Below are 60,948 nucleotides of genomic sequence, written 5' to 3'. Positions count from 1 at the left end.
GGATGTCTCAGAGTGCACCTTAGCATCAGGTGCCGCCAGACACGTGGAAACGTGCCGACAATTCGCGAGAACCTTCACAGCTGAAGACCAGTGGCGGCAAAAATCTCGCCACGACGACAGTGTAGCACCGACTTATTCGCCAGGGAAAATTGTTTGCTATGGATTCCTTCGACCCCCCGGGATTGTTTACGATGTTTCTCGCCAAGTATCATGGCCCCTACCTCGTCTTGGAGCGTACGTCACCAGTCAACTACATCTTTGAACCTTTGGCCCTCTCTACAGATCTTCGCCGCCGCGGGCGTGAGACTGTTCACGTGCAGCGCTCAAAACCCTATCTGGAGCCTCTAGTTTTGTCTGCTCCGTAATTCGCCAGCATGGCGTCTTCTTCAACGGTGGAAATTGTAGCCAAGACTATAGGACATTCCCTAACAACGCCATTGCCGTGCACCATCGCGGATAATCACTGCCATGCTTTTGGCACACCTCATCTATCACCATCAGAAGGAGCTTCTGAAGAAGAGGTTCAGCTAACTCGGCATCGTCGCCCCTTAGCTTTCTGACTGCTTCCTCGGTGTTCAGCTCTCCGGAGCACCAATAAACCCCGTTTTAATATATATATATATATATATATATATATATATATATATATATATATATATATAGGGTTTAGAAATGAGGGGCTCGTTAGGAAATACAGAAAGAAATGCCGGCAGTCTACAACGCCAAAGAAGACATAGGGGAATGGTTGGACTATTTGTTACCGTTAGTGACGTTACGTTATTATTATTTTTTTATTAATTACGTGATAAAGAAAGAAAGAAAAACACGCGCCCAGAGTGGGGACCGAACCCACGCCTTTCGATTAGATCTCGAAAGGCATTCGAGATCTAATCGAAAGGCGTGGGTTCGGTCCCCACTCTGGGCGCGTGTTTTTTCGATTAGATCTCGAAAGGCATTCGAGATCTAATCGAAAGGCGTGGGTTCGGTCCCCACTCTGGGCGCGTGTTTTTCTTTCTTTCTTTATCACGTAATTATTAAAAAAATAATAATAACGTAACGTCACTAACGGTAACAAATAGTCCAACCATTCCCCTATGTCTTCTTTGGCGTTGTAGACTGCCGGCATTTCTTTCTCTCTCTCTCTCTCTATATATATATATATATATATATATAATTGCAAGGATAAATGTTTCTTGGATACCGGCAAATATCAAGAAAAAGAAAGACACACGTCGAAAGAGGAATGGTATATATATATAAGACAGCAATACGGGTTGGCAGTCAAGAAAACCTCGGAAAACAAAGGGGAGGATATGGTAGGTCATTGAAACAGATAAAGAATTTGGAAAGAAAGTGAAGAAGTGGAGTGGAGTGGAGTGAAGTGGAGGTCGTGGGTTCGGATCCCACCTGGCGGGCATTTTTTCTTCACTTTCTGTCTTTCCAAATTCTTTATCTGTTTCAATGACCTACCATATCCTCCCCTTTGTTTTCCGAGGTTTTCTTGACTGCCAACCCTTATTTCTGTCTTATTTTCAACGAGCCCCTCATTTCCTATTCTGATTCGCTATATATATATATATATATATATATATATATATATATATATATATATATATATATATATATATATATATATATATATATATATATATATATATATATATATATATATATATATATATATATATGCAGCGAATCAGAATAGGAAATGAGGGGCTCGTTGAAAATAAGACAGAAATAAGAATTGGCAGTCAAGAAGACCTCGGAAAGCAAAGGCGAGGATGTAGTGGCTCAAGATAAAGAATTTGGAAAATAAGATAGTGGAGAAAAAATGCCCGCCAGGTGGGATCCGAACCCATGACCTCCAGAATACCGGGGGCGATAACCACTACGCTACCGGCGGGGCTACTTTAGCCTACACTTTCTGGGGTATTTATGTTCAGGTGTTTTTATTTCCTGCGCATGGGGGTGGTAGCCAGCGCCACTCGGACTACTCGGGGTGAAGGGGACCTTCTTTTTAACCCCCGGGCCGTGACTCGAGCGTCTACGACATGTCGAGAGTGGTCGACCAGCGTTGAATCCTCTTAAGCTCCCTATGGCACCAAGACTGCCAGAACAGAGGCCCTCGCTATGCATGTAGCGAATCAGAATAGGAAATGAGGGGCTGGTTGAAAATAAGACAGAAATAAGAATTGGCAGTCAAGAAGGCCTCGGAAAGCAAAGGGGAGGATGTAGTGGCTCAAGGTAAAGAATTTGGAAAATAAGAAAGTGGGACAAAAATGGGGGTGGTAGCCAGCGCCACTCGGACTCGGACTCCGAAAGTGGTCAAAAAAGAAGGTCCCCTTCACCCCGAGTAGTCCGAGTGGCGCTGGCTACCACCCCCATGCGCAGGAAATAAAACCACCTGAACATAAATACCCCAGAAAGTGTAAGCTAAAGTAGCCCCGCCCGTAGCGTAGTGGTTATCGCACCAGACCGGTATTCTGGAGGTCGTGGGTTCGGATCTCACCTGGCGGGCGTTTTTTCTCCACTTTCTTATGTTCCAAATTCTTTATCTTGAGCCACTACATCCTCCCCTTTGCTTTCCGAGGTCTTCTTGACTGCCAATTCTTATTTCTGTCTTATATATATATATATATATATATATATATATATATATATATATATATATATATTTATATATCAAGGTTGCAGTCGTCATTGCCAGTGCTATTCGGCTGTTTCCGAAATATTTAATAGTGCCGAATAACGTGTGTTTGTCATGTTTCTTTGATACAGTAATAAATAGGCGAAAATATAAGTCGAGAAATATATATATATATATATATATATATATATATATATATATATATATATATATATATATATATATATATATATATATATATATATATATATATATACAAGAGAAGAAAAACTTCGAACAAGGTAAAAGCACGATTGTGGACTACGTTTCAGCAAAGAGAACTTGCTTTCCTCGCTATATATATATATATATATATAGCGAATCAGAAAATGGGAAATGAGGGGCTCCGTGAAATAAGACAGAATATAAGGGTTGGCATTCAAGAAAACCTCGGAGAGCAAAGGGGAGGTTGTGGTGGGTCATAGAAAGACATAAAGAATTTTTTTAGTTGAAAAGAAAGTGGTCAAAAAATGCCCGCCGGGTGGGATCCGAACCCACGACCTCCAGAATACCAGAATATATATATATATATATATATATATATATATAATCAGAAAGGCAAATGAGGGGCAAGTTGAATGAAGACAGAAATAAGGGTACGTAGTCAGTCAAGAAGGCAAATGGGGGAATGTGGTAGGTCATTTTATTTTTCTTGAAACAGATATATTTTTCCAACGAAAGAAGGTGGAAAAAAAATGCCCGCCGGCTGGGATCTGAACCCACGACCTCCACAATAAGTACCCAAGAAAGTGGAGCGGAGAACAGTCCCGCCCGTGGCGTGGCGGTCATCGCACCAGACGCGTATTCTGGAGGTCGTGGGATGAGATCCCACCCGCGGGCATTTTTTCTCCACACTCTTTCTTTCAAAAAAACAAAAACAAAAAAAAGAATAAAATGTCCTACCATATTTTCACCTTTGCTTTCTTCGCCTTTCTTCACTGCCTGCACGTATTGTATTTATGTATAGAAGGCAAGGTTTGATCCAGTAGAAGATCTGCTACTTCGAACGTATGGCGTAAGAGGCAAATAGCGTCTCTCTGCATTCCGAAAGCGCTATAAAAATTTAAACATTGGCATTTCCCGCGCGAAGTCGTCGCGCAAACGAAGTCAATTGGATAAAACTGAATCATTCAATAGCGCCGTGCCCGTTTGGGAGCCCATTGGGAAGAGGAATTTGGGCAATAGGCGCACATTCCTGCCGAAAAATGCGGCATTTGCAAACGGAAATGGGTCGATCCCATTTTTTTTTCTCTCACACGGTATTTTATTCACACGAAACTGCTAGCGAACGAAGGAAAAAACCATTTGAAGCAGTATATCCTTTTTTTTGCTGCAAAATATGCCGGGAAGGTTTGATAACGTTACATGGATGATATAAATGCGAAATGCCTGCGAGACGCGTCTGCAAATGCTGGCTCCTGAATTGGAAGTTCCAGGAGATGAGTTGGTGATGTAGGACACTTCATGGAAATAAAACTGCTTTCGGAAACTCGGTTCCCACTTCAAACGGAACGAAGGGCTATGAAGAGGTAGTGTACATTGTTTAGACATTCTCGAGCCTGGAAACAGCATTTCGACCGCAGGCAAGGTGCCGTAACGCTTGGCATACAAACACCGTCAAAGTTCTCTGCGCCAAATTTCACGATATCGATAAAAAACCGGGACTGGGGCGATTTTAAATTTCGCGCTCAATGCAGACTTTCGGCGCATTCATAAACCGTAGCGTGAGATATGAATCAAGCTACGTAAATAAACAGCATTACAGGCTGTTCGTCTTCGGTAACGGGGATCAGCGAAAAACACCCCGGAGACACCTAAGCCGTCTTTATGACTTATGATTGCGAGGGCAATAACGTGAAACCTCAATATATTTCACACCATTACACACATTTTCCCAGAACCTCCCACATTGATGCACATCGTCTACATGTGCATCTAGGGATGGTCATCCCGCTACTCTTGCGGTGGTACGAGCTCACCTCCAACTAAAAGCAATAAAGGGAGTTGCGCTAAAAATGTAATACCCCTGTCACACGGCAGATCTAATGACATTTACAGCAAATGTCATTTGCTCTAAATGTCATTAATTCGGCGCTACACGAGAATACCGAATGACATTCAAGGCGAATGACATTTACCGGCTAACTGAGGTCCGGGACCTCAGTTACACCTCAGTTGGCGGCCGAATGAGTAGCCTCGACAGCAGTAGCGCGTCCCTAGACAGGAAAATTCAGTAACAAACTAAAGAATACTGTTTCTAAAAACTGTCAGTAAACTTATATTTTCTTTTTCGTATTGTTGTTCCAATAAAAACAGACCAGCAAGTACTAACAAAAAAGAAAATCTCGTCCCCAGTGCGCGCGCTACCCTAATCCGGATTTTTTGCAGACTTGTCTCAGCTTGTGATGTCTACTGATGTCACTTAGATCGGTGGTTTTCTTGTTTTTATTTTAAAAAATATTCCTTTGTTACGTTTTTTTTCAAAAAAATGTTACGTCTGAAAACATTCTATATGCACTTGACATGTAATTTTGCGGTTTTGCGAGCTCGCTAATCGTCACTGCTATCACAATCAAATGACATTTGTTCCGCCGTGTAGACCCGCACGGCCGAGCCGAATGTCATTTACAGATAATGTCATTCAGTTTGAATGACATTAGATTTGCCGTGTGACAGGGGTATAATAAGGAGGGTCAACCACGGGGAGCTACCCAACCAACAGAATGATAAACACCAGTAAAAGGGGAAGACCGAAAAGCCCATTGACAGGAAAAGAGCGAAAAACAGAGAAAGAGAGAGAACGAGAGCGGGAGAAACTCCATTACAGGATTCATGTCCGAATAGCGGAAGTTTTGTCGTTGGAAGGTAACGATGAACTCAGGTCTAAGACTACAAGGGATGGTATTGGTAGGCGGCGGTGAAAGAGTCTCGGCCCTCACAATACAGAAATTATGTGCTGCACGAGTTCGATGCAGATATGAGATTGGACAGTTGACGGCACGGAATGAATTACGACTGCGCATAATATGAGGGCATCGAATGTCTACAGGAGAAGCTTACAGCCTGCAGTGACAATAAATGCAGTGATGGGATTATGATGATGATGATGATGATGATGATGACAGAATGTATTCCATCCTAGTTCCTTGACTAATTCACTTTTCTCCAAACTCACCCGTGAATAAAAAATATAAAACCTATATGCAACATTTGTCGTTGGTTATTGTTGTAAGCTTCCTTTAAAACATTTCTTCAGACTCCAAGTTCCGCCCTAGTATTTGAAGTAAGAATGCGTTCCGGCCGAAGCATACTCTTCATTATTCATCGGAACATGCATGCAGTACAGGCAGTGGAAACACTTCGCCTCCATGTTTCGTCCTTACTCTCTACGTTTCGCCAGTACCCGTCGTTCTTATGTCCTCTTTACTGGGGGAATGAATCGTCCTGGGGAAGCAATTTATTGCGGGGCGTGAAGCGTGCGACGAGTTGCCCCTGCACTAATTAAGTTTCTCTCCAAGGCAGAGACGCCACCGGAGCTACTCCACAGGCGAGCTCTGTTGCTCGAGGACTCTGGTGAGTAGTGCGTCGTGTTGTGCGGCGTGCACTCTGCCTGGCCTGTTACACATTCCTGACGTTGTAGAAAACTCATGAAACTACTGCTCTCCAGTGAAGTGTCTTGCTTAGTCTTAACGTTGTAGCGCAGCTGATGTCTGCGTTTTTTTAATTAGGAGGCAGTCCTAGGGCCACACTGGAAGATATTGTCGAACTCTTTGCGCAGGCGTATTTTATAGTAGGACGTAATGTTTTTTTTTTCGGAATTTAATTGAAATGTAAAGGGCTTAGTCCATTTCTCAGTGCTTTCGGAAAGATTAAACATTACGCCTTCTTTGCGGCCACCTCCGAAGCTATTGGAATGTGCACATCGCGTGAGTTAACAACCACCACTATTGCCATAACAATCATCGTCATAATCACAATAGCTGCCTGCATAATTATCATCAGCATCATCATATGCACGTCAGGGTACGCATACACGCGTTCCGCAGCCACATGAAAAATCGCAGTGGATAGGGAACTTTTCTGAGAGGTTCCCGGCTTCAGTTGAAGAAATACCATGTAATAGAACTTTCAAACAATAAAGACCACACTGAACAGCTTATAAAAGAGTTTAAATCCGAGAAACTAATAAAAGAAAAATTTGCTTTAAATATTGTTACAATGACTTTCCATTAATATGGATTTACCACACAGCATAACTGTCGTAAAAAGGAGGGTTCCGTTTGCTTTATTTACTCTGAATATGTTTGTTTTTATGTTGTTAAAGTAGATTCATTTGTTACATTAAGCATGTTTTCTGTGTATTATTTCCATTTTCAATGAATTGTTTGGCTCTACATCGCATGTTCATTTTAGACATTTTCTTACTAGTGACAAATTGTTAATTCGGCAAGATATAAGTGAACAGTACCTGTAGGTAGAGTTTTATGTATTTATTTTTACGGTCCTCTTGTTTGGCGTTGTAAGTAATGCATGTGATGTTGTTTCTTTTCAGCGTTGGTTAAGCGAATATTTGTAGCTAAGATTTTTTAGTTTTTTCACCTGATTCTGAGCGGTGTGCTGCTATGGGCTCATGGGCAAGTCAGTTTGGGAGGAACGGCCTCGTAAGGCTGAAGCCTTTTGCCCTCTTCCTCAGGTGTGAATGTATTCTCAGCGATCGAAGAAAAAAATAAATTCGCGGTTACGCAGATCAGGGGCTGCGGTTTTCTTTTTTTTTTTTGCCAACAAATTCAAATAACGCGTAAGTGATGCCTATACGATTATAAAATTTGCTAAATTTGGTTTCAATACATGTTGTTACATCTGTAACAACATACAGTTCTCAATCGCGTATTTTGTGCCGGGTAAAACCCGATAAAATATTTAATGCTACACATAAATATATTATAACTTCTAAAAAAGCTTCATGACAGCAGATTTTAGGTTTAGGCTGGATTAAATAATTCACAAGTTGACCATCGGCGCCCTTTATTCTCGGTGCACCGTATTTCCTCTTCACCGCATGACTTGCTGGCTTTAACGCCAAGGTATCATACAACCTTTAATTTACGTCTCATGGATGTAGCCCCGCAGGGCGTTGAGAAAAATGGTGTCAGAATTTTTTTTTCGAAATCCGAAAGTGCATTGGTGTTATAAAGCTACTTTGAAATTCTTAACTTGTATAACAACTCTATCTTCGTTCCTGCCCCAACCGACATTTTTGTTACCCGAAAAAAACTCGTCAGTCTTTCAAATTTCGCGGTATGCCTGATGTAAGCAATGACGCGATAGGAGGATAAGTGAATTTTGTTATCACAGCGTTAGCTATGAAATGGTGCGATAAAAATGAACTCGAAATACCGGTACAACAGCCCACTAATGTATTTTTGGGATGGCTTTGGCTGGCGGCCTCCAATACCAAAAAACAAGTTTCCTTGACGTCACAACTATACCCGGCGGGAAAATGGCTTTTCAGTCGTCACTGGTTCATACGCCTTCTTTGATTTCTGCAATATTCGTTCGAAGTTTGTGTTAAAATTAGTATTGTTTTTGGACCAAGCATGCTTTCTAACTAGCCTACTCTCATTTGTCTTTATGGCGCCTTGAAACAGTTCACGAGGCCACAATAGCCAATTAAAATTAGCAATAGTTTAAAGTGGCGTTTGAAACCTCGTGCCGTTTCAAACCTTCCCAATCGGCTTAACATCATATTTTGGCAGCGGTTGGCAACCGTGTCCTAATAGTTCTTCTAACGCCATTGACGTTCAGAAAAACAGATGATGGAGAGTCAGTAACCGATCTTAGTAAGGCCTGCGGAGGACTGTCCTCTCAGTTCCCAAACATTTCATGCTTCGTTTCGTGGCTGATTTTTTAAATATTTCTCTGTGTCCTTCCTGCAAAAGAATAACCAAACTAAAAAATGGGAAGGCGAGAAGGAGGGAGAAACCTTCGCGAAAAAAGAACAAAAAAATACCCACGCATTGTACCAGTACAACGGAAATTGATGCCCCGTAAAGCGCCATTCCGGGCAGATGTTAGAAAGCTTTCTCGGAGCAGTCTCTGAAAGCTTTCGAGCAATCGGCCCCATTGGCTCTGCTGCTCCTGGCGCTGTTCCGCCGCGTTCTGATCTGCTCCGTCGCCTTTCATTCCATTCGCTTCTCAACGACCCGTACTGTACTCGCACCTTCTCTTTCAGATGCAGCACTCCATGTACGTCGATGTGCGTTCAACCATAGCAAGCGCTGCATGCAGAACCTACGGGAAGCGGAAGGACCTTGGGCGGAAGCCAACTGAACAAGATTCCGGACGACCTCAGCGAAGGCTTGGTTCGAAAAAGAAAAGTTTGCTTCCTCCCTGGGTACGTCTTTCTCTCCAACCCGACTCTTTGCATTTCCTCAAAGACTCTTTCTAGTTGTCGTGCTTGTCCGGTCTTACCGGACACAGACTCTTCGAGGCTTGCCTTTCTTTTTTTTGTGCCTGTCTGCATGGTGGGTTAGTTCGTTGCATGTGGGAATACGTTACCACCATGCAGACATCGAGATGTTCGCATTGCGAACTTTTCTGAGTTCCGCATACACGGGGAGATAACCATTTCCGTGGGGAACTGCATAAAAAAGAAAAGAAGCATCCTGGGCTGGCCAGAAGAGGAAGCTCACGCTGTTTGCTTTTGTGGCAGTTTCCGGCACTTGTAATACTTTTTGACCACGACTGAAGGTTAAAAGATACCCTAACTTGGTGCGTTCAGAATAGTAAGTGGTGACCCGTAAAAACGAAGCACGCTCCAGCCACGACCCGTCCCAAAGGAGTCGTTCAACCTTTGTGGGCTACCCGCGTAAAATCACCACTCTTCCACGACGACAGCTTGTGCCAGCCGGGCAGCTAACTTGGAATTTCACGCGTGCATGCTTGCGTGAATGAGTGAGTGAGTTAGCTCTACTGTTCATACAATACATACTGCTATCAGACCGCCCACTGAACATTGGTCCCCAGAGAATACCCAAGTGTCTAGTCGTGCTGCTCCTAGCCCACGACGACAGCGTGTCCTGTCCGGGTGTCTCACGTGGAAATTGATACATGCTGGCTTAAGTGAGTGCGTGAGTTAGTTCTACTGTTCATGGGATACACGCTATTATCAGACTGCCCACGGAACACGGCTCCCCAGGGAAGGCCCAAGCCTCCAGGCACACCACGACAAGGTCGGAAGGGAGAACTTTCACCGTACCCTAGACATACAAAAGGCCTGTGACCTTCATGCGACTAAGTTTCCCTGTCAGGTGATTGGCAATCTCGTTCATTTTGCCTTATTAAACTTTTCCGTCGTTAACTCATGGTGGCAGAATTAATGACCGAAGGCGGGTTACCGGTCTTACCAGGATGACACAATGCGGGTGCCTCGTTGCTACGTGGTCCTCGTCTGCCACGCAAGAGGGCCCCGGCAAACATTACGCGACGTCAGAAACATGCCGCGCACTTTCTTTTGCGCCTCGAAGCGCAAACTCCGCTTAACTCCAACGACTAAGGTAAGATAAAAAGCGTCTCCATCACGTCTATGTCAAGAGTTGTTTTCTCTCTGCGGTATGTAAAAAGCCCGGAATTTGCTGACATTATTGCTTGGTTCTGTCGTATACGACTACCAAAATTTGGATCTCTGCCGTCGAACCAATCGTAGTGACATCTTCCGGAGGCTTTCTACTCACCTAGGTGGTGTTGCACACCCACTTTCCATTGCGTTTGCCCCGTCCCACGCCAGCCTGGCAGACCGAGGCTAATTACCTAATTAATTCGCGCGCCGCGGGTGCGTGCGATGATGGTGGTGAGGGAATAATGCGAACACTTGGATATATATTTTCTTTTGAGCACATCTTTTTTGACGTTGCCTAGCTAATATTCAGGCGCGACAAGACGGGTCTCGGGTTACTGGTGCAACCATAAATCTGACACTGTAGTCGCGTCCGTCGCCTGGAAATGCGAGAATGCAGTGCCGACAGTTGCTGTGCACGGATTCCACGGGGAACGAACGAGCCACTAAATTTGCAAACAAGAAAAATAACGGCTTTTCTTCTCGGCAAGTGAGAAACACAGAAGCTGAAGAAGAGGGGTTTCATGCTGGGCGTTTTAAGGCAGCTTCGCTTACCTACTTACTCGTATTACGAGTAATAGATGTGCCTAGCCAATTTTCGATTTGGTCAATCTTTTGGTGATTCAATCAATCAATCAATCAATCAATCAATCAATCAATCAATCAATCAATCAATCAATCAATCAATCAATCGACAGTTGCTAGGCAGCGTCCGTCTTGTGAATTTCTTCTGTGTCCCTCGTCGTTTTTTTTTCGCGCTGTTACATTTCAAAATGTTCATTGTGAGTCGTGATCCTGTCTTGAACGTTCTTACGCAACTTATCGTTTCTTAAAATTTACATATTTTCCCAATCCGCCTGGTAGGCATGGGAGAACTTTTGCTTGCGAGGAACTGGTTGGTCGTTTGGTGAGTTCTAATTTTTGGCGACTTCCAATCTGGCGAGTTGTAATATTTTTATGTTGCGTCCCATGCAACTTCCTCTTTATTGAGAGACAGCCCGGAAATGAGCCGCTTTAAATAAAGTTTGATCTCTCTCTCTCTTTCTCTCTCTTTCTCTTTCTCGATAGAGAGAGAGGGAGAGAGAAAGAGGGAGAGAGCGAGAGAGAGACATCCACCCTCAAAAGAGGGCATACCCGTGCCGTGTATACCCTCCTTTCGGAAATTCCTCGTAATATACTCCGGCCTCACAGTGTTGCGGATGGTGCTTGTCTCCCCAGAATATTTCCATTGCCGCGGTCGTTGCTTACAAGAGCATCGAATAAACAACTTTTCCAGGAAAAGGAAGATCTTCGCCACCCCACTCGTGCTCTCATTCCAGTTTTGTGTAGTAGCCCTGCCCAGTAGATGCACTCGCTGGGAAGAAGCATTGGGGCGGAGACAGCGTTGGAGTGGCCCTTTGTCCGCGGCAACTCAGGCGTGGCTACAACGCTACCATGGCCTGTTCATCGACAGCTTCCCCTTTTGTGCAGTCTCTGGCCGGAGAAGCTAATACAATTACATCTCCTTCTGTGAACGTGTCAATCACTAGGAGCGGCGATTAATTAGGCCGGTCCCTTGAGGCACCGCCCCTGTGATGTCGGGGGTCTCCCAGAATATAATCACATCAATCAATCAATCAATCAATCAATCAATCAATCAATCAATCAATCAATCAATCAATCAATCAATTAATCAATCAATCAATCAATCAATCAATCAATCAATCGATCAATCAGTCAATCAATCAATTCCTAAATCAATCGATTAATCAATCAAATGATTAATAGATTAACAAAAAGTTCCGCACATAAATAATGCTTCTGAATATTGAAATAGTGATGGTAAATAATGAGGAAGTGTTAGAGTGAATATATAGCATTGTTTATTTATTTATCAATTGAATCATTCACTGGTTGATTCATTTATTTATTCATTGATCCATCGATTGTAGGACTGTTTTATTGATTTATTGATTGGTGGATTGTTCGATAGACAGATAGGATGCCTGCTTGCTTGATTAATTTGCTGATCGATTTATTGATTGCTTGGTAATTATCCCTGTATCCCTGGAGACCCCCTGAATTCCAACGTTGGCTCTGGAGCTCGACATCCTCCCTCCTTCCTTGATATTCTTTCGTAGAGACGGGAGCAAACTGGCACTTCTACAAATGCCTTCATTTATGCCATAGGCAATTTTGCCCCATCAAAAAGCCAACGTCAAATTCAAGTTCGACAAACTTTCTCCGTTCCTGTTTAAACAACCCTTCTATGGAGTTAGTGTCGCAACACGACGTGGGCTTGCCTAACGGAAGGTGTGCTCGGGTGATTATGCGGGAAGAGGAACAAAAATGCCCTGGGAACGCGTATTGCGTGTGCGCGACGTCCTTGGACGACGAAACTGCGGCGCACGGTGAAGCGGGCCCCAGGCTCAGGGAGTGACGGGTGTCGGAACAACTCGCGATGGATGATATCCTTATATGATGCATTTATTTTTTTTAACAGCAAAGCTGTTTAGCAACTCGTACGTTTTCCTGTCCGCAGTTAAAAATACGACGAAAAGGCTGAGCACGCGCACGTGAGGGCGTGCCTCTCAGCGACCACCCGGCAGTTAAAAAAAAGCAAGGAAACACTTAGCGCTCGTGTGTGCGTGCCTCGCGGCGACCGCCAATCATCCCCGGCGCGCGTTTGTAAAGCCAAGCATACCCACTTAGGGAGATTGACCATGATGGGCAAAAAAAAAAGAAACTCCAGCGTTCGCTGTAACCGTGGGAACACTTCCTTGGAACGAGGATACCCGTCATAGGGTACGCCCCTCGAAGGTGATGTGCAATGATTATCACTTCCAAAGATATAATGGAAGCTAACACTTATAGCAACAACGAAGGAGTAAAGGTCGTTGCGGCCGCGAAGAAGAAGCAAATCGGCTGCAATTGTGGCCGTAAACCGTCGTGATGGTAGTGCAGGTTGCGTTCAGCTTCGCTACCTTCATGTCTACACGTTAGTGTGAGCTACCTTCTTTTATTGCAATTTTAGCAGATCAGCTTCAACAGTTACTGGTGTTCCATCTAACTGTTTTCTTAAATGTCAGTTTATCTGTGTGCCGTGGGTGGCGCAAGGCGCGCTGTGTACCCGTTGGGTCGTCGTATTGAAAAGGGCTCATATGCCGGCTTATCCTGATTATCACGGAGTAAGGTAACGTAGTGGGATTCGTATGGAATATGTCACCATTACGCCTCCTGGGGAAGGTTTCGCTAATAAAAAAAACTGGCATCGTATGAGATTGCTTCACTGCAAACAGCCTCTCCTATAACATCCTTTGTTTTCCTCACGCCCTTCCCCGTACCACCCGCCTCTTCCATAAAGGATAAAATGGAGGTTTGCTCAATTCAATTAAATTTTCCCGCGTTCGTAATGGTGGCACGCAATTTGTTGGAATTTTTTCTTTCCTTAAAGGGGCCATGAAGACAAAATACAAGTTTGTTTTATTCGAAAGATTGCGTGTTCTATAGGGCCCCCAGCGCTTGTAGGGAAGCAAACAATGATTTATTCACTGCGAAATTGATCAATTTAGGCTAAAATTTGGATTCTCGCGCAAATACGTGTTTGAGCGATGTTTGCAATGACATCATAAGAACAGGTATTTGAGCTAAACTTGGTGTGGAGCGGAGACTTGTTTACTGTTAGTCAACCCAGATGGCGCCACAACACCGAGGCAAGCCATTTTCTGACTTTGGTTCGTTTATGACCGTATTTAAACCCGGCGTGCTGTACTGCTCGCACGACCAATACGATCACGTAAGACACCGTCACTTGCGTCAATCGGCCAGTGTCGTCTGAGCCAACCCCAAAGGCCCGCCGTGCTGTGGATCTAAACGAAGCATAGTGCGCGCAGTACCAACAGCCAACAGCAGTACGCATCGGTACTTCTATGTTTACGTTTGCTTTCATAACTTCCAGTGTTTGTCCCAACATTCTTACTGATATAGAAAGAATGTGCCTTAAATTTAAGCGCAAATAGCTTGTGCGGTTAGCTTATAAGCTCTGCCTAACTTGCGTTTCCTTTTGCCGACCTCCGCCAATCGCAGAGCTGGGTGGTATGACATCGTAGAGACTGTTGTGGGAAAGGAGCTAGTGGGTCTGCATGGCCATTCCCTTTTTTTCCCAATTATATAGCTTATTTGAGTGAAGTTTGTGTTAAAAGTGGCAATCTTTTGAATGAACCAAACTTGCATTTTGTCTTCATGGCCCCTTTAAGGCTTGGCGGAACTCGAGCTCGAGCTCTTTGCTTTCATCTCCCCTCTTCCGAAAACCGTCTTTAACGCCTTTTTTGTTCATGTGCTAGCTTAAAGGTGTTGTGCCACCAAATTTTAAGTCTGTAAAAAGCCTGCTGTAGGCTTCCTCTGCATGCAACGACCCTCAACACGAAGTGCTGGGTACAGCAAGCGCTTAATATATATTTTAATTCGCTTCTAAAAATTACCTAAATGCTCTTCTGGAAATCGGGACCCATCGCTAGCGCCACTAACCATGACGTCAGTGAATTGCCAGCGCAGCAAAGTTTGTGACGTCATACAACGCTAGCGACTCGAGCGACGTGAACGTGAACTCCAGTTACCACAGTTTGTTTGGTCGCTTGGTCGTATCGACACACTATACCGATACGACGGCGACGACGACGCGACGCCGACGAGTCGTTAGAACATCGGCCAACTGCCGAATTGCCAGACCGCGTTGTCACACCACGCCGACGGCGACACAAACACGTCGGCCGATGGAAAGTCGCCATAGTGTGACGCCTGACTGGTCGCACGACGCGTCGTCAATCGACCGATAAGCGAGAACTGCGCCCCGACAACATTCGTGCCGCAATGAACGCGGCTCTATTTTGTTAGTTTCTGGAGGGTAATAAACTCAGTAAGTTCCATGAAGCCCATACAACTCAACACTAGCGCTAATGCGATCCGTATTTTGGCGTTCGACGCTTCGGCCGTGCTCTTCGGCGACGCCGCTACCCCGGAATGCGTGTGCGATTGGCTCGCCTGTAGAAAATATAAGGTCAGTTTCGTGCAGAAGAACAGTTACGTAGGGTAATTTGGGTAATAAGGGATCAGTATCGGCAAAGGTTTTTAACGTAAAACGTAAAACCAAAGTACGGCAAGCACTATCCCTTCAGTGCAAAATCGCAGTCGCAGCCGGGCACACTTATTTTTGCGAGCGCTTTCGCAGAAGAGCACAGTTGATGGCGATAAGCTGTCGCGGGGGCTTCGCGGAACCTTGCTGCGCAAGCGCTATTTAAAAAATGTGAGTTTACAAGCCAGGAATTCTGTAAACTAGCTAGTAAACACCGACGTACGACTCCAAGGATGGGCCTCCATCTAGTACACCGCGGCTATATCGCGAAGCGGAATCGTTTGTTCGCTGGCTCAGTGGTCTCGCGCGTTCCGCCCATCCGGTCAACTTTGCCGGTTCGATTCGCGGCGGGGGCAGCTTTTTTTTTTAGCGTTTTTTTTAGCATTTGTATGGTTTGCAAATCCATGGTTTTCATTTGTCTGCATCCGAGGATGCAGACAAAGAATCCAGGTCGGAGCTGTCGCGGCTTGACGTGACGAGTCGGCGTGTTTACTTCCGTGGTGAAGCACGTATGTGGAGGAGCAGACGCCACAGTAAAGTCGCAACGTACCGCAGCGCCGCATGGTAGACACGCGTGGCAGAGCGTCCGCGCAACCATAGCCTCCTATATAACCTACTAAAGGAGGCTATGGCGCAACACTGTGACGTCACTGCTTGAATCGGCGCCCAGAAACCGAAACCGAATCCTGTTCACATGAATCGTGCGATAATAAATTTTTCACTCAGAATATGTGCGTGTGAGAGCATGTATCATGCTTTCTAACGAATTATAAAACGTTTGCAACAAAGAATGCACAAGCAACAAATTTGGTGGCACAACACCTTTAAGGTGGCGGTCCCACACCCGCCATGTTGGAATTAGTTCAGAGTTTGCCACCAGACTACGCCACCCACCCGTGGCGGACGAAAATACCGGCACAGGCTTTCCGGGCGCGATGTTCCCCGTACCGGCGTCCCCTCCCCTCCGCCTGCGATTTGCGAGGGGAGACGCTCCTTTTGTCCGAACCTGAACCATGACCAACCGATTCTGTTCGCCGCTGTGCACGGTTGGTGGATTGGCCCTGCCTTCTTTCTCGCCGCGAGTTGCTCGGCGCTCGGCTTCCGAAATCGCGCTGAAGAGCTTTTGCTCTGTACACGCGCGTAGCACAAATAAAACAAAATAATCAACTAAACGTTTCACTGTTGTTGGGGTGAAACGTTGGACGAATGAGCAATACGTATGTCGCCAAGATTGCCAGCGCACATTACTAAAAGAGCAGAAAGAAAGCTCGGTGTAAAGGAATGAAGAAAGAGATACTGTGAAAATTATCGGCGTCTCTTGATATATTTCAGGTGGTTTTTCTCAATGAACCGCCGCTAAATCGTCGGCATGGGCCGTGCATATTTCCTTCTATCCTCGTCTTTCCCGCTGTGCAATAATGTCCTCTGTGTTGATGTCATGGCAACTTTAGCCGGAATCAGAACACCTTTGGACCCTAGTATGGGTTGCAAGCTAAGTCTGGCACAAAAGTTTTTTTTATCGTATACATACATAATACTGCAAATATAATAGACTGCGCCATATGCGCAAGTATCAGATGGCCTGTCTTCTATTCTTGCCTTCCGGCACCAAACGTAACTCATCATGCATGTTCAAGATAGAGGTCAAAAGATGCCGAAAGCATTTTGTCCGGTCAAAGGATGCGACAGGTGCGCTGTTGAATTTATCCTGGTGCTACTGTTGGAAATTTTTTTTCCGACATCACATGTCTTTGTGGCATCCCACGTGATCGCCTCGAAAATATAACCAACATCTCACTGCGGCAGTCAACATTTCGTAGAACCTTTCAGCCCACATGCTTTGCACTGCAATCACGGCTTTACACCGGATGAAACTGAGCATAGCACGCCGAGTCAGAGGAAATATTTATTTAGCTTCCAACATAAATATTGCAGCTGGTGGTATGAGAGGGGGAGGGGGGGGGGCGAAGTGCGAAGACCATATCAGCTTCAGCATATACGTCGCTCAGCGGCTTCAGCTCCCACAGGCAAGCGCAGGAGATCGCAGGAAATTGCTTTTCAACCCACCCTTGCTTCCCGGTGGGAGTTGGCCGTGGCCGAACTCCGCTGTAAAAAAGGAAAAAAAGAATGGGTGACATATGTGCACGCTATGAGCAAAAACAAATGATCTATAAGAAGAGCCAAGCTAACCTGCAATGGGGCAGTGATGCTAGTGCAATAGCAAAACGCGCGTTATAAAATATCACGGGAATGTTTCGTCAATACAATGGGGTGTTCTCGGGACTAATTTTGATTATTTATAACTACGCTTGAAATAATCATGCCGGATGCGGCCAGCAAAACGAAATGGTGAAATGGCGGTCAGGACACTTAGTTCAGCTATAAAAATATGTTTTCTACGTACTAAGGAAGTTTATGCATACCTGAAGGGGAAAAAGGATATAGAAGTGAAATTGAAAAAAAATCACTAGGTAAAGGATAAAATAAACAGACAAATTTCGAGTCTACGTGCTTTTGCAACGGAAATTGAGTCCTAAATGTATGGTCGGTGTGAAATTACGTATGAACAGATTGCGAAATAATCGAGTTCTTTTGAAAGCAGTGCAGCTGATACTTATCCGTTTTTCTTTTTTTTGCTGAGAAGAGGAGGAGGGTGTGTTCAGGCGCCGATCACGTCCCTCAGCACCATTGTCACACGACCCATCGCCTCTTCGTTCCAGTGCACCATGTCCAGCCGCCGGTCCGACCCCATCCGCCTGTAAATGTGTCAGTGTTGATTACACTACAACCAATGTAGCCGGGACAGCTTACCGCTCGTACAGGCAATAGCGGACACGACGTCTGCCCAGCACAAAGAGGCGATGGATTTCAACAGCAACAACTCCGTCTGCGTGAAAGTAGCGCAACGAACAGGTTATTCTCTGCCGCAAACTGTCGTAAAGAGAGACATAGTACCCATAGTCAGCCCGAGGATCCACGCGTTCACGGCATTCAGAATTCGCCAGTGGGAGCTGGACCGCGCAGCGCGGGCCACCGGCGGCAGCGTCATGACGACAACACCACATCCGCGTCCGAGTAACAGCGCCAATACGACCTCCAAATCCGCAATCAATTGGTACGCGTCGTCCATGGTTCTGGCCTGTGAAAAAAAGAATGAAAATGGCAGTGTTGATGCAGAAATTCTGAGCATACCCTTAGCTCAGAGGCAGAATTGCATCTGTTGTGCATACCAGGCGCAGGTCGTTGGTGCCGATCATCAGGACGACCCTGGGCTCCATGTGGCGGAGGTTTCTCAGGCAACTAATCAGCCTCCGCGCACGGCAACCCGGTACAAGCGTTGGGCTCTCTGGGTGCGAAAGAAAATTCAGGCGGTCAGCAACGCGCAAAGCTTACACACTTATTAGAGATTTTTAGCATAGCGGCTCCCGTACGCTACGCTAGGTTTAGCGGGTAGCGGGACCCTACTGCGCATGCGCGCGCGGAGAGGGCAAAGAGATCCCCCTTCACCCGAACAAATTCGTCGCAGTCTCAGCAAGGCATGGGCTCCCGCTCCGCGGAAGGAATGCGCACATTCGTTCCGCACCTCGCCCCGCGCGCGCATGCGCAGTCGGGACCCGCTAAACTTAGCGTAGCGTACGGGAGCCGCTATGCTAAACTCTCTATTAGCAGCTCAGCTTTGTAGCCGAGTGATAGAGCTGCCACCAGTCTCACCTATTGCGCGACGAGGCAAGCCTGAAGTTTGCACCGCCAGCCTCGTCAGCATGCTGTCGCCGACTAGCTGGTGCCCCCACAGCGCCGCAGGGGAGTTGGTGAACATCTGCGAGCAAACATCACAGACTGTGTAAGTTCGGCCGAACAACGAGAATGCGCTCCTGCCCCAACCCCATTCAGTAAAAGCGACCGATGCCATTAGATTTTGCACCGTGAACTCGGTTGTCTTTGTTTGAAAAGCCACGCGTACTTGCCATCAACAAAAAAGGAGTAAGACGAAACTGTCAGCGCTGTGCCGTCGTCCCCTTTTCTTTTGTCCTTGTGTTCCTTGTGCTGGTTTTCATGATGAATATGAAGAAACTGTGTTTCGCCGTAAGTCTGCACTGCATTACTGGAATGTGTTCAACTACAACCTACATAGGTACTGACTGCTCAGTTACACCCCAAGAGCCTCAAGATAACGCGTGGAAGGCCTCATTTGCAAATATGCTACAAAATCTGTCCGGCATTTGTACACATTTTAGCTAGAAATGAGAAAATATTGCTGATAAGCTTGCTTACCGTTGCCGCACGATCTCCGTCAGTCCGCTGAGAAGACAGCAATAACCCCTGGTATAGGTGACCAGCTATCGACAGCGTAAACCACGTGATTGTTCCCTCTCTCTGCCGCAGTTGAGGATGGTGCGCTGTCATGCTAGGGGAGAGGGGTTTAGTGACGATCCGGAGAGTGAAAACACATTCCATGGTGAGGACAGGTCGGGAATATACAAAACACGTGATTCGCCATCAAAGGCCACCGTTCCCTCCTGTCTCCTATCTTCCCCCTCCCCCTTCCGTTCTCCCATAAGCAGTACTTGGAAGAGATGACTAAAGCAAACGTTGGGCTAGCTGGGTACACATGACACCTTGGGAAACCGCGCGAAAACGTGGACGGAGAGAAGGCAAACAGACACGTCTGTCTTCGCCTTCTCTTCGTCCACGTTTTCGCGCGGTTTCCTAAGGTGTCATGGGAGAGATATTTTTTCACTTTCGCTTTTGCTGGATTCATTGGTGCGGGACCCATTTTTAGCAAACCGCACTCTACAGATGTACGGGTAAAACTAGCAAGCGCTATGGGACGAGCGATTACCGGCAGCTGATATTTTTTCCAAGAGCCAGAAGACACATAGACTGAGCGGATAAAGATAAATAGAAAGCGACGGCTGCCAGCGTTGACATTCCACCGAAGTTGCCTTTCTCCCACTAAAAAAAAATTAATAAAAATAGAAAAATCGCCGTGTTTTTTTTTCTTCTTTCATGTTTTTTTTCTTCTTTCATAGAGAAATCGGCGTTCGCGTATTTTTACCTGCTCTGAGACTGAATTGAAGGATCGAACGGCTTGTGTAACCATGACAAAATACAGCTTGTTTTGATCAAGAAAAAGAACACAAAGAATAATAAATTTCAATTTGGCATAACGCTTTGCTTAGAACAATTGCACATTTGCATATTTTTGAGGAAGCAATGTTTTCTCCATCAGCATTACCCCATTTTCATGTTCTAGTCCACTTGTATGTCATCTCAAATAGGCGCATCTTGAGATGTGGCAGCTATTATAACCGCAACGGGGTCCGGACAGTTTTATCGAACCCCGTTTTATCGAACGCCTTTTTATCGATGGACGATTTATCGAAGCCGTTTTATCGAAAATGTTTTTCTCAACCACCTGCAACCAAATTTATTTGGTTGCGGATGGTTTGAAGTTTGCAGTAATCATGAATGGTGAACCAACCCGCCAATCCAGGCAAATCGATACCTTATCTCAAAATTCGCCCAGGCAAACCTTCTCATTTGTAACAAGGCTTTCTCTTTCTCGCTGTTTACACAGATGATGAACAAATAGAATAATATGAAAGAAAGCTAGCACTTTTTCCTCTGGCAAAAGCAAGCGGAGTGTGGAGATAGATGGCCGTGGACGCGGAGCGTGTACCTTTTACGCGGGACCCGGACACTTCCGTGTACGGACTATTCGGTGCCATTTATATTTTTGTGATGGGTATAAATTTGTCTCCACAAATCCTTTGATTCTGTTCTTCGCGTTTCCGTTGATTTCGTTCTCGTTCATGGCGTTTTTTGTTCTGTTCACAGTAAGTCACTATACGGCAGGTTGCTTCGTTTTTACCTCTGTTCATCACTTTGCACCTCAGCATGTCACGGGTTTTCGGTCCACACGCTTCCATGTTATAGATTTATTATGATTATTATTTTTGTGAGGCCACCTGTCTTTTCTTTTTTTACCAGTGAAATCTCTATTCACGGTGCTGTCGCTGCCCTACACCTGTGTCAGGCTGAACTTCCAAAGGCAGCTGGCTATCCCTCTTGTTCTTGTGTTCCTCTCCCTTGCTTCTGGTTCCACTTATCCTAACCTTTGAACAGGATGTTGGTGCTGGAGGAGTGAACTAACTTGCTTCCAGAAACTTGCTTCCGCCGGGTGAAACGAATCGGCCAAGATTGAGGGTCGGACTCTTGGCGACACGCGACGATGTTTTCTTGTTTTATTTTTATTTGGCGGGGGGAAGGTAAATATACGCTGCTGTTAGGTTGTATGGGGGTTGTTTTCCACGGCGGTTTTCCACTTGCTCATTCATCAGCAACACCCTCGACGTATGCACGGCGGCAATGTTGGCTTCTCTGTCGACGCCAGAACATGCTGCTCAGAATTATTATACATATAAAAAAAAAGATCGAAACACGCGACACCATCAACTAAAGCCTTTCTGCGTTTGTTTGGCCTGCTTGCACTATGTAGTTTCTCTCTTGGTCGGAAGGCAGAATACTAACCCATTAGCGGGAACACCGAACAGATTTTTTTTTTTTTCATTTTCAAATGCGATTATAACTACTTATAAGCTCCCGTTTCGAGTCAGTGCTCACCCTTGTTGCGTTCTTCCTTAGCTCGTGCGTGGTAGCTCATACCAGAAGCTGCGTACAGCATTGTGGAGGCTACATCGTTGTGAACAGTCCGCCTAATGCACCGTGAAGGGGGCTTAGGGCCAGGTGGAACCGCCAGGCCCCTGCGGCTTTCCTTCACGGTGAGTTAGGCGCACGCAGCTTCTTGTATGAACTCTAGGCAGGACACCGCGAGTCAACACGGTAAACAGTGTTTTTTTTTACTTCAAGAAAAAAAGAATTCTCGCTGCACATAAATTGGAGAAAAGCTGAACCTGCCGAGCCTACAAGCACCCCCCACCCTCCCTTCCACAATACCGTAGCGAATTCACCTCCGCAACCCACGACACCCCCCTCCCTATCTGAGGAAGTCCCTCTGAATGGGAGCCTGGTCGCGGCTCTTTGTAGTTGTTTGCTGATGGCGTTTTGAAAGTGTTTGAGAGGAGAAGGATGACTTTATTTGAAAAAGGAGGCCAAGCGGCCCTGTTGTGGGATCTGGGAATATGGGCAGGGGAAGATGGTTCGAATAAAGCGTTGTTATGGCACTTCGATTGTTCACTTCAGCACAATATGTCTGTGGTACCATAGCTATGAGAATAGCTATGGCATATAGCGAATTGTTTGGGCCGCTCGGCGTTCTTCCTTCCACTTTCTACAGGGTTGCCTTTTATTCAAAAAGAAAAAAAAAACACTGTATAGGAAGACTGCTACGTCGTAGCTTCACTCTCCAGGTAGAAATCAAAGCCTAAATTTAGGAAAGTATTGTTGTATTTTATGTTGATACCGTTGTTCAGAGTTTATTTTACCGAGCATATATACACTCGCGGAGAAGCTAATTTCCAATTTCCATTTTGTTTTGAATGAATCGTTTCATTGAACAAGACAACTGATAGTATCTCCTAAACAGCTTGTTGACATTGCCACATCGATGTGGGTGGGGGGGCTTTTCTATTTTAGATGCGAAGCATCTCTTGCTCGGGTCTATGCCCCGCGGCGTCGGCGTCCGCACTCTACTATAAAAAAAATACTTAGGCCATGCCCGGTTTCGAACCCACGACTCTCTGGCCGCAACGGGAGGTACGCGGTGCTCTACGGCGCTCTGCGGCCGTGGCGGCTCAGTGGACGGGGCCGGGCTTTCCCGTTTCACCTTGTAGTGAGTAAGATCTAATTAGTCGTGGTGCAAGGGACGCGTGTGGGACTGGACGGGCATACCCTAGCATAGGTTCAAATCGTGCACCTAACCTTAGTTTTCGTAACATTTATTTTCTTTGCGCAAACGTTTTTACCACCACCAGTGGCGTAGCCAGGGGGGGGGGGGAGGTTTGGGGGGTTCAAACCCCCAGAAATTTTTATTGCTGGATGTTTTCTTGTCTTTCAAATGTGTTAAAATGTAATGTTGAATGTTGTCCTGTAAAAACTACCAATTATATATATATATATATATATATATATATATATATATATATATATATATATATATATATATATATATATATATATATATATATATATATATATATATATATATATATATATATATATATATATATACACACACGCATTAGGGTTGGGACGCAACCCCCCCCCCCCCGAAATACATTTCTGGCTACGCCACTGACCACCACCATCGGCTATTTATGGTGCCATCACCCAGTCACCAAATTTTCCAGAGATTGCATTCGATCTGACAGGAATGAGCTAATCAGTAATTATATTGCATGTGCTCGGCTGAATGAAAATTTTCCGTCCAGCAACGGGGTCATTACAGCGCCAAGATCATTGCATAATTTTGCTCTGCCAACAAAGTTAGATGCCACATTTCTCAGCAAACTGAGGTCACACGTTTTGAGGTCACACGTGAGGTCGAACTGCAACAGTACAGGCACTGACACAGCTGTTTATTGGAGACAAAACTTCCAACGCCGCTGCCTCCATACAAACTTTGCTGCGCTTGGAATGTGAATAAAAAAAAGAAAGCTGGCATACTCGGATGCAGGAGGCAGAGATTCACCAAAGCTGCTGCGAAGGAACTTTTATTGACCCTTGAAATACTCTCGGCTATGTAATGTTACAATAAGTTCATCAGAAGAAAGATGTGCTTGCCAATCAACGCGCAATGGTACACAAATTTCTTCACTTGCTTGAAATGAACAAGGTTACTGAACATGCAAACTATATGAAGGTTTTGCACGAAATAGGAACCAGTTTCGTTGACAATGGCTTTCGACTGGTAAATGTTCCTCTCGCGGTTGCATGTTGTTTCCTGGCATACCGAACTCAGCTGCTTTTCCTGAAAACTTTGCAAAACAAAAATTAACAAGCAAGGGTAACAACAAAGGCCTTTATTTGCACTAAGCAAAAGTCATGAGCCCTACAGAGGCACACAAACTGGCAAAAGACCTTTGTATCTTACAGCAAGCTGAAAAGACAAAAATATAACATAATGGTTATCAAATACAGGGATGGGACAACAGGGTGAGAAAGACTGAAATGAAGTATATAATAGTTTCTAAAGCGTAATTGGCTCTCTGGCTGTGTTCATTGAAATGGCCTTCCGTGCATGGCAACACAAATTGTGGCTGCTGGATGGAGCGGCTGCTGCGTAGTTGAAGGGGTTCAATACGCTTCGCCGGCCCTTTCTCTGGTTTAGGTTAAGCAGTCAGTTGGATTCTCAATAAGTCAGTTTATCTGTTGCGTACTAACGTGTGCAAGATTACGGGAAGTGGCACGGCTCAAAGCAAGGAGTCTATCGAAAACAATGCGGTGCCAGACTTGGCAGTGGCTTGTGCTTGAGTGTGAAGTGCAGTGCGTGCATCTTAGTGAAGTAATCCTTTGGACTCTCTAATGTTATAAAACGTTCGGTTGGTGCTGTTGTCGACAGCAAGCTCGCGAGCCTCTGGAATCGAGCGATCGACATTTCAGAAGTAGGTTGCTGTGTACGCTGCGTCCCCGTGAAGTGTTCAGGCATCTGCGCCTGATAGTAGAACTGGTTGCACAAGTAGTAATAATTGATGTATGTGAAGTGATATTGACAAAAGTGAAGTGGCTAAACATAGCAACGTCACTCAAATTACGAATGGGGTGACCGTGTGCTTCGGGGATTGAAATGGTGCAACGGCCGCCACCTCACTTTGGGCAACTTTGCCCTGGCTCCACATTTGATCGTACAAGGTATTCAGAGATTGCAAAAATAATTTCAGCATTGAAATGGTGAAAAAAAAACACCATTGTAGCGTTTCCCACTTTTAAAATTTTTACGCTATTTTACATTGTATTGCATACAGCCTCAATAATGTTTACAAAGTTTGCAAGATGGTAGTGCAGATCATTCCTTGTGATACTCTCAAACACTTTCTCTAGACGTTATCTCAGTGTTCTGAACACTCCAAACTAATTAAAAATGGGTCTACCCCCGCAACGTCGCTACAAATTTTATTTTCAGAGCCCTGTGACGACATAATAAATGTCGCCACTTCTCCGAAACAAAGGTTCTTCTGCTCCAAAATTGAAATATTGCTGTTCCAAAGTGCTCCCAAATCTGTTTGGGCTGTCTCAACCCTAAAATAGCAAAGTCGTGTTTTTGAGCACATAAAAATTATAAGCTGCTCTCGACAAAAGAAACAAGGAAAGTTTAAAAACAAAGGCAAACATATCCTGAAGGGCGACGTCATTGTATACAGAACACCTTATGCCAGTTACTCAAAAAGAAGTGTATACCACCGTTGGTCCGAGCTGCTACCTCTCACCGAGTCTGGTGAACAGCGGGCCATGCCTGCTGACAATGCTGAGGTTCCACATTTCCGGGTCCAGCTTCCACTGCAAAACGTAATCTAGAAATACACATAACGGCAAGGCTGCTCTGCAATAGACAACCAGGAAAGCGACATAATGGGTTGAAGGAAGTTGAAAGCGATAACGAATACTTGTTGCAGGTTAAACCGGTTACTTTGCTGTTCGGGGCATTGCCTCGACGGGAACTGTTCAAGGTATGTATTTTCACTGCAGTAACTGTGTGGTTCCCACCTATTGAAGATACTACTTGGTGTCAGAGAAGGCAGGTAATGCTTGCAGGTGAGGGCACCGTCTTGAGTCTAGTTGGTCTGACTACTGGTCGTTTAGTGCGTTCTTGCTTCAGGAGCATACGCGTCAATAGTAGCGGTTACACAGTTCTGACTGGATGAACCAGCTACTGCCTGCCAGTGAGGGCACCGTCTTGGCTCTAGTTGGTCTGACTACTGGTCGTTTAGTGCGTTCTTGCTTCAGGAGCATACACGTCAATAGTAGCGGTTACACAGTTCTGACTGGATGAACCAGCTACTGCATGAATGAGCACTGTGCGTCCTCAATACCTTCTGAAAGCCGCGCATACTTACCTTTTTTCGGCTTTGCTGCCTTTGCATGGTTCACCCTGGCCTCAATGGCAAGCCTGTTCCAGTATGGGCGTCGCACGTCCATGGAGCGAGCAAGGCGGGAGTCTACAATTTCTGGAAGAATACAGTCTGTGTAGAATCGCAGCAGGAATGGCTCCATTTTTGTTGCCCAGAAAATGTCATCCCGAAGTACCTCTTGCACATGTATTCCCTTGGTTGTGTACACCACGAAGTCGCAGATATTCCTTCTGGTGACATGAAGCTGTCCCTGGACTTGGTAAAAATACTTGTGCGATCGTTGGAGCACAGGATCACCATCTTTCTCCTTTTTGTCTGCAAACTTTCGTGCTGCTTCCATAGGTTCATCTCCCTTTGAAGTTAATGGGCATTTGACCTCTACAATTCGGTCCTTGCCAACTACACCATCTGGTGATGCCGCCAGGAATCCATGCTCAAGATCAACGAACAGCCCACATGGCTGAACATCTCTTTTCGTTTCTGCTGCGTATAGCTGGATTGCAACACTCTCATGCTGCTTCCCGTGCTCTGTGGCAGCATTTGTGAAGCTCCTTGGATGAAGGAGGGTCTTGACCAATGCGTCACATGGTGTGGAGTCTTTCCTTACGCATACCGCATGGAAATTCGAAGCTGTTAGGCGCAGCCTTCTGTGCTCGAACCAATTTGGATTGTCGGCCTGCCCACGAGTTTGGGCCTCGATTTGTTCACAGGCTTCCTCATCTACACGGAGCTCATTCAGTTGCCTTTCAACTTTTTCAGCAAACTCTTCAGGCGGTATGTCTGGCTTCATACAATTTGCCCCATAGTGAGGTGATGAAGTACTAGCAGCACTAATCTTCTGCTGATGCTGGCTGTCAAAAAGGCGCCTTTTTCGTGGCAATCTTTGGTTTCTGTCAGCCACTTTTTTGCTTGCATACTTCTTGTAGACAGCACCAGGGCTATTGGAAGTTATAGCTTTGCTGGTTTTTGCGTGCCACTGAGGTCCCAGCTGGAAGCTTAGCCCAGCAACTTGGCAGCGATGCTCGTAAGAGCCTTTCTGGCACCGGTTGATCTGCTTTCCACCAGAAAACTTTGCAACAAGAGACATGAGGGCTTCAGCAAGGTTGCTTGTGTCATCTGTTATGAGACGGGCCGCTTTTTCAGAAATACTGTTGGCTGCCGTCATTATCTTTGTTCTGAGCATGGCAGGGAGCTTCTCGAATAAGTTTTCACCTTTTGTGCCATCACAAAAGTAACTCTTGCAGCCGTCATGGCAGCCAAACACATGTTTGGGACCATTTCTCAAGTCAGCGGCCAATTCTCGAGCAAGCTGCCTTTCATTACTTGGATGCTCTCGCAATACTTCGGCGTAGTGACTGACAGCCTTGCGTGCACCGTTCTTGATGCGCTTTATTCTCGGGCCCGACAGCATGGGCCGGCCGCCTTTGCTTTCCTTAGCGATGGCATAGAGGCGGGAAGTGTAGCACTTGACCACATGGTTCGCACACTCGTGCTTCTGAACAAAACGACCGTAGTCAACCTTTGACTGAATCTGGTGGTATACAGACGAATCCCCATCGCCTATAAAGGTGCGATACTCAACTTCGTGCATCTCCTTGCTTCGCTGGAATCCCTCAACAAGGACATCTGCCTCCATGGCTCCTGAGCTTTGATCCCAGTTCTTGTAGCAGGTGTGCTTTTTTGCCTCAACATTTTTCCTCGCGTAGAACGCACAAGTGCTGCACAGCTTGTTTCTCACACCCAAGTAGAGGAGCTTTTTTGTGCGCTTACCTATGATGACGGCCACACCAGAATTTGCAGAATACCTGTGGCCGTGGCTCCTGTGGGACCAGCCACCATCAACCACCACTGTAATCTTTGGGGTGCAGCCATCCTCGCAGAAATCGCCAGCTGCTTCCGCCAGCCTCTTTTCCTCTTTTCCAGCTTCTAACATTTGTCCCAGGAGCACAGCTTTCCATTGCTGAAAAATCAAACGTAGTGGAAAATGTGACTGTTCGCTACAGGTTAAAACGTATTTTGTCAGTTTTATACATGTGCTACACGGCCATTTAAAAGTCCTAACGCAACGTCTATCGAAATTTCCCATTGCTACGCTATAGTGCACCTGCAATCCAGTCGAGCCATTTGTCATTTGAATGTGTCCGTGTAGCACGGACCTTGTGAGTGACAATATAAATTCTATTTTGCCTAGAGCATGGAAGAGAATCCTGGCCTTGCATTTGAGGCAATAAGGCAATTTGAAATTGAGTTTTTCCTGTTTGCATGCACAGCCCATTGCAAATAAGGCTCCATAGCAGTGCGGAAAATTGAATGAGTTAGTAAGAATGAAGTCTCAAGCCATAGCATAAAAACAGCAATTATGGCTTGCTATCTCCTGTTGTTTCATGGCAACATGCCGTAAACCACGAGAGCAGGCTATCGAAAGCTGAAAAAATAAATTATTTGGTCAGTTATAACATGAAGGAACCCCATAAGAATGGGAATGGCACATAAGCAACACATTCCTAAATGGTTCTATTCAAAGTCACTGCAAACTGCCACACAAAGTGGAAACACCATGCAACAGAAGCTACCCTGCAGCCTACCTAGTCAGTGGGCACATTTGTCACCTAGTTCAGGAACGCGTGCAAATATAAGGTGCATTACGAAATTGAGATCAGAAAGTTGTCTTACATTTGTGCAAATACGGTATATAAAATGGAATTATCTGCATAAAAATGTTGCGACAATATTACTCTAGAGCTACTTGCTTCAGCCGCAGAAAATTGAACCAGTCAACTAAATGGTTCAAGCTTCCCTCAGAAAGGATCCCCATTGTACATTCTCCCTACAGCAAAAATCATTACTAGAAATTAAAGTGTGGCCTGTCTTATTTATCATGATTTTATGCAGCACATTCATAATTGCGGTCTCGTTCACAGACCAACAGTAACTTGGCGATGCTCAGGTGTCATTATATCAAGGGTCTGTTTGATTTGGCAGAAGTGGGCCATGGTAGTGATTTTCATTTCTTTTATATGCGTTTCTGCTTCAGTTTGAAGAACTGACAAGAGCTGAGGTCTTCGCAAGTTTTCGACACATTGTAAATCACCCACTGGTTCTAACTGAACGTAAGCGAACGTAACAAGAATTGGCCCAACAAATATTTGGAATCATTAGGTAGACAAAAACACTGGACAGAGAGGGCAGAAACAAAACCTGGAAACATGCCAAAGCACTTGCCTTTCCAAGTGCCTCCTCTCGACGCAGGAACGTTTTTTTGCACATGACAGGAATTTCCATGACAGACAGTGCCTCCTCCAAATGTGAATGCCCAGACCCGATACTCGTGAACGCCCAGACAGTAGCATCGTTTACTCCAAGAGCTGCCTTCTCTGCGAGAGGGGTGGGCTCTGCAACAGGGTCGGTAGTGACTTTTGTAACCTCATGGCAACCGCTACACTGGAATTTAAACTCCGACCAAAGGCCAATCCTTCGTTCCTCTTCAAACTCAAAGTGTCCTCCACCAGGAAAAGGGCACCGGTGTTCGCCAAGCTCTTGAGCAGCCTTCATGAAGTGGCCCACAGACACAACTCTTCTTCCACACACGCCTCCATTCTGTGCTGTCGGGACACTGACGTCCCTCTCAAAGGAAAGCTCTGGCAAAAGCTCCTGAATTCCAAGGCCGTCCCAGTAGTCAGCCATAGCTTCATGACTTGACGCAGACTGAGGTGATCTGCAATCAGCCGTGATGGTTGCAGTGTTGGTGTTCATCAGAGGCACTGCTTTGTGCATATTTTCAGCACGTTTTCTGTAAAACACAATGTCTCTTTACTACATGTGCACCAGCAAAATGTATAGCAAGAAAAAACAAAATGTCAGGAAACATATAAATGTGCAAATACGCGCTAGTGATGTGTGCATAGTTCCTAAAAAGTGGGAGTCATAAACCATGTGACAATCCTGCACTTTCTAACTATTCGTGGGGTGCTTGCCTCTGGAGATGAGCAATTACAAAGGACATAGTGTGAAAACACCTATAACTGCTCTTGTATACTGATAGCGTCTGCCTCAGGATGGTAGAAGCATATGCAGCTATTGACTCTTCCAGCCAGCTACAGAATGACACCAAGGCAATTGAACAAATTACATAACGAGAACTAGCAGGAGTTCGTACTGCCCACAGTTGGTTTGAGCGCATTTTTTAGTGGGTAAATATGCGGCAAGCTGTAATAATTCTACCACCTACATGTTGGTGTATCGGTTTTTTTTTTGCTCATGTATCCCAACATAACCCACAAAGAAGGGCCTCAAATTGACATAAAACCCCAGACGCAACCCCATAATTGGGCAGAAAACCTGTATCGCCTAGTTCCCAGATAAAGAAAGGAGGAGCTTATGGATAAGGTGAACAAAAGAGCACTACAAAAAAGGCATTGTCTAGCGTTCCGTCCAGACGGAACGATAAGGAATGCTAATGTTGCGGAACGGCAGCTGTCACTAAAGTTCTGTTCAGGAGGAACGCAACTCTCCGTGAGAGCAATCTGTTGATTTTTATCCAACCGAACACACCGCTTCCTCACACCGCCAGGGTCGTTGTTAATTAGTAATCACTATTTAGTAATTATAAATGGTCGGACTACCTCTAGCTAAGTACGGAAGGAACTCCAAGCTGCTACCCCAAGCCTGCTTGGCAACATGAACAGAAAACAGTCTTTCTTGATATTTATGCAAAGGCAAAACCGCTTGTTTTAAAGTTGATTCATCAAAGGCAAAACCGCTTGAAAGTTAAAGTTGATTCATCAAAAGTAAACGGTTACAAAAAAATTTACAGACTAGCTTTGTGCAGCCATAGTCACTTATAATAATTACAGATTATCGGACGTAACCCTAGCGTTGGCTGCGTCGGCCTTGGCTTCAGTGAGCCGTAGCGGTTCAGCCGGTTGGGTAAAACCAAAATCGACTGCTCTAGCCAACTGAGTTGTAAGGCGGGCGTGAAGTATAGTTATTACAAAAGTTCTAAATGCGTCAAAAAAAAAAAACAGAGCTCGGCAAGATTTCAACACCCAACTACAACGTCCGTAAGCAGAGGCATAAGTACGACTATTTCACAACGCGTAGCTTTTACGGGTACGGCAGGAGCGAGTACGGCTATTTCACGACGCCTAGATGTTACGGCTACGGCAGCGACGACGAAGAGTTTTCAGGGCACGCCGGGGCGCGCGCCGGCGAGCGAGCCAGGTTAGTTCACGACGGGTAGGGGGGGGATTTCACGACGCCAGCGAGACGCCAACCATATATGGCTACCTTCTGCATTTTTACGGCCAGGCATTGGTGGCCGGGCCACATGCAATGGGAAGGGGCCGCGAATAAAAGTGCAAGCGGTGGCAGCAAGCGGTGGCTAGGCTCCGAATAACAAACCACCTAGAGCTTTTAGCATTGAAAGGTAAAACTAGCAGCCCCACGCCGGTCAAAATCGTGGTAAGAACTAAGCGCGCTGTTTCACATCCCCAACACATGCGAACCCTCATGCGGACCCTCATATTCCGCCAGAACACAACAAAGGCTGAACAGAAATAACACTCGCAGCGCGTTAGCGCGAGATTGCGTGCAATGAACACAAAAAGAAAATCCTTACTTGCATGAGGAAGCTGCGGCCGCTCTCGCTTGCGCTCGGCGACTTTGTGATGCATTTTTACGCCTTATCAAACGTTTGGGCGTTTTACGGGTGTTACCCATCGCAGATCACAAAATGTCGCACCGCTGTACTCCACCGGACAACGGCGGTGCAGAATGCCCAAAGATACCGAGCAAATTTGCTACCACGGAAGTTCGCACAGACCGCACGGCGTGGCGACAAAAACTGAACGAGTATCGGCAGTATCGGGTATCGGGTATCGGCACCACGACAAAGAAGAGGCGAAAAGTCTGGGGAGCCTGAATGTACCGCCTTGAGGCTCCCTCGAATAGTGCGTTTGGCCGCGCCATCGGTAGCAGAAAGCTGAAACGTAACAAAGTAGCTTTACAGTTTCGACACTGATGGCGCCACGTAAAACTGCAACGTTGTTATTGCTGTAAAATTGTCGCTACAGGAATTAAAAAGGGTTAATTGTACATTTACTTGGTAATGTTATAAAGATATGACATCGACGTATATTCCATGTAACGCACTTTTTGGAGTTCCGTGTGTGTACGTAAATAGGCGCGTTTGAGCGCTTCGGCCGGCGTGATGAAAATCAGCCAATTTTAGTAACAGTTTATACGTGTTCTATTTATCACAGCGCAAACATTGAACGTAACTAAGTAAAGGAGGTCTTCAAGTTTGATGTGTGAAAATATTGAAACTTCGTCTTCAGCAGCAACGCAGAAAAGTTACCCCAGAAAACCCATGTGTACGTGTAAACTGCCTTATGTAGACCAAAATAACTTTAAAGCCGCTGAACGAAATTCAGCGAAATTTCGGCAGTATACAAATACATATGCTGGCAACGCGCACACGAAAACACATTGCTCTGCATTAATCCATGTAAAAGTTTAGCGCGAGTGAAGTTGCGCTATTTTAGCTATTTTCAAACGGCCGTATAACAAAATCTATTCGCTGAAACGGAACTTCCAAACGTAACTCACTGCATAGACATCTATTCTATGCACATACCAAACTACATGTAATTACGTCGCATAGTTTTCTCAAATTCTTACACCGCCCGAAGCAAAAAAAGCAAAAATACAATTTTTCTCTCTTGCAAATTGTCTTCTCCTTCTAAAGCCAAATTAGCTGGAATAGACCGGTAAGCGAGTTCGGAATCTAGAAGACTTCTGCTTTCTAATGATACATTAGCCATGAATGTGGTGCCAACTGGGGCGCCACAGCGCCTACGCAAACATCGTCCAAAACCGGCAGCGCGGGCCGATCGAGTGGGACCGCCACCTTAACGAAAATCCCACGTGAATTTTTATTATTACATGAATCTTAGTAGCCTGGCATACGTACTTATATTTTCTCCTTAATATGTGTTACGTTACCCTTGCGCTTTATAATGTAGGAACGGCGTTGCCTATACATAGGTAGTATTCAATTACTCTTTAAACTATTTTTGGCACGGTTGTTGAATCGCGTTCGAGATGAGCACAGCAAAATTTTCTTGTTGAGGCAGCCCAACAAAGCTTTTGGGGTTTAGAAAGACGGCTCTTTGTTTTTGCAGATTTTAAATATACGAACAGCGTATATCGGCGGGCTGGAGATTCCATTTAGTACCAAGAAACACGTGCATTAAGCAAAACAAAAGCAAATAGGGAATGTGAAGTTGGATGAAATTTGTCAGCAAAAATGCCAGAAGTACTGCAGGTCAAACTTTCTTGAAGTCGAATAATGAGAGGCTGTTGTTTAAGCGACCGCGCCGTCAGCAACAAACAAAATTCGAAATTTGACAACTAAAAGATGAAAAAGAATACTCAACTTTTGAAATTGTCTTTCCACTGCTCTTTTATGGTTACTGAGTTCCGGCTGGGTTTTAATGACATTGAAAGTGCCACTATTTCCTTTCAAATTCTGTGGGTATTACACACTGCAGGTACGCCAGGCCTATACGCCCCGCGCTATAGAAGGGCTCCGGATCGATTAGGACCACAAGGGGATTTTTAAGGTGTCACAAGTTTCGGCACAGGGGAGTTTCGATTTTCCTCGCGGTGTTCACACGTAGCGGTATCGAGAGTTTGCCAAGCAACTGCACTATATGCCAATATGCCTGCGACTGGATCGAATGACTGACACACCAAATTTTTTGCGCTTAGGTAACCCAAGAAAGACTATCATCTCTAAAATTCAAAATCCGAAGTGTTGCGTAAATGCGGTAGAAAATCTCTCACTGGAGGCGCTGTTGCACCAGCTCCCAAACATTTCGTAAAAAGTGTTTATATTTACATAAATTCGGGCTTGCGTAAACCCGTTCACAACAAACCAGGTCTAACGCAACTTCCCTGTTTAGGAAAACTTTGGAAAAAAGTAAGCAAGAGAGAATACACGCCCCTTATGATTTCACTTGGTGATCTTGTGGGATGCCTGCCGTTGCCGTGTTTATTTACTTTTTCCTCCCAATTTTTATCTTCAATAAACGAATACAACAACAGCCACAAACCGAGATTGCACAAACATGCATGCCTTTGCATACGAAAGATGAAGTAGGCAGACTGCAATACGCCGGAAAAGCGGATCGGGCCGCCTATCAATGTTTATACAACGACGTGCCTCGTCCGCCCAGATTAAGTTTTTCGCAGAAGGGCAGCCGCGAATGAAATACGTGAATTTTAAAATACAACAGTAGAAGTTTTTTTTTTTTGCGGCAGTTTTTCGGAAGAGCGACCAGATTTTCAGGGGAACGGTTGCACAGATTGTCGAAAGTCGGTTGAATTACTTTAAAAAGAAAGAACCTGGTAAAGTTAAACGTTACCGCACCAAGCAAAATAATTGGCTCAGGTCGCACTAGTGGTTTAATGCTGGGGAAACGGCACAGCTAGCGGCCCCTCATGCTTTCGTCGGAGAGACGGCTATTGTACCTCACATAGATCTCCGAAATTGGCGCTGAAAGTTCTCCATGACTCGGCCGCCCAAATCGTTTTGTACGCAGCCTCTCACATCTATCACAAAGTAAACCACGTTAGCACGCGCTAGAAGCTGAGGCGACTGGCTTCGCAAACTCGGCGTCTGTGCTCTCCACTTCATGCGCGGATGCGCATGAACTGTTTTTTTCTCTCTTTTTTTTTACGAGCTCCTTATGCGGTGCAAGTCCACGCGCAAGCCAGGACGACGCCACGCTACGGAACCAAGATCAAGCTTAAACATTTCTGCTGTTAAGAGCGGCTCGGTTGCGGCCGTGGGGCCTATGCAAGAAAGCGAACGAACGATAACCAACACTCCCGCGAAGGAGAAGGAGGAGAAAAAAAAATGGCTCCAATCCACGCTGTGAAGGTGGTTGGACTGCGAAGCAGTAAACGACACCCAGAACAATTGCACATGCGACATCACTTGAATTCACACACGTGGCTCTACAAAGAGTGAAACAAGAGACTCTGGAAGCCATTACCAGGGTTTCACGGGGGCAGCGTCCGCGTAACCGAGTGGCCGTTCGGCGCAGCGACGGCAGAAAGAAAACAGAGAGCAGCACCTGGCGAAGGGTGAGGAGGAAGGCGGCACGCGCGGATAGGGCTCTCTCACTGCCTTTCCCTCAGCTTTGTTTTACAGGTTGCCGCGAAGGAGCGCCCTCCCGCCCTCTCCCTCCCCAGACGCTGCTCCGTTCGCCGCTAATCCAAACCACGTGAACGCCGTTACAATACTTTATGCGGTGTGCACTTCACACGAAGGCTTTGAATAAGCGCAGCTGCTAGACCCACCGCTGTGCTCGCTGAGTACGCCGTCTGTTTCTCCGGCTCCTCGGGCGGGCGGAGCTTAGTCGGTAATACGACGGACTGTCGCTCCGTTTTTCTATTCGGCTCCAGGTTCGATTCCTGGCGGTGTCAGTAATTTCTTTCATTTAGCCTGGTGTTTTCGGCCGGCCCGGACACGAAAATTTTCTTGGCTGGTAAAGGTGTACTGCTGCGCAGTAAAAAACCTTTATTCGAGTGAAGAGCTGGTAGGTGAGCGGAATCCTTAATCCAGAACTCCGCTCCGTTGGTTCTGCCCGCCGTCTTCGCCCTTTCGGACATTCATAGCTGCCTTATTGGGTCAGATCTGGCAAATTCACTCTCCCACTGCTCCTTCGTAGGACTGGAAATTGGATTCAAGTCTGCGCTATTCTGTCACTCCCAGACCATGCGATATAGAGTAGCGCGTTGGCCGCAGTAATTGCACAGTGAGGTTAAAGTGTGGAGTAGGTGGCGTGTAGTCTCGTGGGGCGTGGGAACGTGTTTTTTGTAGTCGACGGAGAGTCAGGTCTTCTTTTTTTTTTCAGCGGTTCATACCCTGGTGGCTAAGTGAGTAGGAATAGCCTGTAGTGTTCCTTTATGTCGCTGAAAGTAGTGAGAGGGTGTCATCCTCCAACGGTGCGTGGTTCGCAAGACTTCGGGCGAACGCATGGCTTGCTTGATTGTCGAAGATTAACGAATTGGTAGGCGTCCAAATTATTAACGTATTTCTTTTGCGGATGTTACTGGGCTAGAACCTGCATTGCTTTTTTGGATATTTTTCCCGCCATGTGCGTACCATGCGCCGCTTGGGAGTGGGTGATGATGGTACTGGCTTGAGTCTGTGCAATAGCTCATGCGATCACTGTCCCTTCTGCTTAGAGGGCAGGTTACTGCGTTAGAGTTATGCTTGTGATCAGGGCAGGGGGGGTTGCGACGAAAGAGTTGGTGTTGGCGCGCGCGTTGTCGGCTGAATCCGTGTGCACCGTGGTGGTAGATTCTCCCCTTCGTTTTTTGAGGACTTAGGCCCTGGCTTGTCTTCTACCTTGTCTTCTGAGGGTTCACGTTCCGTGGAAGGGGGTGGGGGTACCCACAGCTATAATCGAAATCCCAGTGGGATGTACGACGTCGTGTCAATGGTTTGTGAGAGCACGTAGCATAGGCGTTCGAGTACGTGGCGTGCAGTGGGGTAATGTCCACAGTAATGCTACCGAGGGGGTAATGGGCTAACGGCTGCGCGCTGACGTGGGCTTTGGTCAATTCTTGTATAGTGTTGGGCAGTGCAAGTGCTAGCAGTCAAGCAGTCGATGCCCTTGTGGGCAAAGTTAGGGCTTGTTTTTAACCTTTGCGGATAATTGTGTTCGGCTTTTCACGCACCTCAAAGATGGTGTAGGGTTGAATTAGGTTAATCCAGAAACAATGAAAGCTCGGAACAAATGTAGCGTGCCTTGCTTTTTCATGCCGCGTTCTTGATTCGTAATCCTTCATAGCATCCTTACTATTTGCGCTGTGGTTGCTTCTAGATTTTTGGATTAACTGGCGGTTTTTGGAATTTTCTTGATAAGCCATGTCCACTGAAATCCAAAGCCAACGCTTCGAATAACCCAAGGGAAATAATGCTGTGCGCCCGGAATGCGATGACAGCTCAATCGCATAGTCGTCGCGGTTTCAGAACGCGATGAATCCAGACTCGATTTCCACCTAGGGAGCCGGTCTCTTGTTTCAAAGTGTAGATTTTCTGTTCTCCTTGAACAGCTTACAGCCTGCTGTCAGTAAAAATATCTGCCGTTCAAATTCCTCGGTACTTGAACTGCAGTCTAAAATCCTAACAGGAATACCGCAAAAACGTAACAAGAATTCCTATCGTACGACAAAAAGCTTTGTTCTGGCAACAAAAGTCCTGTTCTTACAACAAAGCCACCTACATTTCTGTCGTAACGACAAAGTAAATTTTCTCAACGACAAACATTCCGTTAGTAACAACAAAAGTGCCATTTACGCTACTCTTCAGAATGGGCAATAACATTCGAACCATGTGCAACTACTTATGGAACATCATGATCCCATCAAGACAGGAATTCGGCACCACGGAACATCAAACTTAGGACAATACCACACACGACAGAACATCAAAATCACGACACGACAAAACGACAGTACGACACGCGAAAATGCGAAAAACTACAAACATTGTTCCCGTTTTTTTCGACGGGGGAGCTAACTATTACCGAACGCTTTTACAAACGAATTACCAAAACTTGCGGCGACATCATATTTGAGGCTCTTTCTTTTGCATCTTCATCTTTTGGTAGGAATTTCTCCGACAGGCAGGCTGGACGCAGTTCATGCTGCAGCTTCGCCATAGTCAGAGCTGTACTCCGCATGCACCCGTTCTACGCCCGTGCCGGCACGTGCGCCTGTGACGTCACACAGAGAAGGCTAAATCTTGTTCCATTATTCCAGGGTGCCCGGTTAGCGCTGTGGTTAGAACACATAGTTTTTTACGATATACACTAAGAAAGTTCATATGGGTTAGAGCACATTGGTGGCTGTTTGGGCAACGCGTGCTCAAATCCCACGCAAATCCAATTTCGCTTAAGAGCGGCGGGAATTTTGGTACATTCGTGTTGAGAACGTACACTACGACTACGATTACTTTTCGTGTTTGATTAGACGCCTAAAGCCCGTTCTACATGGTGCGAATTTCGCATGCGAATTCGCAGTTGCGGCGCCGCCCATGCGGCAAAACGATTTATTTTCCTATTTTCACTGCTGCGACATATTACCAAATGCTAAGCGGCGTTCACAATAGAAGTTAGACTCTTCGAAACATTTGGAAATTCGCCACAGCAACGAGAATAGATCGTTTTGGTGCACGAGCGGCGCCGCAGCTGCGAATTCGCAAGCGAAATTCGCCCCATGTAGAACGGGCTTACGGCTTTTGATTAACATGTATTGCAGCGAAAGAGCAAAAGGGATCAGTAGTTGCGAAACAATTTGTGTCATGATTGCAGCATTTTAAAAGAGACCTTTTTAGGCACGAGCAGGCACAGATTTTGAATGCGCAGTGCTGTAATCAGACGGCATGTTTGAGAGCTTTTAACAAAAAGCGCAAATGTTGGTCGGACAACGTCGTATCGCGTGGGGCAGAACCCCAAGACGCCACGTGAGCTTGAAAATAGCAGAGGGTTAAAAATGAGCGGTGGCGGGGGGGTTAGAAGTCTACAGAAGGGGAAGTTACCCCGACGGCAATTCGGACCTTAAAGCCGAAACGCCGATTTCGCGTGATAATATATTATCGGGCGCGTAAAAGTTGTAACCGTGACATTTTTGCCGAGGGTTACGAGAGAGAGAGAGAGAGAGAGAGGCTATTTTTTATAAAAAAACACTAACCGGCTTGCCGAAATGAGTTCGTCGACATGGTATTCTGCTGGGGAGGAGGAGAGGGAAAAGGCAGAGTTTTTTGGCAGCACAACAAAGGTAGGCATACCAAGGAGAGTATCAGCTTTCGCTTTCTGCTCTAGTAAATGACAATACAAGCAAATTGACATATCACGCAGAGCATGAGATGACACTTTACGAACTCCGTATTTTAGGTTGCTCAAATTTTGAGAATTTTCTCATAGGTAAAGGATAAGTCACTATGAAGCTGCGGCGAAACTTCGAAAAAAAAAAATAAAGTGCCGTTTTTCTAAGGAGCCTAAGGGTAACAACGCGGGAACCGGGAGAGCGCCTCTTGGTTATTCGCAATTTTATAGCTTTTTTAAATGGATCCTGCAACACTTCCGATAAGCGCTTTCACTCTTGCCTTCGCGTCTGGAAGCTCTGCGAAAGCTATTGTTATCGTCAGCACGGAGCGGAGCTGCGTCATTTCTTCGTCGTACAGATACGCCTTCCGTTTCGTCTTTGCTATTGTGGCTTTCTATTTACTTTAAGGTGGTTAGCGAATAAATGTTTTGCTGTATATCGCTACATCGCTCGAATGGCGCAATTCCAGCGGTCAAAGAACTCCAAGACTTTGAAGGTGAAAAATATTTCGATTGATTGTTGGGTTTAACACACCGACGCTGCACCGTCTCTGAGGCACGCCGTAGTGAATGGCTCCGGATTAATTTTCGCCACCAGAGATCTTTAACGTGCGCCGAAATCTCGAACACACGGACGTTTTCGCTTTTCACCGCCTTTAGAAAAGTGGCAGCCGCTGCCAAGAATCGAACCCGCGTCCTTGGGCTCAGCATCACAATGCGAAAGCTACTGAGCCACTGCGGCGGTTTTTTTTTTGTCGAGTAGGACTAATATTTGATGTAGTAAAGCTTTCTGGGACATGGCTCAGCTGTGAACATGATGTGTGCACATCCCTGGATGCCGATCCTATTTTAGAACTCGCACTGACCATTGCGGTGGCGGCGTTTGTGCTCTGACTTCGAACAATGTGATCGGCAAGCTGCAGCGAAAATATAGTATAGTGCCGCCTTATGAAACATTGATGGTAAGGTTGATTTCAACCATATTTTGTGTTTGTTACCGTCTACCCTTTGGCGTAACTAGCCACTTTTTTTCCCTTTCCTGGACTCCATTCTTGAGGTCATAAGCGAGAACAAATATAACTTAATACTTGGTGGGGACTTCACTTGGAACTGGCACTTGGAACTGGCTGGCTGATACCAGCAAAAAATAAACCTAGAAATATTGTTCAACACTCACCTGTGTAAGAATGTTATAGCATAACCCACACGAATAACACAAACGTCACAGACCTGTTAGACCTCTCCTTCACCCATATTAATACATCTTTCGTGAAATTTGGAGTCAGTATTTACGCGCTAAGTGATCCCCTTTCGATTTTTTTCTCCTCTGAGCATAACACCAAAAACCTCTCCGAACGATCACTCCATTACCGCGCAATCAACCCCGAAACGCTATCGTTTTTTTCGCGATCGGTTAGACAGCTTGAGTTGGGTCGACGTACTTGATTGAACAAGCGTCGAGAAGCTTATGATAAGGTAATGTAAAAAATTACTTGCCCCTACTGCGACTGTTTCCCACTTGTTCTATTAAAACGACCTTAAAAAGTTCGTAAGCCAGTGCTTGCCTCTAACATGCTGAGTCTAATTAAAAGCGACATAAACTGTACGCCAAGTTTCTGCAAACTAGAAGCATTGACATATTACAAAGGTATAAAGAACGCCGAAATTTCTTAAATAAACAAATGCCTAACGCCAATAGGCGTTACCACACCAAACTTTTCAATTCATAGGCAGGACGATAGCAGGACGTGTGGGAGGTACTCAATTTTTTCACCAAGCAGCCACCCGAAACTGCCTCAAAAGTATAACCACAAATAATGTAAAATTAGCCGGGATCGAATTGGCCGAAGGGATTAATAATTACGTCGATCCTTTCCGTAGCACGGACGCAAAACAAAACTACTAGTCACTGTTACATGTGCAGAAAATAACAGTAACTAGTAGTTTTTTTTTGTAGTTTTGTTGTGCGTCTGGTTTGCGTTTGTTTTGCGTTTGTTTTCTATGCCTCCTACAATGCCTTGTAGGAAGCACGGACCCACGTCGAGCCTCTTCTGGGATTTTTGTCCGTGGCCCTAAGCGTCCGCGGATATTTTAATGAACTTGTGTGATATGATTTCATTAGTCCAACCTTACTAATCATTACTATTAATCATTAATAATTCGACACTGCGTGTTTATTTGTCTTAAACCATTTATATTCATCCTAATCTCTTTTCTCCATACTAATTACTTCTTAATATTTCAATAATTTATCATTCCTGTCGTCACATGACCTTATTTATGCATCAATTGACCTGCACCAAGCTTACTCATGTTCACCCCCTGGCGGGTTCCGTGTTAGCGCAGTAATAAAGCAACTCCGATGCGGCACTAAATGTCCAGGTCCGAATCTCGCACGAGCCAAAATGTGTTTTCTTTTTATTCTCTTTAAAGCGGCGGCCATTATGGTACCATTTGTCTTGACGCCGCTGCCGTCGACTACTACAGCGACAGCCACTCCCCGCGTTTGATAAAACATATGTAATGATTTCTTCTTAATATACTCACACCTTCATTCAGATGCGTATCTGAATGTATCTGAGCGCGTATCTGAACGCATGTACTGATAGCTTTTGTTTCGGCGGATGACTTCATCCGAAGCCGGATCAGACGGCAAACCCGTGCTCCCCTTAAGTATTGGGTCTTACGTATCGCAAATAAGCCGCTGAGTGCTGCGTACAGGTAAATACTGGGATTTCCAAGGGGCGTTATCTAGCAAGTGGAGTGGATTGATGTTCACCCGTGAAAGCGAGAAATGTGGTGCACTTCGGCTTGCACCCTGGAGAGCGGATGTGTCAACACTTCAGCGTCTTTTCTGTTTCCATGTTTGTGCCTCCTTTGAATACAGAGTGACTCGAACGTTGGTGTGGCCGTCTTGGGTGGCGAATGTTTTTGCGTTGTCTCCTTACCGGTTGTTGGGAGACGATAAAAGAATAGCATGACATGATGCCCGACTGGACAGTAAACGATTTCGTGCGTTTATTCACCTAATTATCACCTCCAGCATCACCATTGTCATTTTTCTTGTATTTTATTTCATCATATAATATAAACACAGGATTTCGAGAATGTTGTCCTTGTTTGTCTGTGGTTCCGAGCAAAATATTACGCTTTCTTTTCGCCAAAAAATTGTTTGTAATAATTTCAAAATAATTTTTCGTGAGAAAATTGTTCATCGCTTTTCTCGCCCAGCAAGAGCGACTGCAAAACCATTTGCCAGTTCAACCAGCGATTTTACAGATATATAAAAACAAATGGCATCATACTTACACGAATAAGGCCGAATAAGACTACAGGATTTACGCTTATGTTGGGATTAATCTTGATCAGGATTGTAGGGTTTAACGCGCCGACGCAACGCAGGCGATGAGGCGCGCCGTAGTGGAGGGCTCCGGATTAATTTTGACCACCTGGGGATCTTTAACGTGCGCCGAAATCTCGTACACACGGGCGTTTTTGCTTTTCGCCTCCATCAGAAAAGCGGCCGCCGCGGCCGGGAATCGAACCCGCGACCTTATGTTGGGATTAAATCGAGTGAAAAACCGTGTGCAGTGCTTGCGGTGACTTAAACGACACTTTTATTTTATTCATGCTGGATTTACAGCGCTTGATTTGGCACTTTTATGCTATGGATGTCTTTAATTTTTTGTCATAATACGGCAGTAGCCATCAGAGGTAACCAAACCGCGCAATATATATTGTAGTGAGTGGTCATATTGTGAGACAGATCAACGTAAAAGCATCGAGAGGTTTCTCCTCACCCGTGAATAAGAAAAACATCAGGGAAGCTTGCATTCACGCGCAATACTGCAATGGCGGAGCTGTTTTCGGTGAGTATTGCTGGACACATAGTTAAGTTTCAGTGTCATTGTTTATTTGCATAGTTCCGGTGTTAGTTATCGTCATCAAATTATCAATATTGTTTTCGTTTTCGTGGCGGTGAGTGGTGGTTGCAAAGTCATCCTCAGTACTGTAGACTTCCACAAGCTCTTTGTCACCGACTCAAGGCAGCGGTGGCGGCGTCTGCAAGTCTTCTCGGGAAGGAGTGGCACACTCGTAACCCCGTCTCCAATTATCCATAATGGCTCTTAGAGAATGCGGCGGCCACGGTGATCTTTCTCAAGCAGGGTGTCTTTTCGTCTTTAGCATTGGCCTTAGAGTTGGCTTTTTTCATGTGCGCGGTAGCGCTTAGCGACAGCGCTGGATATTGTTTTTTTTTGCTAAAGCCACTGCGCATGCCGGGGACGCTCAGCGGTCGCCGCGAGGCACGCGCTCACGAGCGCTGGCCATTTTCTTGGCATTTGTTCCTGCAACGGTGAACTTAGGGCTTGTACAACAGCTCCGCTAAGCAAATGCAACACAAAATGCAGAAGTGTTCGATTACGACCCAAATTTTCACACATCTGCGCAAAGCAGCGAAAAAAACCACAACCGCATTTTGGAAAATTTCTCTGCAGAAATTCTTTCGTTCTGTGCCCGACTCTTATTTTTTCCATAATGCAGGCAATTCCTCATGGTTCGGCAAAACTGTGTCGACTGCAGGAGGAAGGCCCGCGGCATCGAGCTGTAACCCTCAATACACTATTCAGCACCAAAACAATATAGTGTACCAGCACCTCTCTCTTAAGACCCCCGCTTTGTAGGTATCCGGGATTGATTCATGCCGCTGAGGTTATTAAATGCGCGCATATCTGCGTGAAAATCGGTGTGCCATCGTATGTACATTATCTGATTGTACTGCATCGGACTAACTTGTATCGCGCATTGCATTTAGGGGCAGGCAGTGTTGTGGGCGTGTATGCAAGTACGAGCGTATATGTGTATAGAAGTGGTCCCGGAGTGATGAGCGTCAGGCAATCCCACGCGAAATTAGGGGATTACATCAACATAAACCTGTCGACAGGGCCTCCCACGCAGTGCTGCCCGATGAGGAATTCGTGTAGAACGATAAGTTGCGTAATCGACGACGGGAACTCGTCTGCCCTACAAAGCGCCTGTTGGGAGTTCTATCCGGCCACTCTCATTGACAGCGGTCTGCCGTGATTGGAGCCTCCGTTGCCTTTGCTGCACAGCTGTTGTTGCTGCTAGGCATAAAGGTAAGGCGGATTGAGGGTTTTTAAATCAGCCGTAAATGCAAAGTGCGATTTTTTTCCGATTTGAAAGAAGAAGCCTTTCGTGACCGGTTCAGCACCATTCCAGGCTGAAAAAAGGTTTTCAACGGAAAAACGCGAAACATATAGAAAAACTTTCAAATTTCGTGCCACAGTGATGTAATACAGGAAGGAGTGAATACGAGCCAGCACTAAAAACACAATTATCAGTGCGTGTAGGAATAAACTGAACGAGCGCCTCCACTACAATATCCCAGTCATACTTCTTGGTGGCGGCTTAGCTCAGCGGCTCTGACTTGCACAAACAGGATTCTCTGACACCATAGACAAATCGCCGGAAAGTGCCAGGGGGAGGGGGGGGGGATCACCAATGCGTCATTCGTTTTCATGGCATATCGAAAGTATTTAAGTGATGCTTGGGACAAAATTATAGTCACTCGTATTGGGTCCGAACAGTCTTAACGAGCCAACCTATTTTTGTCTTCATGGACCCTATAAAAACGCCTGCGCCATTATGTTTGGCGTGATCAACTGTTTTTTTGTTTCCCTCTAGTAGTACTGGTGCCCCTTCCCATTTTTCTTCTCAATTAAAAGTTGCCGCTGCATGCGCCATGGGTTATCTTGGGCTGCTCATCGAGCAGCTTCGTTTTGCTAACTCCCTGCTGAACACCCTTTTGTTACAGAACCCGCCGTTGGGTTATGTCAGGACGATGTATCTCAGCATTTTGTAATGCTCTTTCGTAGATATTATTCTACGTAATCCTCTCCCCTGGAATCTTCTTTTCTAAGCGCCTCTTTTATATTTGACGAAGCTCCTGATCCGGGCAGCATTCTTCCTTGAGTCTTTTCGTACTTGATTTCTCTTGCGCAATGCACAGCGGAGTTTTTATCTGGCTTATTCCGCACTGATGGCTTTGTAGCCGTCTACGTTCGGTCATCGTTGCAAACTCCATTGAAATCTTGGCGCAACAGTCCATTACGAAATAGTGCGATCGATTTATCGGTCTTGTTCGCTCTGACGACGGCCCTTCAAATTGCCCGCTTGTTTCCTTTTTACGTAGAGTTGCTATTTCCGCAACGCTTTGTCCAATCGGTGTACGCGGCACTCGGAGGCAATAAAAGCGCCCAGGGGGTCCATTGCCACAGGAAAATTTGGCTACATGCACTTTTACGCTCTATTGAGCCCCTTCCAAGTTATTCTCGATAGGTTAAAGAGTAAGGCTGTAGTTGTAATTGCGTTGTGCCACTAAACAATGAAATACGACGTCGTTGCCAAAATCACCTGAAATTCGTTAAAAGAGTCTTTCCGAAAGACAATGCCACATTTCGAGTGAATCATGTTTACATATATTTTTAAATTGATTTTTAGATCTCTCAATTTTTATGGATCACTAAAATTACAAGTGCGAGTATCTGGAACGTCCACTCGCTTTTCTGTTCTGTGCGGCGGTAATTGCTTAGGGTAATACCCTGGACGGTTTTGTTAGAACAGAAAAAAATGTTGGTTCTTAATGCTATATATATATATATATATATATATATATATATTCATTTTACGGATCGCGTTATTTGAACGGGAACTGTGTGGACAACAAACTAAGCAAAATCTAAGCCAAAGGAACAAGATGAACGAGCAAATAAATGACGACCAGCCTTCGTCTGTTCTGGCGAAATAACTCAGTTGTACGGATCCTCACGCTCTCAGCACTCCAGCCAGGTTTTAGAGCGAAGCTGTGTATGTTTTTGTTTCCCCATATCGCGTGCGCGGACAATTCGCCATAGAACGGAAATTTTTCGTATCCAGAGCTAGTCTCTTATTTAGCCCTCTTTAATGGCTCGTGGAGTCGCGTTTTAGCCGGTGTTTCTTTTAAAGACGATAGCATTTTTTGGGGAAGCTACTTAAAACAGAAATTTTGGTCTGCCTGTGTGTCTGTCTGTCTGTCCGTCTGTCTGTCTGTCTGTGACTCGATTCTGCCACCGGGCCAAAGTAAAACAAAAGCTGCGAAATAGTCTCATATACTCTCAGCCAAATATAAATGTCTAAGTCCGGTGTTAATGTTCATACTTGTCAACATTGTTTAACGAGAACAAGACATTACGCAAAAAGAAGGCAGCAAATCAATACATAAGTAATATTTGCGGTGTTTCTTATAAAAAATTCACGCATGCTTGATTTTTGCGATAGCAAATGAAATTGCTACATGAATGGCAGAAAACCCCTTATATAATGCCCTCGGGCATTTAAGGACGCAATAAATGAAATGAATGAAAGGAAACCCTCGCCTGTTGTTGCACGGGCCACCATCTGGCGGCATTTAAGCAATGAAACAGCAATAGCAACGAAAGGTTCCACTAGGTAGGTTCCGCGTTCTGCTTGGAACGCACGTGGAATAGGGACGTGGTTCTATAAACGTTGAAGTAGGGGCCTCGATTCACGCGCGTCTCTGCCGTACGACGCGCTGGCATCGAGGCACCCGGCCTGGAGCAGTGGAACGCGGGCAATTTAACTTGATTTGAGCCAACCTTTAGCGTGTATACTTGGGGAAGAGCGCGACGCAAGAGGACCAACGTGAAAGGTGAGCGCGAAAGCAAAGGGAGCCATTACTTGTTAAATTTCTACAAAGACTATCATCTTCCGTCGACATTTGCAACGAAAGAAGCCGATACGTGGCCAATTTTAGGGCCTGCAGTTGAAGTCCAAGCTAAGACTTCAGGCTTTGCCAGTGTCGTCCTCGCTGCCGCAACCAGGGCTAGAGGCCCACCTCCCTTTGCTGGATGCGAAGACTTCTGCCTGGCCTATGCCACGATGACCCGCTGTGCGGCGTCGAGTTGGAGGTCTTGGTTGTCGAATCGCTTCGCCTCTTAAAAGCCGGGCGGAAATCTTCCTGATGTAGAACCTTCCGGGAAGTTGAGACACTGCCAGAAGATGGGCTCGAGAGTCGGGGAGGCTTTGCGACACACCCTGCGCACACCATCGGGGTTTGCCTCCGGGAAAATCGTGTGCATGAAAGCGGGGCTCATGACCATTCTTGTTTGGAGCTGCCTATATATGATTGCCTGCTCCCTGCTCGGCTCTTTACAGGGCGCCGGGAGCGCGCGTCTGGTGGCCCGATAGGCCTTGGTGATCTCTTTGAAGCTGGTCATTCCGTATCTTGTGCTGAACCACAAGTGCAATCACCGTTCGACCCGGCGCAGTCCGTTAGTGTGCGCGCGCGGGCGTGTGTGGTTTCGTTGCAGTTTGCGTTGGTGTCCGATACTTCCCCCGCCTGTGCCGGAAACGACTTGATTCTCGCCCTTTGCAGGTGTCTCGGTGTCTCGTTCAAAATCTTCGTCGTAGGAGCGGAGACCCTGCATTGGGCAACGTTCTTGATTGCCTGCCGCGAATCTCTGAGGGTAGGGCTTCAACCCGGGTCTTTGATGGTCAGTCGAATGGCCACCTCTTCGGCCTCTTCGCGTGTACTGCTAGCCGTGCTGGCCGCCGCTCTGATGCTCCGCAAGCATCGACGACAGCCATGGCGAAACCTCTTCTGCTGGCATATTCGGCAGCTATGCTGTGCTATTAGATTTTTAAGGGGGATAGATGGGTGAAAAGGGCCCGAAACTGTCTGACGTGGGGTGCCGATACCTTATCAGGCCCGTTGGGGAAGGGGGAAGGGGAAAGGAGTTGGATAGCGGGAAAGATTAGGAAGAGATTTAAATTAGGTGAGATATTCGGTAGCATCCACGTAGCGGGTGCCTGCGTCGCCGGCATGCAGGTCCACCAGCGACTTGGCCCTCGCCTTGCGTCTGCCTTTGTGGTATTCGGGGTGCACATAACGCGGGATCACGTCCACGCGGATTTTGCTCCTCATCTCGTTCGGGACGGGCGTCTTGGCCCCTTGTTGTTCGCGGTATTGTATTCCCAGCTTCTGCAGGATTCTGGGGCGCTCCGGGGTCGAGCTATTTCTGTAGCTTCATTACACATACAGTAAGATGTATACGCCGCGGGGAAGGAACGAACAGCCTCCTGCTTGCCTGGTAGAATAAAACTCCAGTCCTTCGAATTTTTTCTCAGCTAGGAAGTATGCTCAATCGGAAACTAACCACAAACGCGTCTTGTTTTGTTCACTCCTTGAGCCCAGTGAACGTTGACTGAGCCCATCTTAGCCGGTAATCCTTCTTCGTAGAGTGGAAGGGCTCTAAATTTATTGTTTGTTTTGGCGCCATAACTTGTCCAATTGTGCCAAGACCAGGAGGAATAGATGGTGGCTAAGCTCCTTCTTTCTAAGAACAGCCCCCCCCCCCTTTTTTTTTCCCCCGGTGTGCCTGACGAAGAGTAAAGGCGTGTAAATGAAACGAATACGGGCACGAAGAACTGTGTTGAGGAGTTAACGAAGAGTAACCAGAAGCAGGATTAATAAGGAATTTCTGAAATTTAGTCACGCATATTTACAGTCTGTTACTGTATACAGTTAGCGTACACCTTGTGTATGCTAGTATATGCTAGTGTATAGTGTACACTGTAGTGTACAGTTAGTGTATGCTCTATACAGTTACTGTATATAGTTAGTGCTGTATATTTAGTGTATATTTAACGTGCTGTATATTTACGCGCATGCCGATTTACGTAGGAAATGGGCATGGGCGAGTCATATAATGCATATGACGGACAACAGATGCACCATCCGCTTAACAGATTGGCTCCAATAAACCGCAAACGCTATAGGTATCGGCTGAGGACAAGATGGCGAGACGAGTTGCGAAACGTGAGGGGGGGGGGGGGGGAAACATGGACTCAAGTCGCACTCAATAGGCGTGGTTGGAGATCTCTGGGAGAGGCTTTCGTCCTGCACTGGATACAACCAGGTAATGATGATGATGATATTCACAGTAGTTCTGGTTTTTGAACGAAAAGTTGTCTGCTTTCCCGCGGTCCACCTTGCCTTCCCATGCTTGTGGTTACAGCAAAGGCTGTGTCGAAGGGCTGGAAAAGCAGGTTATAATTTGCAATTGTTGCTTTGGGACTTGCTTAAACCCCATTGCGCTCGTAGGTATTGATGGATACTGACGTAGCTGGCATTCCATACTGCGGACAGTTGACTCAGCGCAAAAAGAGACAGGAACGAATAATTGCGAAATGTACGTGCTCACTTACGCTCAACTCTAGCCACTATTTCTCTTCTCTGCACCCATTCTTTCTGGTTGCACGCCCAGCCCCGGGAAAAACAAAACGACCGCGAAGAACACGAAAGAGGTTGTGTAATCCTCCCACGCAGTAAACAATGAGCTATTTCGAGCAGAACACGCCCGTACGCTTTAAAAATACGCCAGAACGCAACCGTTTGAGGCCATAACAATTCATGGAAGTTTTTCCGCAAGAACCGCCACGCAGCTGTCACTATCGACATTTCTTATTGCGAAGGGCGGGCCATTTTTGTACGAAACTTTCCGACGGCCACCGGCTGGAAGCACTTCACAGGCGCCAGAACGGCGCTTAAGAGATCAATCACCGATAAAAGCTGCAGCAAGCACATAAAACTACAGGCTGCACCGAAGAGCTAAAACAAGGGCTGTGCAGGGTGTCGGAACGCAACGCATGGCCTTCGATTTTGGCGCGCTCTGTGATCGATGCGTAGAAGCACACGACAATCCCTCCTGCGCCGACCTGCTTTTTTCCCCTCTCCCGTTGTTTCTTCGCTCCCTCCCCGAAGCTCCCTTTTGTCTTTATCACTGGATTCCTCGCTCACCTCCAACATGAGATGTAAGCTTATTCATTTTGTAACCAAACTCTCTCTGGCTCAAGCATAGATTCGCCTCGGTTCGCGTGTGCGACATCTCCCGAAGTTTGGTCAATTTGAACGACCGCAAACTGGACATGAGCCGGACTACACTATGTACAATGCACAGGATATCTTATTAGGTGGCATTGATTGCTTCCGATCGCGAAGCGTTGATGAAAACGGTGACCGCGGCGCTCGATAGAGCAAGGCACTACGCTTTGCTCCTGCTCGCCGGCACCACCGAGGTGAGAAAGGAGGCTCTCTTTTTTTACCTTTTCCTCCCACTCTCTCGCCTTCTCTTTTTTCAACATGATTGACTGTTTCATGCTTTCTTCTAACCCTGCTGATTTTTCATGCCAGCCAAACAGAAAGACCCGGATGTAGACGATCGTGCTCACCGGTGAAGCTGAAGCAGAGTCATGCTTTATCTGGGTGCTGGCAGCGCCCAGTTACCGCACTCTCTCAATCCACGGATATTCTCTGGAGGGGCTTCTGGCCGTGAGGGCATAAGCCCCACGGCCTGTTTCCCTTACTTGTGGGCAGTAGTATTTGCCGCCGCGAATTCCCGAAGGCCTGGCGCTGATCATCGTTGCGTTCTGAATAAGACTCGATGCCGCGGTCGGGGTAGGATTTTCTCTCGCTAACTTAGCGTAGGCCTGTTGCAGATGGAAAGGCCGTGGAGAGGCGAAGATAAAAGTGCGCAAAGAAAAGTAGTCCCATAAACGCGTCGTCTGCTGTGAACGTAAAAGCAGATGAGCGGCGGGAGGAGGTTTTAAGTGCATCTGTTTTTGTGTTGGTTGAGGAACATTCATCTGTTTTTTTTTTTAAATTCAGGTCATTACTGCTTCAGTTTTCTTAGCTTCGCGCAAAAATCGGGAAGTACAGCTGCCCTGCGTCACTTTTCTGGCAAATGATATCGCGGCACCTAAAATGTAGTGTTTGAGTAGACTAGTGGGTGAATAAACTTTACTGTGCCCTAAACCAGAAAGGATGAAAAGAAAGAAAGAACAGAGGCTGCAGGAGGTTATGGTGATTCATGAATCGAGAGAAGCGGTTTCTCTGAAGATAAATTTCCCAGGTATCAGCTGATTTGGCTCTTTGGCGGGACGCAAAAGGTTGCAAAAAAGACAGCACTTGTGAAGCGATGCAGTCCTGGTTACAGCGTGGCGGCAGCGGACCGAGTTCCTTCAGATGTCGTTACCGTAAGGGGCTATAGTGAGGGCATTCCTACGGGACGTATTCCGCAGTCGCTGTGACGCCGCATGTGGCGCAGTTGAAGGCGTCGGCAGGTCGGTTGAGCAGTTTTCTCAGCACCCCCTCGCTCACCTTACTGTTGGAAAGAATGGTGGCGAATAGAGCCCCGGAAGTGCCACTGGAGACAGGCCTATTTTTGTGCCATCATAATAATTACTACTAAATTCTAAAAAAACGAAGAACACCTGGCGTACTACGAGCAAAAGTAGACTTAGTAAGGGTTTGCTCACTCTCTTGGTCACTTTAGATTACCTGTAGGAGCAAATGTTTCTCTTCTGCCTTGTGTGAGTACAAAAATTTTGGTGTGACGGGGAATTCCCATGATGGTCCGGATTAAATGTCTGTTCAGAATGTGGAGCTCGTTATATTATATTGAAATGGACAACTCCCAAGACCCCAGTCGACCTAGCTACGCATACTGTGTCAGTAATAAACTACGGAATTAATTCCAACTCACGTGCGCCTGCTCCGGCTTCTCAACTGACGGGTCCAGGGCCTTACAACCCCAATACACAAAATTACTTCTGCAGAAGACGTCCAATGTGCACGCGTTCATCTGTGCGCGTGCGTACGTGTGTGCATGCGCGTTCTAAGAAATGTTCAAGTGAACAACGTAAGTGTTGTGGACCCACCTGAAGCATTGTGTCCTTCTCTTGTTACCCTTCCTCACAAAGACGCCTTTCGGCCTCCTAAGCAGAATATTCATCCATCATATTCTCTAATGCCTGAAATTGTGGCGGCCTAACACTATAGCAAGGGCATTACTGAAGAAGGCCTACGTGAAACCATTCCTTACCAGAAACTCTATGTGGAGGGGGAAGGTAGAAGTTTCGGGTGTTGGGGCCTTCCCACACCAAGCGATTGGTGGTATTGGGTATGTGGTATTTCGGCCAGTCGTATGGGTATGTCGTGGGGGGTTTACGACTCAGCCCGTCGCAATACTCCTCGGCTGTGCGGCGAAGCCTCCACTACGTGCGCCTGTCAAGCAGGCCCCCATTGTCGGTGACTCACGCTTGCAGCAGACCATTCAAACAAGCAGTGACAGGCCTGGATCAGGCGCCTCGCTATCGGCGCGATAAAACTTCGGTGGCGTGCCGACGCAACAGGCTGAGACTTGTCCGAAGGACACGGAAGCCCCCCGTCCGCTGCGGAAACATCCTCTCTCCCCTCTCTCGGAATCAGCGTGCGCCGCTACTACCGACAGCTCACGAACTCTGGAAAGAGTGTTGTGTGTGGCTGTGCCGTTCGTGACGTGCGCACAATCTAAAGGGAACACTTGTTTCGACCGTTGGCGCTTTGGGTATAAATAAAACCCCCCAAGCGCTGTAGTTCATTCCTGTTTGAGCAGTGAATCAATGCTGTCACTCTGCTCGAGTCCTGTACTGTAACCTCGCCCGTCGGGGCACTGTTCTTTGGCTTCGGATCATCTCTCGCTATGAAGTAAACAGTTACGTTTGCCTACGGCTTCTGGACTTCTTCACGGCTGCAACTTTCGCTGTCCGCTCGCTTCAAACCACGCTACCAAACGCACGTCGGAGGCGACGGAGCTCGGCACGGGTCGGCCTTTTCGGATGCAACAGGGGATAGGTAATGCAGGACGGTAAAGTTGAAATAGGGATTTGTTTGAGCACGGCGCCACAGGGGGGAGTCGCTAGAATTTAGGGACGAATAAGCAGGAGGGAAGGAGAGGCGCCTTTGACGGTAGCGGTGGGAACTCTTATCTACACCCTACTCTTGGCGTACCACTATGGGCAGCGAAAGCAAGGAATGGCCGTTGAACTATTATCCCCAAAGCGTTTTCCGTCAAGAATGAAGGTACCACAGGTGTGGCTTGCATAGGCTGCACTAGCATCGCTAGATTAAGTTGCAGAGAATCGGCGGTCCTTTCTCCTATTGTTCCGTGCCGCCGCCGTGATCATTTGTCGGTTCGCGTCACGTGACATTTGTTTACAACTGAGCTAGTTCACGGGCATTGCCCTTTTCTTGTATATGCGTTTTCTGTTGGTCAAATGTGGCAGTCTCAGCTTGTCCTCCCTGCTCTGCGGCTCGGTAGGCTTGACGTTTGGGTTCGGGGTGTATGGCGCGAATCGCTGCTTGCTGCTTGGCATTCGCATCGACCATGTCGAAGTGGAGCAATCGGAAGGACGCCAGCTTTAAAACTCGAGGGATCCAGCGTCGACTCACGCCACCGGAAGCGTTCTTTTTTTCGAACTGAGATTTAATTATGCTCCAACCAATACAATGCAAAAAGGCAAAAAACCCGACGTTTCGAAGCCGGCTCGGCTTCTTCTTCAGGGGTGACAGTGGCCACGCTGCAGCTCCATCTTATAGTCTCACATTTGCTGGCCTCGCACAAAGCCCCTCGCTGCGGAGCTTTCCCAACCCAACCAGACAGAAGTCTGTCGAAATGTTCACTTTCAAGTTCTTTTTTTCACGTCATGCACGATCATTCCTCATCCACGTAAGAGAAAGTGGGCTTTGCTGCAGGGCATATTGATGCACAATGGCATCAGTGGAGGCACTAAAGCTTAGATCTAATAATAGACGCATCGGATGAGCCATTTTAACTGGCTATTATGCATAAAATGTGCATGCTGGGAATCTGAAGTCAGTCTACAACATGCAGTAAATTGCGACATCAATACGACAATGAAAGAAAACAAAGAGGATCTCGCCCCAAAAATACGCAGTTCTTTCGACAAAGTAAGAATGGGAAACTTATTGAGGGTTTGCGTTACGCAAGTTTGAATTTGAGAAAGAATGGCGGGTCAGTGTTAAATCCGGTAGAATGACTGAGTAGTCCGAAATCTCCCACGTATATACCCCGATAAGTGTAGTAATATAGCACTTAATCTCGCTGTTCCGCCGTAATGCCCTCATTATTGCTACGACGCCTAAAGGTCACTCAGAGTGTCTGCTATGGCAATCGCCCTTAACGCGGTGCTACATCATCTATCCCGGTGCATGCAACTCTGGGACACCACAGCGGCTTCGGTACAAAAGCCCTAATTGGGTCGCCGGATCATCGATAGATATTTCTTAATTCCCGGATCTATTCTCTATTTGGCCGACCGCCAAGATTAGGGGGCCAAGACTCGACCCCTTTCACGTCCGTGTTCCCACTGATTGATCACGTGAAACGCCCAGCGTTCGATATTGCCTAAGACGGGGCGAGGGCAAAGCGTGTCGTGAATGTGAGTATTCGATCAATCTCGGCAGGCTGAGCTGACCTCGAAGAAGTCACGCCCATTTGCGATGAAGCGAGAACGGAAGCTGCTTATTGAATCATACGGGCCATGATCCGGTTGCCAACGCTGGTAATTTATTTTCGGAATATTCTTTATTCCAGATGGCGTTACCGAAGGTCGAGGATGGAAAAAAAAAACAGATCGCCGTGCCTTGAAGGTTACCACTGCTTGTGTGGAATGGGTAGGTTAAAGGGGTCATGCCGGGGTCACGTACGGCTCCGCACGAGTTTGGTTCAGCAAAGAAACTGCTTTATCATGGTGATGGTGTTATCAATTTTGTCGCAAACTGGAAACAAAAAGTCAAGATATATTATTGAATACATCAGAAGCAGTCCCTAGGCCCGGCCTCAATTTGAGTTTGATCGCCTCAGTTGAATGCTAACGTACAGCACACCGATAACTACGTGCTTAGTTAGTACTGGCCATAATACATCAATTCTGTGAAGATTACGCTATTGTAGCTCGAAATCTGAAAGTCTTCACTATTTTTCGCGTTTTGTCGGTTAGACCTGGCACGCTCTACCACATGGTGTGGGGTTGTCGGAAAAAAGTCGTTCGACAAAATTCCTCGTCCGTCTTATGAGCAGTGGGAGAGCGTGCTGTCCAGTTCCAGTCCGGAAGACCAGCTTCGTTTGGCTGAAAAGGCCGTCTCAGCTGGCACTACGAATGGGCTTCTTAAGTGAGGACACCACACCACAATTTGTTTTTTGCCAATAAAGAAGTTTATTCTCTCTCTCTCTCTCTCTCTCTCTCTCTCTCTCTCTCTCTCTCTCTCTCTCTCTCTCTCTCTCTCTCTCTCTCTTTAGAGCTGTAACTGAGCTGAGCGAATCAACAAATGCTAGTTTTTTTTTAATGTCAGGAAAGTTGTATGTACTTCAATCCCCCTTTAGGCTTTTAAGGTCGATGATGCGGTGTCTGCGGTAATCTGCGTGGGAGAAGTCGGGGCGTGCTCTTGGGATTAAGACATCGTTGTGATGATTCGCTGCCTTGCAATCTTTGAGGCTATGATGGAACGAGGTGAAATGTTTAAAATGAAGCGCAAAATATGCTCTTTTTATGATGGATTGTAGATGATTTGGTTATTTTGGCGCGATCCGGCGTAATTTGATCATTCGGCGTCATCTGGTTTGGGCTGTTAAGCAAATTACCCCCCGTGGAAAGGCTTACCCGTGGTTTCGGCCCGAATTAAAAGTCGACGGGGCATTTTACAACGCCATGCACGCTACACTACGAAAAATTTCCGCAGCTCGAGCAAGTGACCCAGAAATACGCCTTACTGAGTGGTGATTTTAGGCTATTACTATTCACTCGTGCGACAACAGTGGTGTGGTCGTTTTTGTTTGTTTTTAAGGATGTCTCGGAGTTTCTTATTGGATGTGTCATGATAAAGTTGTTAAGGGAAATGCAAAACATCAATATAGCACTAACCGTGACATGTATACTGCCGTGATGAGGCAACCGCGTGGGAACTTATTCAATAACTCAGCCACAAATTTTAAGCGCAGAGTACTTTACGGGCTCGCCTTGTCGTCGCAGCTCGCCAACGATTGATGTCAAGCGATTGCCGGAATCAGACGGCGCAGCGAGATAACGGACCCAAGTAGAGCTTTCTGTACCGACGGCAGGCAGTCACGCTGAAGCTTCTAAAATCACGCGGTTTAAATAGTCCTACCCGTTCGAACCTCGTGAACCGCTGGCGTTTGTCATACATCTCCCCATTGTATAGCGCGTAGAAAACTGCAGGTACATTTCAGGCAAAATCTGTGTGTATAACCGGCCGCCCCCGCATTCATTTAGTTAGGAACGCTCGTTGGGTTAGTTTTTATGATAGTAGGCGAAAGAAGTGGCCCCGCAAGAAAAAAAAATGGTGCGTTCGAAATGACGCGAACAGCTCCAACATACGAAATTAAAGCAAGCTCAAAAAGAACACAACTCCCGTGGCGCAGTTTCAAGCAGGAGGCGCGCGAGCACGGCGAAGGCGGGAAATTTCAATTGCACATTCTTCAGAGAGGAGTGAGACTGGGTGGCGAAGATCGTGATGGTTGGTAGCAGTGAGCGGGTAACGGCGCCACCACCCATTATGCCAAATCACTGCTCTGCACTTCCGACAGCTTTCACATTGAGTGGAGCGGCTTAAATTTTTTTTTATCATATCGCCGTCTGCATACAAAGCTTTTAATATTTGCGCTGTTCTTGAAAGCAAGGTTAAAGTTATAGCCCCGGCAGCAGGCTGCAGTAAGCCGAGGTTTCAGCAGCGCAGCTGATACTTTTTTATATGGCTCCTTACCTTTGCTAGGGTATTATTCAAGGTTGATGGGAAATGTATCATTGCTTTTACTAAAATCAAGACGCCAAATAGCTGTTGCTGTTTCATTCACTGTGATATCCAACTAGCTAAGAGATAATGTCCGGACTTTTCGCGATGCAGCGAATACAGACAAATTTTTTGAGCGAGTGTTAGGTTATCTGTTGCGCGGAGAGAACTTAAATAGGGCCTGGAAGTTTTGTGTCAACGTGATGCGAGAATTGGAGCCGTTTATTATAATCCCGTTCGTAAACCATTCGCACTCTTCAAAAAAAAAAAAACACCTTCTAAGGCATCAGAAGTCAGTACTGACCAAAGGTGATTTGCTTTTTCAAAAAAGCTACTGATATTTCCGCATAACCAAATCAGAATTCGGGCTCTGTGACTTAGTTGTCTTTCATAGAATATTCCATTGTAGGGATGTTGGAGCATTGCACTGTTTTGCTAACTTTTGTTTACGTCAATTTTCACAAACATCATTGAAACACAATTAGCCAAAATTATCGTCCCTGCTCATGCAGTCTAACACCCTAAATTACACGTGCCTGAGTAGGTCCGAAATGTAAACGTCAGGGTTTAATTAGGGTACGCTATTTGGAACAAACTAAAGACAATTAACAGCGACTCGATGTTTAATTCAGGCGTCCTATAAACTTAATTACACTATGCTTAGCACCCATACTATAATTCGTTTATTTCAGTATACCCCGATACATCTAATATCTCGAATTAGGCAGATCAGTCACCCAGAAACACCGGGCAAGGGTCGGGGTAGCCTCTCGCTACGATATCGCATCACATATAGTATTTTAAAGTTCTCAATCCAGTTTCCCAAAGAAGTACTGTAAAAAGGATTTAAATTAGCTCTTGCACAGGGCCACTTGTTTAATTCCCTGGCTAACACGAAGCTGTCGGACGTTCTTGCGGAGGAATATGGGGTACGGCTTCCGCAATGCAAATTTTGCAACAGCCCGCTGCAGTTATTACAGCAATCTGGTTTAACAGTGCGTCCATTACGGCAGCGGCTTGGTTAGCTCAACGCCATGTCTAGCCTGTATGAAGGGGTGGCGTTGCAGTTAACAACCCCGGAATAACTTTATTTGATTCATGGTAGAGTAACTATTTCAAAACTGCGCCTGTCCTGTATACGGGTAGTTGGAAGTCTGGCGGAAAACTTACACGACCTGCAATTACGACGGCAAACTACATCGAGAGAAGGCTGGCAAATGTACGATTGTAAGGCGTAGCTTGTCGTCGACCTAAAACTAACGTTTCGAAATGTCGGTGGATGTTACAGTTACCTCAAAACTTACGAAAGTAGGTCCTAAATCTGGCATCACCATCATTTATTATACCCTTAAGAGCCCCTTGCGGGGTATTACATAAGGGGGGAGCAAGTACAAAAATTCCAGAGCAGGTGATGGTCGATGGTACAGGCGTAGAAGTGTGAGGCATATTCATAATGAAATGACAGCAACACAGAAAATATATATACATATATACGTAAAGCAACTGTAGCAATAAAAATAAAGATTAATATGAACCTTTGATTGGCCGCAAGAACCAACCAATCCTACACATGTCCCCACCTGTGGTCACGTGACCCAACACTTTCTCTCATGCACTCATTGTACGTTGCTGTTTTCTGAATACTGCATAATCTGAATACTCTACCCGCACTGCTTTCCCGCAGTCGCGGTGTGCTTGAACTTGAGTTCAGGTAGGCTTGAAAAAGCCATGAACACAAATTGCAGGCTTTGTCTATTTAAAGGGGTGCTTTGTACTGATAACAATAACGATTTTACCGCGAACATCAGACAAATAGTGTAGGTAATAAAGATAACGAGTGAAGCAATGGCGATTCCCCAGCCGCTATTGGGCAATTTTTATTCACCTAGCGAAAAGCTGGCGTGTTCACAGTGAGCAATTTTCATTTTGTCTTCATGGCCCTTTTAAGCCTCAAAACCTTTCTTCGGGGTTGTACGCGATATTTAGTCGCGAAGTCAGCAAGTGATGTCAGCGCGGGAATTTGCGCAGTTGTCGCGAAGCTTGTCTAGTATTGGTGGTGCCATTAAAAAAACGGCTGCGAGAATTAGGAAAAGCAGATATGAAGTTGCTTGTCACTAGCCAATAAATTGTAGTTCCCACTGTATCTCACACGTAGAATTGGTAAGTGCAGTATTGAGTTTTGTTTTATTTCGTTACAGCTATAAACGCATCGAGCAATGCGGGACCAGTTCTCTGTGTAAGCCAGAAATCCTCATAAATAGAATTTATTTTGACGGTATCAGCTTTTGATAGCGCGCGACTCGCATAGGAGACCACATAATCGTCCTATCCTGCCTTGCGTTGAGCGAGAACTGCCCCCAAAGCAACCCCACTCGCATCGGTGTGAATCTCGGTAGGGGCGTCAGAATCAAAATGGCGCAGGATGGGAGAAGATGTGAGGAGATGGAGCAGTTCAGTAAAGGCGTAGACGCACGCCGTTGACCACTCGGAGGTGCCGCCTTTCTTGTTAAGGAGCTGTGTCAGAGGCGCGACGAGAAATAGAAAGTTCCATACGAAGCGTCTAAATTACGAACAAAGGCCAATGGGGCTGCGAAGGGCCTTTACTGTTGTAGGCTTCGGGAATTACGCCACATAACGCAACTTCGCAGGATCTGGTAGGACACCAGCTTTCGGGATAACGTGGTGAGGGATGGTAAGTTGTCGGGCGGCAAAACGGCACTTTTTCCGATTTAGCTGAGCCGTGTGGTGGTCGAGCACTTCACAACCTGATCAAGTCGAATGAGATGCTTCGAAAAATCTGGAGAAAAGACCACAATGTCGTTAAAATAACAAAGGGACGTCTAGCATTTGAGTCCGCGTAGATTTAATTTATTCTTTTGACAATACTGTTGACACTCTATTGAGGGTCGTTAGAGAGAGGGTTACAAGAAACACTAATAACGCACAGTCATGATTAGATATGGGATTACGCACCATTTCTAAAACAACGTACATATAGCTAATTCAAATTATTATACCGATTATTGTTCTTCACAATATAGCACATCTTCAGCACTTACAAACGCTACATACACGTTTATGCGGATGGCTCTGTTCCTGCGGGAACATTTGCAATCGCTGTGTGGACACTGTCAGCACAGTGCACTATCGAGAGAAAATTAACCCACGAAACATCCTCGACGGCTACGGAACCGGCTGCGGAACTGCTGTGCTTCACTAATTAGCGGGCATCATTCCCATGGCAAGGGGTTATACTCCTCGACTCACGTAACGCCTTACAGGCCCTTCGAAAGCTGTCCAACAACCACAGTCAGCTTGCATGCGAAATCACCTCAATTCACACGGCAGAAGTACGCGCCGGTCATCACATCCTCCTTCAGTGGCTGCGTGGTCACTCGGGCATACAGACAACATGATATGAGACGCAGCCGCCAGCGAGAGCCACTCGTTGCGCAACACAAACAAGTTTTGCTTTCTCTAGTGAAGACAGTAACGCCCTTATCCTCGCATGTGGGTGGACTGCAGAAATGTTGGAGTGGCCGCACCCTCACCGCAGGTATCCATCTCTGCTGGCTCTACCCCGACTGCGAGTTGCACTTCCCACGCGACCTAAACAAGCGGCCTGAAGGCGTACTGCACCGACTGCACTTGAACATAGCGTTTGCCCGAAGCTTTAAATTCGAAACAGGCTGAGGCAATTCAACGCTGTGCCTGTCTTGCACTGTACGTGAGGCTGTCAATCACTTTCTGTTCATCTGCCTTTGGTTCGCTGCTGCGCGAAAAGCTGCATCTAGCTCGCTGTCTCGTTTGCGACATGGAGGCGGGCTCGAACACCCTCATTTTCTTGCGCCCTGGGAAATAGTAATGATAGTATCTTGGGAAT

General features: G+C 46.2%; 2 protein-coding genes across 2 annotated transcripts; both read right to left on the bottom strand.

Moving 5' to 3' along the window:
* Nucleotides 1-17,304: 17,304 nt before the first annotated feature.
* On the bottom strand, nucleotides 17,305-19,872 carry LOC144138349 (uncharacterized). Its single transcript, XM_077670587.1, has 6 exons — nucleotides 19,684-19,872; nucleotides 19,123-19,228; nucleotides 18,642-18,757; nucleotides 18,367-18,550; nucleotides 18,223-18,298; nucleotides 17,305-18,167 (listed from the first exon to the last, which is right to left on the bottom strand). The coding sequence occupies exons 1-6, from the start codon at nucleotides 19,864-19,866 to the stop codon at nucleotides 18,071-18,073; spliced, it is 762 nt and encodes a 253-aa protein (XP_077526713.1). The 5' UTR covers nucleotides 19,867-19,872; the 3' UTR covers nucleotides 17,305-18,070.
* A 5,913-nt stretch (nucleotides 19,873-25,785) lies between these two features.
* Nucleotides 25,786-32,365, bottom strand: LOC144139722 (uncharacterized). Its single transcript, XM_077672005.1, has 4 exons — nucleotides 32,056-32,365; nucleotides 29,661-30,228; nucleotides 26,424-28,398; nucleotides 25,786-25,880 (listed from the first exon to the last, which is right to left on the bottom strand). The coding sequence occupies exons 1-4, from the start codon at nucleotides 32,154-32,156 to the stop codon at nucleotides 25,786-25,788; spliced, it is 2,739 nt and encodes a 912-aa protein (XP_077528131.1). The 5' UTR covers nucleotides 32,157-32,365.
* Between the last annotated feature and the right edge of the window lie 28,583 nt (nucleotides 32,366-60,948).

Source organism: Haemaphysalis longicornis, unplaced genomic scaffold (assembly GCF_048455015.1).
Source record: "Haemaphysalis longicornis isolate Haplotype H1 unplaced genomic scaffold, Haemaphysalis longicornis Haplotype H1 scaffold_5, whole genome shotgun sequence".
NCBI lineage: Eukaryota > Metazoa > Arthropoda > Arachnida > Ixodida > Ixodidae > Haemaphysalis > Haemaphysalis longicornis.
This window is presented reverse-complemented; position numbering and strand designations above follow the sequence as displayed.

Coding starts and splice junctions, on each gene's coding strand:
- LOC144138349 (XM_077670587.1), bottom strand. CDS start 19,866: ATGGAATGTGTTTTCACTCTCCGGATCGTCACTAAACCCCTCTCCCCT. Junction 18,299..18,366: donor GATCCTCGGGCTGACTATGG/GTACTATGTCTC, acceptor ACTTTCACGCAG/ACGGAGTTGTTGCTGTTGAA. Junction 18,168..18,222: donor CGCTATTGCCTGTACGAGCG/GTAAGCTGTCCC, acceptor ACACATTTACAG/GCGGATGGGGTCGGACCGGC.
- LOC144139722 (XM_077672005.1), bottom strand. CDS start 32,156: ATGGGTAACACCCGTAAAACGCCCAAACGTTTGATAAGGCGTAAAAAT. Junction 28,399..29,660: donor GAGAGGAGGCACTTGGAAAG/GCAAGTGCTTTG, acceptor TTGATTTTTCAG/CAATGGAAAGCTGTGCTCCT. Junction 25,881..26,423: donor GGCAGCAAAGCCGAAAAAAG/GTAAGTATGCGC, acceptor GTGTATTTCTAG/ATTACGTTTTGCAGTGGAAG.